This window comes from Camelus ferus, chromosome 21 (assembly GCF_009834535.1).
Source record: "Camelus ferus isolate YT-003-E chromosome 21, BCGSAC_Cfer_1.0, whole genome shotgun sequence".
Lineage (NCBI taxonomy): Eukaryota > Metazoa > Chordata > Mammalia > Artiodactyla > Camelidae > Camelus > Camelus ferus.
The window spans coordinates 19,762,460-19,821,081 of record NC_045716.1 but is presented as its reverse complement, the minus strand read 5'-3'; the positions used below and the strand labels follow the sequence as shown (position 1 = coordinate 19,821,081).

The 58,622-nt window shown below is 37.6% G+C and overlaps 3 protein-coding genes across 3 annotated transcripts; 2 read left to right on the top strand and 1 right to left on the bottom strand.

Moving 5' to 3' along the window:
* Positions 1-6,147: 6,147 nt before the first annotated feature.
* LOC102522876 (T-cell surface glycoprotein CD1c) lies at positions 6,148-9,128 on the top strand. Its single transcript, XM_032464764.1, has 6 exons — positions 6,148-6,166; positions 6,276-6,635; positions 7,326-7,604; positions 7,813-8,091; positions 8,437-8,527; positions 8,677-9,128. Exons 1-6 carry the CDS (start codon positions 6,148-6,150, stop codon positions 8,696-8,698), a joined length of 1,050 nt encoding a protein of 349 aa, XP_032320655.1. The 3' UTR covers positions 8,699-9,128.
* A 20,673-nt stretch (positions 9,129-29,801) lies between these two features.
* On the top strand, positions 29,802-34,772 carry LOC102522620 (olfactory receptor 10R2). Its single transcript, XM_014553822.2, has 3 exons — positions 29,802-29,825; positions 33,562-33,720; positions 33,825-34,772. Exons 1-3 carry the CDS (start codon positions 29,802-29,804, stop codon positions 34,770-34,772), a joined length of 1,131 nt encoding a protein of 376 aa, XP_014409308.2.
* An 8,489-nt stretch (positions 34,773-43,261) lies between these two features.
* Positions 43,262-44,206, bottom strand: LOC102507053 (olfactory receptor 10K2). The gene has a single exon (XM_006178295.2). It carries the CDS (start codon positions 44,204-44,206, stop codon positions 43,262-43,264), a length of 945 nt encoding a protein of 314 aa, XP_006178357.2.
* Positions 44,207-58,622: the final 14,416 nt, after the last annotated feature.

Genomic DNA, 58,622 nt, shown 5'->3' with positions numbered 1-58,622 from the left:
TGTAGAGGGCCTCTGTAACCACCTCCTCTTCTCCTGGTGCATTTCATACAGATTTCAGATTCTCGGCTCTATGTTCATGAGTGTTCACTGGTACAAGTAGTCTGTCAGTCTCCCTTCTCACAGAACACACTCCTTCCACCTCCACTGCCCTTTTTGCTGAGGAATGATATATAGGAGCCTTTTTGTATAAAATTGACATGCTTAGGAGTTTCATGAAAGTAATTGTAATATTTTAAGCATGAGCTTAACATCATCAGGCTTGCATTTTCTGTAGCAACTCCGAATCAGAGTGCTGAATAGACACAGAGAGGGTTTGGATTACGTGGTGCAGGTAAGGAATTGTTGCAATGACCTGGGTCACACTTGATGAAAGCACAACTAAATAGCAGTGAGTTAGAGAGGAAGAAAGAGGTGGATTTTACAAATTGTGGAGAGAAGAGTCATGGTGACTGTGAGGAATAAAGGGGATGTAAGTTTGCGGAGTGCAGGTTTCTAGGTTTCCATTTGGACAGTTGGATGGGTACTGCCGTGTCACGGGATGGGACTGTCACCTATGTTTCTGGTTTCCCTGAAAGAGAATTTCCCCTAAATATTTTTTGTTTCTTTTTTCATTCCTTTTTTTTTTTTTTTTTTTTCTCCATGAGAATAGAGTGAATTGCATCATTAGTCAGCCCAGGACAGAAAGTGGGTATAGAATATGTCCTAACACCCTCTTCCTGCCCTTTGCCTCTGAAACCAAGTTGCCCTCAGAAGTGTCAGTTCTGCTTTCATCTTCCATGCCCTGACTCGACCAAGAACAGGCCCTCAGGTGGGAGTGCTCTGAGGTTTTTCAGCATCGTTTGGGCTAGGTGAGTGTGTTAGGCCGCCTGGGCTGCATAGCAAAACACCACAGCCCGGTTGGCTTAAACCACAGACACATTTTCTCACAGTTCTTGAGACTAGAGGTCCCAAGACAGTTTGGTTTCTGGTGAGTCTCTCTTCCTGTCTTGCTTGCAGACGGCCACCTTCTTTACGTGTCTTCAAATGACCTTTCCTCAGTGCACATGGAGAGGCGGGCATGGGGGCTAGAGAGAGAGAGAGGAGGCAGAAGAGAGAGAGTGTGCTCTGGGGTCTCTTCTTATAAGGCTCCCTCTTAGGACATCATTTAACCTTAATTATTAGAGGCACTGTCTCCAAATACAACCACCCTGAGGATTACGACTTCAACACATGAATGGGGGCCACAAATAGCCAGTTTATAACAGTGAGTAAGTCAGTCCACTTCATTTGATTTTCTTTCTTTTTTTTTTTTTTAACATTTTTTATTGATTTATAATCATTTTACAATGTTGTGTCAAATTCCACTGTAGCACACAATTTTTCAGTTAAACATGAACATGCATATATATTCATTGTCACATTTTTTTCTCTGTGAGCTACCATAAGGTCTTGTATATATTTCCCTGTGCTATACAGTCTAATCTTGTTTATCTATTCTACAATTTTGAAATCCCAGTCTATCCCTTCCCACCCCCGCCCCCTTGGTAACCACAAATTTGTATTCTATGTTTATGATTCTATTTATGTTTTGTATTTATGCTTTGTTTTTTTTTTTTTCGATTCCACATATGAGAGATCTCATATGGCATTTTTCTTTCTCTTTCTGGCTTATTTCACTTAGAATGACATTCTCCAGGAGCATCCATGTTGTTGCAAATGGCATTATGTTGTCTGTTTTTATGGCTGAGTAGTATTCCATTGTATAAATATACCACTATCTTCTTTATCCAGTCATCCATTGATGGACATTTAGGCTGTTTCCATGTCTTGGCTATTGTAAATACTGCTGCTATGAACATTGGGGTGCAGGTGTCATCCTGAAGTAGGGTTCCTTCTGGATATATGCCCAGGAGCGGGATTCCTGGGTCATACGGTAAGTCTATTCCTAGTCTTTTGAGGAATTTCCATACTGTTTTCCACAGTGGCTGTACCAAACTGCACTCGCACCGGCAGTGTAGGAGGGTTCCCCTTTCTCCACAGCCTCTCCAACACTTGTCATTTGTAGATTTTTGAATGATGGCCATTCTGACTTGTGTGAGGTGATACCTCATTGTAGTTTTGATTTGCATTTCTCTGATAATTAGTGATATTGAGCATTTTTTCATGTGCCTATTGATCATTTGTATTTCTTCCTTGGAGAATTGCTTGTTTAGGTCTTTTGCCCATTTTTGGATTGGATTGTTTGGTTATTTCTTATTAAGTCATATGAGCTGCTTATATATTCTGGAGATTAAGCCTTTGTCAGTTTCATTTGCAAAAATTTTCTCCCATTCTGTAGGTTGTCTTTTTGTTTTACTTATGGTTTCCTTTGCTGTGCAGAAGCTTGTAAGTTTCATTAGGTCCCATTTGTTTATTCTTGCTTTTATTTCTATTGCTTGAGTAGACAGTTCTAGGAGAACATTTTTGAGATGTATGTCAGATAATGTTTTGCCTATATTTTCTTCAAGGAGGTTTATTGTATCTTGTCTTACGTTTAAGTCTTTGATCCATTTTGAGTTGATTTTTGTGTATGGTGAATGGGTGTGTTCTAGCTTCATTGATTTACATGCTGCTGTCCAGTTTTCCCAACACCATTTGCTGAAGAAACTGTCTTTATTCCATTGTATATTCTTGTCTCCTTTGTCGAAGATTAGTTGACCAAAAGTTTGTGGGTTCTTTTCTGGGCTCTCTATTCTGTTCCATTGGTCTATATGTCTGTTTTTGTACCAGTACCATGCTGTCTTGATGACTGTAGCTCTACAGTATTGTCTGAAGTCTGGGAGAGTTATTCCTCCAGCCTCTTTCTTTCTCTTCAGTAATGCTTTGGCAATTCTAGGTCTTTGATGGTTCCATATAAATTTTATTATAATTTGTTATAGTTCTGTGAAATATGTCCTGGGTAATTTGATAGGGATTGCATTAAATCTGTAGATTGCCGTGGGCAGTGTGACCATTTTAACAATATTGATTCTTCCAATCCAAGAGCATGGGATATCTTCCCATTTTTTAAAGTCTTCTTTAATTTCCTTCATCAATAGACGGCTTCACTGGGGAATTCTACCAAACATACAAAGAAGAACTCATACCAGTCCTTCTCAAACTCTTCCAGAAGATTGAAAAGGAGGGAATACTCCCAAACTCATTCTATGAAGCCACCATCACCCTGATGACAAAACCAGGCAAAGACACCACCAAAAAAGAGAATTATAGGCCAATATCACTGATGAACATAGATGCCAAAATCCTCAACAAAATATTAGCAAATAGAATCCAACAGCAAATAAAAAAGATTATACATCATGGGGTTCATTCCAGGGACACAAGGGTGGTTCAACATATGCAAATCAATCAATGTAATACATCACATCAATAAGAGAAAGGACAAAAACCACATGATCATCTCAATAGATGCAGAAAAAGCATTTGATGAAATTCAACACCCATTTATGATAAAAACTCTCACCAAAGTGGGTATAGAGGGATCATGTCTCAACATCATAAAAGCTATATATGACAAACCTACAGCCAGCATAGTACTCAGCGGTGAAAACTCAAAAGCTTCCCACTAAAATCTGGGACAAGACAAGGATACCCACTATCACCACTCCTATTCAACGTAGTCTTGGAAGTCCTAGCCACAGCAATCAGGCAAGAGAGAGAAATAAAAGGGATCCAAATTGGAAAAGAAGAGGTAAAAGTGTCACTATATGCTGACATGTTACTATATATAGAAGACCCTAAAAGATCCACACAAAAACTACTAGAGCTGATCGAAGAATTCAGCAAGGTAGCAGGTTACAAGATTAACGTTCAAAAATCAGTTGCATTTCTTTACACTAATGATGAATCAACAGAAAAAGAAAGTAAAGTAACAATCCCCTTTAAAATAGCACCCAAAGTAATAAAATACCTAGGAATAAATCTAACCAAGGAGGTGAAAGAATTATACACGGAACACTTCATTTGATTTTCAATCAGCAACATTATTTGGATTACATACTTCTCCAGAAGCTTTTTGATAAGTTGTCAATGTGATCCATATATCAAATGCTTTATATCTTTATCTTATTTGGATCTGAACTCAGGAGGGGGAAAGCATGCTAATTACTGGGTTCTATAATATTAACCAGTGTAGCTAGATTGTGTTGCAGTTAAATGAACTGGAGGGTCTTAGATGCTAAACACAACAAAGTATATTTCTCAACAGGCAAACTCCGGGTAAGCCAGGGAGCTCCTCTGTGTCTTGTAGCTCTTCCATGTGGAACAGATGACCTCCAGGCTGGCACTGCAAGGCAGAATGATCAGATGCAATAGTTTACATGGTCAAGCCTGGAGGTGGCTTACATCTCCAGCACAACACATTCCATCGTTCAGAACTCGGTCACGTGGCCCCACTGCAATTACAAAAGAGTTGGAGAACTGTGTTTTTCTTCTTGGCCTATGGGGGGAAAATGTGCTGAAAATCTAGCATTATCTTCTGAAATCAGCTATATCTTCTGAAAGCCACAAACGAAGAGTTTACCATTGAGAAGAAGACTTCGTAAAGATGAGATCTGGTACTTGTGAGCAGTTTGGATGGGGCTTAGATTATGTATAGTTCTTGGAGGAGTTTGTAGCTCATAGAAATTACCAAATATCTGTGTCCCTAATAGAAAGTGCTCATTGTGTGTAGCTTCAAGTTTTATTAATGTTGATAAATCTGAAAGAGAAATGATGTTATAAGCGGGATTTTAGGTGCCATTCAGTAATTACTTAAAGTTATTAAAAGGACACTATAACAATGAACATACTGCCTAGATCTTAAAACAATTTTGTATTCATGTATTCATATACATTAACCAGTCAGGATCATTGACAAATCACTAACTACTTCTTAAATGCTCTACCTAAATAAATTCAAATATTAAGGAATGCTGCTCTTTTTGGGGGACAGTGCATTTCCTAACTACCATAATCCAACACAGTTGTACAGTGCACAGAGGTTTTGCATTCAGGTTGAAAAGCATTCTGCTCTTTCAAGACTTCAAATTATGGACATTTTGGGGTTTAGGCAGTGAAAATGTTCCCTAGAGAATGTTGTTCTGAGCAGCCTTGTATCTCAGATTCTAGGCACTGAAATGGCAGTCATCACAATGAATGTTGACTCTGGCTTTACATACATCTTCTGTTTAAAGCTCCCTGATAAGAGGGACTACATTGTCAATCTCTGTGTGTTCTCTTACCTACTAAGATACTTGGTACCAAGCGTGTGTTGAGTAATTTTTTTGGTAAGTGAACATATGTATTAAGCTCAACAGGAGAGCTTATTCTTTATGTATTTCATGGTCCTAAGCACTCTGGGATGGCTGCAATTTCATCTCTAAGCGTAATAGAGAGCTGGCTGTAGTTTATACAGTGGTGTAAGGCAATCCCAGAAGATCTGAGAAAGCACATTTTCCTGTTTATAAATGAGCCAGTGAAAATTAAGAAATAGGAAAGGTGGAGGAAGATGGAGTGAAAGGGACTACTTCGAGCACAATCAAAAGGAGAAGAGTAGAGGGGAGTGCCCGGAGGGGGAGATGTGATGGAGAATGGAGAGAATTGGGTAGAGAAACTGGAAGAACTGTGATCTGTTCATACAAGCAGGCCCTGGGGAAGCCATGTATTTTCAGGTTTTCATTTTACGGATGCAAGTCCCAGAGAGGTGATGTGATCTTTTGATGTCACGTACAACTTTGTCCAAGGCAGTTGAGGAGAGAGAGTAGACAGGATGAAGGCCCTTGATGAGGGGAGTAGCTGGAATCCAGCTAGAAGCTAACCTCAAGTCAGAGCTGAAGGGGAAATGAGAGATTGAGTAGGAGGCCCAAGGTTGAGGGAAGCAGCAGACTTCTTCTGTTGTAGTCAGTGGTTGGTTATTGGTGGGGAGGATTGCTGGTTGACAGAAGAAGGAAGTCAAATAGAGACACTGAGGGGTAGGTTTGCTGAGAACAGAAGGAAAGAAAGGAAGGAAGAAACATCTGTAAATGACATGCTGTTTCTACATCTTGCATTACTAACTGCTCTCTCAGGTGGTGGCAGTGCAGACGGTAAGAACATCTGTCAGCTGCCCAGTCGAGTGGATGTGGGTAGAGTGTGGTGGGCTTTCCCAAGATGGGTCTGGATTCTAAGGGTACCAGAGTGCTTACAATCTGAGCATTCCTGTCTCCAGGTCCAGGTTACTCTTCTGAAGGATGACGGTAGAGCATAGAGCCCTGGGTCAGGAAAATTTCATCTTTAAGGCATTCTCTCTGCTAACTGGTTCACTTCCCATCTTCTCTCCTTTCTGCTTATCCCATTTTTCCTTGAAGTACCTGACCATCTACGATCCACAGCAGTCCAGGAATACACCTCATTCTATATCATCCAGATCTCAACCTTTGCCAACCAGTCCTGGGCACGGAATCAGGGCTCTGGTTGGCTGGATGAGTTGCAGACTCATGGCTGGGAGAGTGAAGCAGGCAAAATAATTTTCCTGCGCCCATGGTCTAAGGGCAACTTCAGCAATGAGGAGTTGACACATCTGAGCCTGCTATTCCATGTCTATCTGATTGGATTAACTCGGGAGATTCAAGACTATGACAGTCAACTGCAGTTTGAATGTAAGTTTAATTCATTCAGTTAAGGGTTTCTTCAGAAATTTCTTCTATTTCTGGAAAACATTCCCACACTTTTTGGGACCATTTCCATTTTTTCTACCCCACCATAAAGCTCTTTATGCGTACATATCTTGGGGGTTATTCTGGATGTTGACTTAAGATTTCCCACACTCTTGCTCCTTCTGGACTTCTTTTTTCTTGTGCTTTTTTTTTTTTTTTTTTTTTAAATCTTTCCCCAGTGGTCTCCCTTCTATGGCCTAAAACCTAGAGGCACACGATTGTCCCACTCTGTGTTTGAGCCCCTTAAAATACCATCTCTTCTTCTATTCAGTTTTTTCAAGCCTATACCCAGAGTCCAACAACCACTGTGACCATTGCACGCACCCGGGAATGTTGTGTTCTTACCCCTCTCACACGAGCTCCTCTTCCCCCTCCCCTGACCTGTACCACGTACTTCACCTTCCACCTTCCCCTAACTTCTTCACGTGAAAAAGCCTGCATTCTTGGCATGCATCCCTGCTCCCCTTTCCCCATTCCACCAATTCTTCTCTTCCTTGTCCCTGATCTTTGGCTCACCTTCACACCCTTATAAAATCTTCTCATTGCTCCATTTTTAACATAAAGCCCCAGGTTCTTATATTGTTTCTCTCATTTCTTCACTAATCTGTCTTTCTGCTTCCTCTCTTTCCCCAGACCCCTTTGAGTTTCAGATGAGAGCTGGCTGTGAGCTGCGTTCTAGGGACACCATAGAAGGCTTCTTCCAGGTAGCCTTTCAAGGATCAGATTTCCTGAGTTTCCAAAACATGTCATGGGTGCCGGCTCCAGAGACCGAGGGAAGGGCCCAGAGAGCCTGTAATCTACTCAATCAGTATGAAGGCATCAAGGAAACGATGCATAAGCTCATAGGAAACACCTGCCCCCAATTTCTCTTGGGTCTCCTCGATGCAGGGAAGATGTATCTCCAGAGACAAGGTTAGTTCGGCCTCTTATAAGATTTTCTTATGTCTTGTCTCTGTCCACCATCCCTTCCAAAATTAGGACGAGGAAGAGTTTAAAAAGGAGAGGGGTTGGTGGGCAAAAGGGTCCTAGAGGAAGACAGTATGTGCCTATTAATGTGGGTAATTTGTCCCTAAGCTGCCTGTTGGAGTCCTCATCTGAATACCCTTCATGCCTTCTGCAGTGAAACCAGAGGCCTGGCTGTCCAGTAGCCCCATCCTTGGGTCTGATCAGCTGGTGCTGGCTTGTCACGTCTCTGGCTACTACCCAAAGCCTATCTGGGTGATGTGGATGCGCGGTGAGCAGGAGCAGTCAGACACTCAGCAAGGCGACATCCTGCCCAGTGTTGACGGGACCTGGTACGTTCGCGCGATCCTGCACGTGGCGGCCGAGGAGGCAGCGGGCCTGTCTTGTCGGGTGAGGCACAGCAGTCTAGGAGACCAGGACATCGTTCTCTACTGGGGTGAGTCCGACTGGATTTATAAGGGTGCAAAGGCGCCTCCTGAGCCTGGGAGGTAGGTCAGAAGAAAGTCTCATGATGCCAACGTTAAGTGAGAGAGATACTAAGAAGGAATTAACAGAGGTGTTTTCAGAAATGTAGGAACGAAACATGAGGGACACTCAGATGTAAGAGATTTGTGGGGAGACGAGGAACCCTTCCCTGAGCAGGTATGCGAACAGAGTGACTAAACAGGATGATGGTTGGGACTTGCAGGCAGCGCGTATGTCAAGGTAGGGAAATCAGTGGATGGAGGAAGGTTGGCAGTGGGTTTATTGTGACATCTGCGTGTCCCTCTAATACTCACAGGACATCACTTCCCCATGAACTTGATCCCCTTGGCAGTGATTGCTCCTCTAGTGCTTCTCATGGTCCTTGCATTATGGGTTAAAAAGCACTGGTGAGTTCTTTGTGTTTCTTCCTCTCGTCCCAATTTTTGATTTCAATATTCCATCTTAGTTCTCTTAGCTTCCATATCTTGATCACTCCCTCTTATCCTCAGGCACCGCTTCCAACTTAGAGTTTCTCCCCATTTCTTTCATTTCACAGCTCCTATCAAAGCATCCCATGAGAGTCCTCACCACGCCACCCTGATTGGAGTGAGAATCCCGCAGCCCAGGAACCTAGGACACCATAGTGATGTCATCCTTTCTCTTCTGCATTTAATTTTTTTTCTGTTTCTGCTTTATAATCATTTGTTAATATAAACTAATTTAATTTCTGTAACTCTCTGTGGAATACCTTCCTTGTGATCTCCATTTATTCAATAGAACTCACCCTTCAAAGCCCACTTCTGATGTCACATTCTCCAGAGGACTTCCCTTGTCCGGAGCGGGAAGCAGTCTCTCCCTGGTCTGAACCCAGACAGCACTTCAGCTGTACCCTGCTCCATGTGTACGCTACTTCTTGTACTGAATTGCAGCTTCTTGGGTCTTTCTTCCCCTTTTAGTATTTAGACTCCTTTGGGACAAGGATCATGACCAATGTAGCACTTAACTACAATGACCTGCATGTAGTCAGTGCTCGGCGAAAATCAAACCAGAACCAACCAACCATATCCAAGTTGGATTCGCTGCCATGTTGACAGGCTTTTCTCCTTACCTTCATTCCTGACATCATTGTACTATTTGAAACTCTGCTGTTTCCCCTCTTGTTTAAATGTTTTTCACTTGAGTAGGAAATTCCATACTCCTTTAGCTTCCTCACTTTCTCTCTAAACTCTTAAAGAAAAATGCAGTTTTGCTCCGTGCCAAATTTGTTTTCTAAATACATTTAGTCAACTGTTTCCAATGTCTTCCAAACACAAAGAGAGAAAGAGTGTGCAGACCACATGTGAAGGGATGTGTCACTGAATGGTTAAGAAAAAGGAGCCAGAAAGTGGTCCTGGAAATGAGGGTGGGATCAAGGCAAAGGATGTATGTGGAAAACAAACCCCCCAGGTACGCTTGCCTAGACGTTGATTCCTTTAAGTTTCATTCACTAATCAAGTACTATTGGTTAAGCACTGAATACAAGACAGGCGTATTCACTAACTTGTAAACTGGTCGGGGAGAAAACAATCGAGATTGTACTTACTTGCTTGAAGTTATGTTTACTTCTTCAGTCTGTCCTTTTCCTTTTTACTGGCCACAATTTTTTTCTGTTTCTTTTTTAAAATTTGAATCAACTTTACAGATGTAAAATTTATATACAATAAAATACATGTATTTTAGGTGTACGGTTCCATTCATTTTGACAAATGTGTAAACCTATGGAAGCATGATCACAATCAAGATACAGAACATTTCCATTACCCCAATATCCCTCGTACCCATTTGTATTTAAACGCATCACCAACCAGGCATCATTGCAACTACTGGTAAGCGTTATGCTAGGTACATTTAGATTTGTCTTTTCTGTAATTTTATCAAAATGGAACAAATTGTATATACTCTTTGTAGCTGGAATTTTTTTCCACCTAGCATACAGTAGTAAGTCATCCATGTTTCTTATCAGTGTATTGGTTGTCTATTCCTTTTGTTTTTGCTCAACAGAATTCCATGTATGAATATACTATATATATATAATTCTCCATCCACTCTTCAGTGACTATTGGGTTTGTTTCCAGTTTGAGGCTCTTCAAATAAACTCATTATTGTTGTTTCATCTTGACTTTCTTTTTTGTATTTTTTGTTTGTTTGTTTAGTTACCTGTCTGGACTAATTCTGTCAATTCTGGCTGTCCTGCTGTTTGTAGCCACTGACGAATCATTTTTAAATAGATCTCTTTTCTTTCCTTCTTCCCTCCCCTTCCTTCTCCCTCTTCCCTTCTCACTCTCTTTCTACTTCTACTCTATCTTTATTTCTGTCCCCCCCCTCGCCCCCAGCCTTCCCCTCCCCCTCTTTCTATTTTCCTTCTTTTTCTTTCCTGGCCTCCTAAGAGTCCCTCCTGTGTCAACATAGCTCATTAGTAGCCAGTGATTTGTCACTGGTTGTGCTTTTAACTTTAACCAGTAAAGCTTCCATCTTTTGCTAAGCGGATATGTGCACACACTTACCATTCAAGCAGTTTACAAATCTGTTCCCTGGCTTCTGCTTTTTCTCTGTGCAAGGTGTCATGTTTGGCCAGGGAGAAGTAGGTAACTGTGGTCCTCTTCCGTCTCTCCTTAGTTTGTGCGCAGCTTCCAAACCTCTGGGAATAAGTGGGAGCTTATCGAAGTCCACTGTGACTGTCTCATTTCCCAGATGTCTTTGTTAAGTTTTGGTTGGTCTCTTCTTTACCTCAAGCAGTACCGCAGCCTCAGGCAGCTGTCGTGCGGTCCTTTGATTTTTGTTGCAGTCCTTACTGTTGTTTACAGCTTGCCTGGGCATAGGGCTTCTCTGTGGAGTTTTAAGTTGGGGGTTCCCTTCTGGTGACAGCAAGACTGCTGGTCCTCAGCATACAGCATCACCAAGCCAAGGGAAGGGAGGGAGCAGCCCCATGTTAAGTAGACCCTGTGGGAGGCCATGATTGGGTTAACAAATTGTAACAGATCCCAGCCGCTTATCTCCTTAAACAAGATGTGCTTAGTAACTGCCTTGAGGTTTTAGCAACAACCCAGGCCCTCGGCTATAAATGCTGGGCGTGCCTGCTGTTAGTCTTCTATCCCCAAAACAGCCTTGGGCTGGAATGGTAAACAAGTTACAAAAAGCTGCAGACTCAGAGGTGAGAAGGCTGGTTAGCCAGTGTCGGATAAGACCCCCTGAGGGGGGCAACCTAAGACCGGCACAGCCGCCTGAGTCCTAGTTGTCAAGCAGCTGATTCTCATACCTTCTGCCCTGATAAGCTGAAAGGCTCAACACGAGCATGATTCACCAAAAAGGGTCTTCTGACCTTGAGCCAAACACCAACAATAAACAAAGCCTTTGTACCCATTGTGATCCCACCCTGTCCTTCCTTAAATTCCTGCATTCCTCCTTTGACTGCACTCAATAAATATGGGAGATTTGAGACGCTCGTGGAGTTGGCTCCCGACTCCCTCTCGCTGTCTTGACTTTTCCACAGAGTCTTGAGTAATTCATTCCGTCTCGGTGGGACTTCTGCTGGGCAGAACCCACAACTGGTGACGAACCCACAGGACCCCATTGCTCTTGCTGAGGTTCTGGTAGTTCTTGAATAAGGCCTTCTCAATCTGCTTTATGCCTTTGGTCATTTTCCAGAATTCTGAAATAGCTAATATTGAAAATTTTGTCCCATATTATTGCCGATTTCTGGAGAAAGGATTTACTGAGCTCCCTACTCTGGCATTCAGGATGTCCTGGGCATTTCACAGCATTATAAATCAAACAAACAAGAATCTCAGTTCTGAAAAATTGAAAGCAAATGCAACAAGGAGAATAACCAGTTATCAAGTTTGTGACAAAACACAAGTAGGACTATTTCAAGAGACTTTAAAGCATAACAATTTGCTTCTCTCCAGGGGATAGACCCGAGGGTCAGAAAACAAATCGTAAATTGTTTTCAATAATCATACTGTTGATGGTAGTGATTTTATTGTTATTATAAGACTATCATGCGAATATAAGTTAGTGAGATATAATGCATAGTGGGACAGGTGAATAGTAGAGTGTATGGTTGAGTTAGGTGATACATAATTGTGCTGATTCACTAGGAGTCAGGATTCTGTGCTGGAGAAGAGGAGTTAATGTGAGATAGATGAGTAAAACTCTGTAGTTCTAAACTTGAAAGTGTAAATATGAACTCATCACTAGGAAAAACACAGATCCTGCCACTTAAAAAACCCAGAAACCACACTAGATTATGTCTTCCACATAATATTTTTGCACTGAAAGGAACCAGAGCACCTTGGAGAAATGGTGAATTTCTAGTTTGGTTCAAGAAGCTTACACAAGAGTCTAGAACAACTTAGCCACAACAGAAAATAATGGAGAGCTAGGTTATGAAAGCACATTTGAAAGGACTGAGAAGTGACTGATGTGGAAAGGACCCCATTTAGCAGATGGGACAATTTGAGCCTCAAGAGAAACAATGGCCAGGGGACAGAGTCAAGCATTTCAAATAGGTTTGAAATTCCTGAGCCATGAAGTCATGCAAAAACTAACTCATTGTCACCCAGGAACTTATATAAACAATTCAATTCATTCTCCTGGAAACTGGTAAATAAATAAATGGAAAGAATCAAGCACTTATTCTGTCTTTGGTTCTCTCACAGTAATGAGATAGGTATTTATGAGAATATATCTTTTTTAGAAATACTCTAACTTGGGAAGAAGATCTGATACCTTTACTTATCCACTAAAGATGTACCAGATCTGGGACAATTGTTCTCAGGGTGTGTTCAGGGCACCTGGGGGTTTCTGACACACTTTCAGAGGGTCCAAGAGTTCAAAACTATTCTTTTAACAATACTAAGATGTTATTTCAGTGTACATTGTTTTCCAGAGCTATATGACAGGTAATATTGCATAAGATTGTATTTGGAAGCAGATATGAAAATATAGCTGCCTTCTATTGTCAGAAGAATTGCAAAAATATTTAAAAAATTTTTAAAGTTGCAAAGCCCCTATTCTCACTATATTTTTTAAAAAATTAACTTAATAAAGATATATTTAAAAACTCATTCAGTTTATTTTACCTTAAGTTAGTGAATAAATATATATATTTTAAAAATTATTAGTTTTTACTTCTAATATTCTACCTACCTATCTACCTATTTATCTGTAATCTATCGAAAATTCCACCCCTCAGACGTTATTGGTGGGAATGTAAAATGATACAAGTGCCATAGTTTTGCCAAATTTACCACAGTTATGCAAGATGTTAACTTGTGGGAAACTGGGTAGTACTTTCTATACTATCTTGTATCTTTCCTTTAAATCTAAAATTATTTTTTAAAATTTTTAAAAAGTCCTAGTAGAGTCTAAAAAAAGCAGGCTAGATTTCACACAGCATATGAATTGATAAGATGGCCAAGTGTTTGCCACATGTAATGGCACTTACCCTGAGGGCTTACACTCTATGATATAAACTAAGACCAACTAAAAAGAAATTCCCTGAGTTAAGAGTAATGAAAGAAAAATTTAAATTAGAGGGAAATTTCCTTGAACATGAATGAGACCACAGAGAGAAAATGCCACTGAACTTTAGAATTAGATTTGGAAGAAAAAGAGCTGGAATATATAAATCTCCTGGAAATTAATCGTAGGAAGGATTGGCTGTGTGGACAGGGTTAGAAGATTAAACAATTGCTGAGTAGATGAATGAAGCTTAGAAATGGCCCAAATGTGTGATCACATTGAACAGTCTGAGCACTTTCTCGCCTTTTTCCTGCACCTATGAAGAGAGCAACACGTTCAAATTGAAAGATGAGATTTTTATTGTATAGTGCTTGGTTGGTTGGCTAGTGATTGCTTATAGATGTAATAGGAATTGATGTTATTTTTTACTTTCTGTTAGCATTTTACTAAGTTGGCATTTTTTTTTCTAATATCATTAAATCAGAAATTGTCAATTAGACTTCTTTGAAGGAAATACAGAATGTCACCAGACGATTACAGAATTTTCAACAGTAGTAGATTGAATACTTCCTTATATTTATAAAAATCCATTCAAAAATACTATTCTAGGTGATTTCCCCTCATCGTTTTCTTACTTAGGGAGATTTCTTTGTATAAAGCCACATCTTGCAACATGTTTCCAGTGAACTTCTCAGTTTTGGCAAGCAGGTTAACAAGAGGGGATCTGTGAGTGTGACTGTGGGACAGCCCCAGAGCAAAGCAGAGGAGGGGGACTTTCTTCTTAAAAGAGACCTGGCCACAAACAGTAAGTACTTCAAGTCAAAACGGATTAGACCCTAATGAAATTTTGGCAAGCAAGATGGAATTAACTACACCACAGTATATACTAAAAATTAAAATAAATGTTAGAATCTTTCCTTTGGAATTGATCTTCTACATGACCTTCATTTAGAGAAATCACAGTGAGGATTATGTTAATTGTTGGGAGGTTGTTATGAGACACTTCTTTCTGTTTTGCCTCAGGTTTTTGTTGTGACTTGTGGCTTCAGTAGCCTCAAAATTGAAACCTGTTGTTATGGTTATTTCACCAGTGTGACAGCGCAGTTTCTTGTGGAATACTGAAATTATTTTCCTCTCTAACTGATTTTTGTTTTATTTTATTTTGTGAATGAGTCTAAAATTCTTCAAATTAGTACGGTTACTTGTAGTATGTTTGGCAGTATGTCAATTGAATCTTTTGACTGTATGTTATGTTTTTTGTAGGGTGGTATGTATTTTGTTCAGTATCTACCCTTGTCTATAGTCCATGATGGTATTGTGAAGCCAAGGCATATTTACAGAGTATTTCATAGTTTAAAATGTATTTGTAGAGAAGAAGAAATGTTGGAAATAAATACTCTAGACATTGACTCAGGAAGCAAGTAAAAGAACCATAAAATGAATCAAAAAATAGAGAAGAAAGGAAATAATCATAAAGGCTGTATCATTAAAATAGAAATTAAAACATGTGTAATAGAACTACCAAATGAGACATAGACAGCTTTTTGAAAAAAAATAATAAGATATAAAAGTAAATTCTAAAAGGATTGATAAAAAAGATAAACACAAATAAACAATATTAGGATTTAAAAAGTGGGTGCTCATGGATGCAGTGAAGAGTAAACCTAATAAAGGAAGACTGTGTATAACTTCATTTCAGGTCATCTGAAGTCAAAATGAGATGGAAATTTTTTTTTGAAAATTATAAATATTCAAATAAGACCTACAGGAAAAGAAATTCTACGTACACTTGTTACCTTAAAAATGGAAGCTGATGGTAAATTTGTGACTAATCTAAAAGGTCTCAGGCCCTTAATGGTAATCAGTTTCAAGATATACAACAATGGAAAACAACTGAAGTCACTTTATGAGGCTAGAATTTCACAATGCAAAAACTCAGCAACCTGACAAGATTACTTGAACATAAACAAAGCGAATCAATAAACCAAAGCAAACAATTAAACCAAACACCTAATAGCTATGATCTAATTTTACTTAGGAACTGAAGACTACTTGGATACACCGTGCGGAGTTTTTACTAGGAGTGTAAGAATAATTTAACGTTAGAAAACCCATTAATGTGGTTGTCATATTAATAGATTAAAGGGGAAAGAATGAATCATCTGATCATCTCTCTACTCGCCCAATAAAATTCTCAATAAAATTAAACATACATTGATGAAACAATTTTTACCCATTCTGGATTAAAAGGGAGTGTCTTTGTATAGCTAAGTTTAGCTGTAACCAATGCATAGCAAATATACATCATAATAAAAATTTTGAAAACTTACCATTGAAATTTAGAAAAGGACAAGGGTGTCTGCCCTTGTGATTGCTACTCAAAATGATTCTAAAGTGGTTCTTTCTAATTCAGTGAGTCTATAAAAATAAAAGATATAAAGAAAAATGAGATTGTCATTATTTGCATAAGGTATAATTTGCTCTACAGAAAAACTGAACAGTAGGGAAATTAACTTAAAAAGAAAATAATTCAACAGTTTATCTGGACAAAATATCAACATGCTAAATCAATAAAACGTTAAAACAAAATACTGGATTGAGTCCCATTTATCAAAAATAATATTCAGCATGAACAAGATAAAACAAAATAAACAGAAAAAAGCTTTATTGGCAGGAAAAACAAGATGAGATTTTTTACAATATATGTCGATGTAAAATTAATACAGATGTTACATATTTGTTAACTTTGTTCCTTGTATTCATCAATTTTTGATGCTATTGTGAATATAAGAAATGTTTCTCCATATATTTAGATCATTAATTTCTCTCAACAACTTTCTTTACTTTTCAGTGTACATGTCATGCATTTCCTTGATTAAATTTGTTTCTATGTACTTATTTATTTATTTTTATTGAAATATAGTCAGTTACAATGTGTCAGTGTCTGGTGTACAGCATAATGTTTCTATGTATTTTATTGTTTTTGAGGCTTGTGTGAATGAAATTGCTTTCTTAATTTTCTTTTTGATTATTTGTTGTTAACATATAGAAATATAATTGATTTTGGTATATTTATCTTGTGTCTTGCTAAGAACTTAATGTACTTTGAAATTTGAGAATTTCCATTTATTTTAAAAATATTTTCTATTTCTTTAATTATTTTCTCTACTTGATGCATCATTATTATCATATTTTCCTTTAATTTTTAAGTTCGTAAACACGGGTTTTTTTCATTGAACATATTTAATGTTCATTGCTTTCCAGCTTTGAAGTTTATTTATTTATTTATTTTTTGATATGTCCAACACTAGAGCAACATCAAAGATGTTTGTACTGATTTCATTTCTCCCTGTGTGTAGTCACACTTCCCTCTTCCTTTTTATGCCCCCTTTTTGTTGTTGAAAAATGGACATTATAGATGGTATATTGATTCGGATCTTCCCATGTCATCACTGTTGCTCTGTTTCTTCGTATGCTCATTATTGGCTTGCCTGGACTAATCAGTACAGGTCTGATTCTCCCACAGTATTAGGCCACAGATGTCTCTGCTAATTTTTTTTTTTTTTTGTAATTCTTGTTTGCCTTTTTAAGCCTGGCTTTTAAGGGATCACTGCTGGATCAGCATGGCTTAAGAAGGTTGTGCTCAAGCACTTTGAGCCAACAAGTCTCCTACCCCTTGCCAATGGATCTTTGTTTGAGTTGGAAAGAGTGTTCAAAGTTCAGGAAGTTTGCAAGTCAGCCCTGATTTTTACTTTCCCCTCCACTTTCTTGTGTCTCTCCTCACAGCATATGCGCAAGCCTCATATTCACCCAGGGACCTGCAGAAAGCTGGGGTGGTTGTTTCCGGTCTCGTTTGAGTGTGCGTGTAGCCTTGCTCTTGTGCACATCCTTCCAGACTCCCATTATTGCCTTTTTATAGATAAGGAGACATAGGTCATATAACTAGTAAGCCAGTTTTCCTTCAAAATCTATGCTGTAAACAATACATTACACACTCAACAAATAATTATGGGACATCTACCGTGTGATGAATGCAAAAATAGGTAATGAAATACAGCAGAGGGACAAGAGTAAAATACCCTTACCCACGGAACTCACATGACAGTAGAGGTCAGAGGAGATAGAAAATAAATTAAAATATTTAAAGTGATGACATATGCTGTGATTAAGAACTGAATCAGGGAAAGGGGATAAGAGAGAAAAATGGGTCATTATTTCCAAGATGGTGGACAGAATGAGCCACTTCAAGAAGATGGCTTCTGAGAAAAGACCTAAAGCAATAGCAAGAAGCATGTTATCCAGTGTCTAGGGGAAGAGCGTTCGAACAATAGGAACTAGGGATAAAGTGGCATGATACTGGGTGGGTTCTGAAAGCTAACAGTATCGACATAGCTGCATTAGAAGAAGTGATGAGGAACGTAGTGGAAGAGACCACTGAGCTGGAGTCAGATCATAAAGGAATCTTATAGGCCACGGCACTGCGATGGAAAGTCATTGGAAAGATTTTAATGAATGTGTAGCAGTTGTTATGTACAAGGAGATAAATTCTTAAACACAAGTGATACTTGGCCTCATCAGTGAATGACTGTAAAATCGGCACAATTGTATCTATACCTGAATTACAGTGGCCCTGCTCTGCTTATTGGGTACAAACTTAGCCTTATTAGAAGTATGTCACATCTATGCTCACATATCAGATTTTCAGCATCAGTTTCCAAGTGGTTTCTGACCTGTTTTTTTTTTTTTTTTTTCTCTCCACTTCATGCCTCCACTTGCTGACTGCTTGCTGCCCACAAGGTTGCTTGGAACAGCTTGATGGCTTCCACTGCTGCTGGTACCCATGGTGAGAAGATGATATATTCTCACCTGTTTCTCCCAAAGCATCTGACCAATCCTCAGTTACCTTTTGGAGGGATGCTCCATACAGAGCCATGGTATGGCTTACCCCTCAATTCTCTGTCTCATCTGATGCCCAGTTCCAGGAGCTCTGTGCTTGTGTCTAATCTCCTAAAGCCTCTTATGTACAGGAACATCAGCCCTGGCTCTTACGCTTCTCCTGGGATTTAATACAGGATCTCTTAACAGCTTTTCCTTCAGTTTCAGTTGGCTGGCCAAATTACCTAGTTAAGTCATAGCAGCAAATGAAATCATATAGGTTGCAAAGGATTCACATAAACTCAATTTGAATGCAGCATGTTAAAAGACTTAAAAAGTATTCTCCATCTCTGTTATTATTAAAAGTGTCCCCAAAACACTAGTAGAAGCACATCTGCCTACCACTAAAATATCATATGTGCTCCAGAACCCAGATGTTACATTTAAAAGAAAAAAAGGGAGTTTCCTTTAGGAGAGGTAGGTGCTTTTCATTTTGTGTCAAAAAAAGCTGGACTACCGATACTCTTCAAATGGAGAACAACAATGATTCTCAAAATGTGAACTAAAAGTATCTCATTACAAAGCAAAAGATGTGTGAATGTTGTCATATATGTTTAATTTTCATTGATTTTATTAAGAGTGCTACATATGTACACACTTTCTATTAGTTACAGTTACACAGATATTTGTGTAAGCAGATAAGACTAAACAGAGGTGATAATAAACCAAGTAACCGTGGAGAAATACACATTGAATCACATATAGGAAAGTTTGTTTACCAGCAGTGTCATCTACATAGTAGCCCGATGGGGAGAGGGGTTCTGCAGTTGATCACCAGAGATGGCCACACACAATACCAACTACAAATAAAGTTCCAACATCAAAAATTAGTCAAATATTTTAAAAAGGAAAACTAACCATGCAAATTAAATATTCATATCCATATCCTAAGAGACATATATTTGAGATGTCTCTCCTAGTTTTATCAATTACTAAGGACTTTTGTGTAATAACTGTAATAAATGCCATAATAATTTTACTGATGTTTACCTACTGAGTAAATACATCACAATGATAGTATATCTCAGGTGATGCCAGATCCTCACAGGTTAAAAAATAATAATCTCTGGAAAATTATCATATTAAAAAAATTAAAGAGATATAGAAGCTATATACCTGAAAATTCTGTGATAAAATAATCAGAATTTTATTCTTAAATATACTCAGCTGGATCTTCATTACTTTAATCCTTATCCTTATTCATATTTTTATTCTTAGTCATTTTTACCTCTATTTTATTAAAGAAGAAAATGCAAATGAAAATTAAAATGCTACCATTTTATTAAAGAAGAAATACACAAATACACACACATATAATTGATATAAGCTCACATTGTTTCCTCTAGGATTTGCCTTCCTAGTGTTTCATTGATTTTGCCAATTTTGTATATTCTAGGCTTTACAATTAGTTGTGTATCTAATGCATAAATATATAGAGGGATTGTAAGGATTCACTGTTTGAATGTATTCATGTTATTACTGAAATGGCTTTAAGCCAGTAAAAATTTTAGTGAGTTTTCCCATCCATACACAAAAGCCTCACTGGACAATAAAAATATCCATCAGCAAGTCAGTCCACGGAATTAGGCAAGGAACAGACGTGGAATCATCTCTCCATTGTCTTCTTCCCTCTGCAAGTCTCTGCTGGGGGAAGTGGTCAGAAATGAGGTCTTAGAGAAGTGAGCCTTCAGGTAGCATCTGGTCTTGTAGGTCACTCTGAGACTTACTCCTTTTCTCTGAATAATGTGGGAACCACTTGGAGGTTTTGGTCTGAGAAGAGATATGATCTGACTTGCTTTTCAAAGGATCATTCTGACTGTTTTGTTGAGAATAGACTTGAGGACAGGGACAGGGTGGAAGCAGCAGGACCAACATCAGGCCTCCTGGAATAATTCAAGAAGAAGATGATAGTATGAAACCACAGTGCTAGAGGTGGGGGTGGTGAAAAGAGACTTGTAACTGTGTGTGTTATGAAAATAGAGCCAATAAAACTTGAAAGATTCTGTTTTAGAAAAAAATGGAAATTAGGAATGACTCCAGGGTTTTGTTTTGAGAAGCTGGAATTCCATTTGGAATACAGTAAACTAAGACAGATAAGACTATGGAAGAAAGAGATTTGGAGGGCAAACGGAGGATTTGGTTTTGGATGTTTATTTTTTTATTAAAGTATAGTTGATTTACCATGTGGTGATAGTTTCCGGTATACAGCAAATTGGTTCACATATGCAGTCTATATCTGTTTTGTAAATAAGTTTATTTGTGTCATATTTTAGATTCCACATATAAGTGATATCATATGGTATTTGTCTTTCTCTGTGATTTTCTTCACTTAGTATGATGATCTCTAGGTCCATAATCCATGTTGCTGCAAATGGCATTTTCCTTTCTTTTTTATGGCTGAGTAGTATTCCACTGTGTGTGTGTGTGTGTGTGTGTGTGTGTGTGTGTGTGTGTGTGTGTGTATGTATATATACATATATGTGTGTGTGTGTGTGTGTGTGTGTGTGTGTGTATACCCAAACTTCTTTATCCATTCATCTGTCAATGGACATTTAAGTTGTTTCCATGTCTCGGCTATTGTAAATGGTGCAGCTATGAACATTGGGGTGCAGGTGTCTTTTCCAGTTAAAGTTTTCTTTGGTTGTGCGCCCAGAAGTGCAATTGCTGGAGCATCCAGTGACTCTATTTTTAGTTTTTTAAGGCTCTTCCATACTGTTTTTCATAATAGCAGCCCTAATTTATATTTTCACTAACAATGTAGGAGAGTTCCCTTTTCTTGGATGTTTAGTATGAAATGCCTGTTAAGATTCAGAGTTCAGAGGTCAAGCAGTCACTAGGTTTAGGTCTAGAGTTGAGATGTATCCATGCTAAAGACACTTATTTGAGAACAATAACAAAAAGTGTGAGAACTCCTGCACAGTGGTGGGGACAGTCCTATGAACAGATAGTTGGAATGCAGTGCTGTGATGGCTGGTCAGAAGCCAGTGTTTTGTGTTGTGGGTAAGGCTGAGGGCATAAGGGAAGGCGTGGCTGGTTCTTCCTGAGGATTACAAGAAAGGCTTCAGACATTCCACTGAAGGTGGAGTTCCAAAGGTGATCGTACACCAGGACTTCAGGGAGTGCATGGAGATACACAGTATTTCAGTTTTAAATGTTGTGAGGATACTAAGTGTTTGCAAATACCTGAAGCATGGAGCGATGCCATTCAAAATGTGGTCCAAACAGCAGAATGAGACTAGGAAATATTTGTAACAAGATAAGCATAAAAACTGAAAGTTAATATTTAGAAACTTTCATAACAATTCAACAATTTTGTGCATATTAATTAATAGTAAAACAAGAAAAGTTCTTGTATCTCCTTTTTATTTTGTTTCTGAAATCATTCATTTTCATTGTTTACAAATATTTGGTATATAATAAACTGGGGGGAACATTGCCTTGCACCTCACAGAGATTGAGAAGCACTGCCGTAGATTATGAGGAGGTGGGCATGGTCATATAAAAGACTGGAAATAGGGAGTTGGACATACAGGCCTTTGCATGGCATGCACAGTATTTAACTGTGATCTCATAAGAAATGGAAGGCCGTGTGTTTTAAGCTATTTTTTAAAAATTCTTAGAAAGTTTTAGCTCAAGCGTGTGACAAAATTTACTAGTGTTCTCTCAGGTAAATCAGCAAGGTGATGAAATAATAAAAAAATAAAAGTTTCAGAGGTGGTGCAGAATTAGAGGAGTGATAAATTTGTGAACAGAATACGTATAAAGGAATAGTGATTATAATTTCATTTCACAGTTTCATAAAAGCATCATGGCCAAGTCCTTCTTCACACAGGATATCTGTAGAAGGATGATCTGAGATGCCAGGTGTGCAGACCTTAGGTCAGAATTAAAAAAAAAAAAATGAAGCAAACGACAAAGATACAGCTTTGTCTAAAGTTGGAATAACATGTTTTCAACCCCCTCCCCCAAACAACTAACATGAAAGCATAAAACTGTCAAACAGAGATCTGAAATCACACGAGTTCTGATTTTAAACATTGCCAGGGGGGTTTCCTCCTCCAAGCTGTAAACAAAGCTGATGACCCAGTTCACCCATTTCTTACACTGGAGATGTTTTAGGTTTTTTTTTGTTTTTGACACAGAGAAGAGTTTTTGGTAAAGATGAACTACAGTGTTTTCATTTTAGACAGATAACTGGGTCTCATGCATAGACTGGTTTTAAGTGGTCAATAAAGAGATGTTTTCAGTGTTTACTGTGTAAATTGAGAAAAGACTGAACTAAAGTAAGGGGTGAAGTTTAATCCTGGGTACACAATCTAACCTAAATTAGAAATTAAACAGCATATCATTGGGGAAAAAAATGTCAGTCTGTTGCCGAGTACAAATTCATTCTGCTCGCCGCACGACAGGCCGATGAATCGGGAGATGAGGTATTGGGGCAAGGAATAGTGACTTTACTCGGAAAGCCAGCAGACCTAGAGGTTCGCAGACTAATGTTCTGGAGAACCATCCCGCTCTAGTCAGAACACAGGCTCCTTTTATACAAAAAAATAGGGGCGGGGATGTGGTTGGTTGTTGCAATCTTCTTGCCGCAGGCGTGCTTTGTTCTTGCAGCCATCCCTGTGGGGAAGGTCATGGTGTCCCTGTAAACCTCCATCAAAACAAGTTATTCTCTACTACAAGTCTGTGTCAAGACAGAGAAGAATTACTTTCTGTGTTCTTTGTCTTCACACTTCCTTGAAACTTAACTGAAGTTATGTTCACAGTTAAAACATGGGTAGTTTTACTGGGTAGGAATTAAGGGAGGCTCTGAGCCACAGTAAACTGCACCTTGGGACCATCTTTGCGGGACTAGCACTATGAAAAAATATTATTGAAAATATTATTGAATAAAAATATTATTGAAAGAATTGTCTTTAGGAGACCTAAGAAAACAGTCTTGAAAATACATAATAGAAGCAAGAGAAAGTTAAAGATAACTTGGAATTTTGATCTGGTTTAAAAAGATAAAAAGGGTAATAGAAGATTTCTAATTACTTCAATTTAAGCATTGCCTATAGTAAAGATGATGGCCCCTGTTCTTAAGGAAAGTAAGAACAGTTTCACTAGAAAAGTGGTAACATTGAATAAATAACCTGTTAGCAATAAATGTGTCCGAGGAAAAAGAACTAAAGATATTTTAAGTGTTTCAGATAGAAATTTGGAAATATAAAACATCAAAAGAGAACGGGCAACAGTAATTAATATTATTTTAAATGTCCAAGTTTATCAAATATTTGGCAAAATATTAGTTTTTTTTTCCCAAGAAAGAGGCTCTATCCACAATTTAAAAGCCCTAAATAAGTGGGTCTTCTCACCCAGAGAATGGGCTTTTAGTGTCTAGATTAACCTTTCAGTTACATGGTGCCTTCTTTCAAATAAATGTTCAGTTCATGAGAAGTTGCTTATCAACTTGAAGCTGAAAACATAACAGCTACCTCTCTTAATTAATCTTCCTGAATTAAGTGTCTGAGATAACCAGTACCAGAAATGTGGACATAGATACAGAATGTGTCTACTTTGAAAACATTGTGGAGGGTTGTTTAATGTGGAATTTTGGAGATGGAATTCTCCACTTTCCACTTAAAGGTGATCAGCCACAATAAAAGACACACCCTTAGTTTGTTCTTCACCTTGATTTTGTTTTAGAAAATATCATAAACCTCTGAATTCTTTATTTAATTTTAAAAAAGGTCACCTTGCCTGCTACCTTTATATTACCGAAAAACCCAAAACAAAAAATCAAAAGCCCTTCACTTTTCTAAGAGTAGATACACAGGACCTGTGAACATGCAGTATTTGTGTGGTGGTGAAGAAGCCATGTACTTCTCTTTAGTGACAAGATATTGGATTAAGCTCAAATAATTCAGATACTGCTCATGGCTGGGTGCCAAATGTTTTGTCACAGGATGCAAAGGGATTCACGGAGGAGATACGAAGAGACTTTTGCGATCTGAGAGACTTCAATCCCTCTATCAACCAACTTGACCTAGCAGACGTAAACATTCCATCTAACAATAGCAGAAAGCATATTTATTTCAAGAACACAGGGAACATTCACCAAGAAAGACCACATTCAGGGTCATTAAACAAATCTCCATATATTTAAAAGAATTGAAATCATATGAAGAATGTTCTATGATCACAATATATATCAAGCAGTTCTTAACATCTGAAGACAGAACCACACAGCAACCAATAATAGTGGGAGACTTCATTACCCACTTTCAACAATGAATAGATCACCTAGAATGCAACAACACTGATGAACTCAGAGGACACTGTGCTTAGTGAAATAAGCCAGTGAAAGAAGGACAAATACTGCGTGATTCCAGTGATATGAAGTATCTAAATTAGTCAAACACATAGAAACAGAAAGTAGAATGGTAGTTGTCAGGGGCTTGGGGCAAGGGTAATGGGGAGTTTCTGTTTAATGGGTACAAAGTTTCAGTTATGCAAGATGAAAAATTTCTAGAGATCTGCTCTACGACATTTATTTATTTTAATCCATTCAGCTACTCTATGACTTTTGTTTGGATAATTTAATCCATTTACATTTAAAATAATTATTATTAGGTAAGGACTTACTACTGTCATTTCATTAATTGTTTCAGACTGTTTTGTAGTCCTTTGTTCCTTTCTTTCTCTCTTCCTTTGTGAATTGATTTTCCATAGTTTTGTGTTTTGGTTGCCTTCTCCTGCCTTTTGTGTATTTGCTGTAGGTTTTTGCTTTGTGGTTACCATGAGGCTTAAATTAAAAATCTTATAGTTTAAGCAGTCTATTTAACCCTCATAACTTAACTTTGATCACATACAAAACCTCTACCATTTTACTCCCCACACCACATTTTATGTTTTTGGTTTTACAAATTTTATCTTTTTATATTGTTTATTAATTAATAAATTATTATATAGTGATTTTTATAGTTTTTAACCTTTATATTATAGGTAAGTGGTTAACACACCACCATATTCAGTGTTAGATTGTTCTGAATTTGACTATATACTTACATTTACCAGTATTGTATATTTCCATAAACTTCTTGTTAATAAGCCTCCTTTTATCTCATTTTGAAAGACTCCATTTAGCATTTTTTGTAAGGCAGCTTTAGTGATAATGAAATATCCTCAGCTGCTTTTTTTCCGGAATATCTTTATCGTTCCCTCATTTCTGAAAGACAGCTTTGTTGGGTCAAGTATTCTTGGTTGGCAGTTTTGTTCTGTTAGCGCTTTGAATATATCATCCCTCTCTCTCCTGGACTTCAAAGTTTCCGCAGAGAAATCTGCTGTTAGTCTTATGAGGGTTCCTTTTTTTGTGAGAATATTTTTTCTCTTGCTCTTCAAAAAATTTTCTTTGTCTTTGAGTTTTGACAGTTTCATTATATGTCTTGAGGAAGATCTTTATGTGTTGAGTCTTCTTAGGGATCTGTAAGTTTCTTGAACAAGATATACAAGTTTCTCCCCATATTTGGCAAGTTCTCAGCCATTATTTCTTTAAACAAGTCTTTTGCCCCTTTTCTCCCTTTCTTCTCTTTCTGGGATGGCAATAATGCATAGAATTTTTCTCTTGATGGTATCCCATAGCTCACATAGGCTTTCTTCACTCTTTTTCATTCTTTTTTCTTTTTCTCTCCTCTGACTGGATAGTTTCAAGTGACTTTTCTTTGACTTCACAGATTCTTTCATTTGCTTGAGTAAGACTGATGCTACTGATCTCTGTTGCATTTTTATTTCATTCCTTGTGTTCTTCATCTTTAGAATTTGTTGGTTCCTTTTTGATTTTTATCTCTTTGCTTAACTTTTTGTTTTATTGGTGTTTTGTTTTCCTAATTTCACAGAATTATCTTTCTGTGTTTTCTTGTAGCTCACTGAGGTTTCTTAAAACAACTAATTTGAAGTATTTATCAGGCAAATTGCAGATCTCTGTTTCTTTGGGGTTGGTTACTGGAAAATTACTGTGTTCTCTTTGTGGTGTCATGTTTTCTTGATTTTTCATTTACTTGACTCTTGTACTGCCATCACTGAATCTGAAGAAGCAGTAGCCTCCTTCCATCTTTGCTGACTGCCTTTGGGAGGTAAATCCTTCCTGTCAGCTGTGCCAAGAACTCTGAGGTCTTTTGAGACATTTTCTATGGATATGCCTGCTCCACACTATTTATTTCCTGTTGCGGGGAGGATTCCTTACAGTGTACCCCTTCTCTCAATCCTGTAAAGCCAGTCTAGGTGCTGACAGCCTCCCATTTGCTTACCCCAAGGTGATGCTGATTGCCAAAGTTTATGTGGTTTCTCTCAAGCCTGCAGAGTAGGGCTAGCTTTGCAGGATAAGAGTCTGCAAAGGCTCAGTTTCATTGCTCTCATGGGTATGCAGTGAGCTACTGAAACAGGAGGAGAGGATTTTTTAAGTGAGATATGCAGAGTATTGGGGATACCCTTGGGCCAGTTGGAAGGATCTGTAGGTGAGGTGTCCCCAGAAGCTCATGGATGGGCTTCCTGATGGTGTCTGAAAAGTGGTTAGTACAATCCACATCTCTCTGATACCCTCTGAGAGTGCTGGCTGCTGTTTTCCCAGCCTTTCCCTGACCCCCGGCCATGCAACGCACCACAGTATTCTGCATGGGTCAAGAAAAAGTTGGTTTCTTCGGCAGTGTTTTACACAACTAGGAAGCTGGGTGCTCACTCGTGTGTTCCCACTTTCCCCTGAAGGGGACATCATGGGTTGAGATGGTCTCTTTTTGGTACTGTGTTGTGCCAAGAGCACCCTGGGGGAGGGGTGAGGCAGGTAGAGTAAAACTTCTCCTGTTACCCTATTCAGTGCATACAGTATATATTTCTTCCCCAGTCGAGTTGTGGAATCTCAAACTTCCACAAAGGTACTTTCAACTGTGGGTGATTTTCAAAATCAGTGTTCTTTGGGGGAAAGACGGTAAAAAGATGACTATTCTGTCATTTTGTTAAAGTCAATCCTATCAATTATTATCATCAGTAATATCATCATTATCTTCATAAAATAAAAATCTCATCAGATAATGTCTCAGATTATAAACTCTTCAATACTTTTTAATAGATTTGAAGGCATATTTTAACTCCTTAAGTTAAAATTCTTACCGAAGTATTCATTGTTTCAAATGATGTTCTGTTTAATGTCTTATTACCTTTACACACACACACACACACACACACACACACACACATACTCCTCAAATTTATTCTGTTTCATTAATTGTCTACCCACTATTCTGCCTCTAAAACTTCACTCAAGCATAAACACTCCTAAGAAGGCCTTATTAACCTCCATAACCTAACTCACATTTCTCTGCCACGTGCTCTCAGGGTGATACACACATTTTACATGCACCTCTCTCTTGTAGCCCTTCATCAGGGCACAGTGCAGTCAGAGCTTTCTTTGTCTCCCCCAGTAGGGATTAAATTTCCTAAGGGGGAACTATCCTTATTTGAGCGCACATCACCTGAATAGAAAACATTTCATGATGAAAGTTAGAACTAAGTGTACGCTTCTGGAATGAACAAATAAGTAAATGGTGTCTCCAGGCCCTTCAAGTGACAATTCCCATGCTACATTGCACCTGCTGGAGTTGCTTTCTGCTGCTCTCACTGCTGCAGCTATGCCAGCCCATTGCTCTATCATTTCTCAAAACATATTCTTCCTCTTTGAAATAGAGGCTAGAGTGCAGGATGGAGCACAGGAAATTCTTGCCTCCAACCAAGGGATGAAAAGCAAGAACTGCAGGGGAAGCCCATGGGAGGCGGATGCCAGGTCTTTCCTGCTGAGTGTCAAGCAGCCTCCGGATTTCCAATGAGCCACCTCCCTAGGGAGTCTAAACTAGAAAACTAACAAATTCCCCTAGACTATTGTGTGATTCGTTCTTTGGCAAGAGATTCTTGAGGTCCATTTCCCTCTTGGATCGTAGTTCCCTGTAGAGGGAAGGCAGGACCTGTTTCAGGAGCAATGCGGTAATGGCTCCCTAGGGTGCTGGGTAGTGAAATTACCAATCAGGGCATTTACATTCATGCTCATAACCAGAAAAATGCCCATTAATAACTCATTAAGGTTGTAGCTAGGTTAGGCCATTCAGATGGGGGGCCCAGTGAGCACTGTGCTTGGGAGTGTAGTTGTGAGTCTCTTGTCATTGGTTTGAACAGTTTTAAGAGAACTGGAGGAAGATCTGTATGGGAATACTGGGAATGGTGCTATATACAGCAAATTATAAAAGACAGGGCAACTGCATTCCCCTGGAGCCCAGGACTCATATTTTGGGGAACATTAAACTCTTTCAACACTGGTGACCTGGGCTTCCTTATTTCATAGATAGCTTAAGGAAAATGACTCATTAAATTATCTAAAATGTCAGAGTATATTTATGCCATCTCATAGATAACAACTAATTATGCCTTTTATCTTATGTTCAATTCAGAAATTGTCGAGATATTTCAGAAATGTTGTCTATGTATACATGATAGACAAAGATCGGGGGGTGGTAACAAGGAAAGTAGCTGGATGTGGATCCAAGATAATGTTGAGGTGGAGATCTTAAGGTTAGGAAAAAGGGGAAACTTTAGAGATATTGCAGAATGGTCACAGGAGGTATCTGTAGTATCAATCTCCAGAAGGAAGCAAAGAAGGAAATTATTAGGGCTTCTTATGTGTAATTCCAGGCTACATTTTAATTTCTGCTGTCTGTTAATCCTCATACTATTCTAAATTTCAGAGGAGAAAATTGAGATTTTAGGAAGATTTAATTACTTACTCAAAGAAAATGCTGAAATAAGAATATGAATTTGTGCCTTTTTACCTCGTATCTAGTACTTTCTTCACAATATGAATCTATTTCTAGCTTCTTTGCTCATTTAATACCTTTACCAGCTGCATGACAATATATATATATATATATATATATATATATATGTATCCTTACTGCCCAAATGACTCTTGAAAATATTCACCTCCAGTTGGTTTTCCCAGGTCAAAGGAAGTGGAAGCAAAACTCTATAGATTCCTGCCTTGAATGATTTTTTTTCCCCTTAATTTTCCCCTTCAGGCCCTATCATAAAAAAGGAAAGGCAAACAATGCTGAAAATAAAAAGTGTCATGAATATATACATGTTTTTCGTTTTCAGCAACACTGATTCTCTTCAGATTCCTCTTCTGCTTCTAGAGAATAATCAGTCACGTCAAAAACAGCAGATATGGGGATCAGGGGGCCTGAAAAGGTAAGAAAAAGTTCGTTTTCCAACAAACTTGTCAGCTCATTCTGCCATATTTGCTATGGTCATAGATCTGTCTGCAAGACAGAGTGAGAAATACGTTTTAATTCCAACCTAACGTGCACGTGCGCGTGCACACACTCCATGTGAAAGAGAAGATTCACTTCAAAGAAGGATCACTCATATATTCTGTACTTTCTCCAGTGGTTTCTCTGTCTCATCTATTCTGTTTGTGTATTAAAACTGCTGGTGTTGACCGTTAACTGGATTCTGTAACCTCAGTGATGGGATAAGCATAGAGTTTCAAAATCACTGTCTTGGAATGGCTGATTTGTTTAGAGAGGAACCAGCCCAGCCAGAACAACAAAAAACGATAGTCAAAGAAAATCGCACCTCTAGCAGCACGCTTCCTACGTAATGGGTGATATTTTAAGCACTTTACGTATGCAAATACATCGAATACTCACAGCTGCCATGTTTCAGATAAAGAAACTGTAGCAGAGTAACTTTTTCACGGACGCACAGTCACCACGTGGAAAAACTAGGACCCAAATCCAAGCTACCTGTCTCCAGGTTCCATACTCTCACCCACCATGTAACACTGACTTCTTAAACTTAGTACTATTAGTTCATACTATGACTACAAAATTTTTCTTTACTATAAATACATCTTCATGCAGAAATCTGCTATAGTAGGATAGATTTTCAAAAATGAAATTACTGGAAAAATTGAATGAATATATTCAGCGACCTTAATACAATTTGATGAATTTCTTTCCATAAAATTATAACCAATTGTGAATCCTATTAGCAAATACTTATATGACAGGCTGGTCATATAATTCATATCCCTACTGCTAATTGGATGAGTGTAAATGATCTTTTAGTTTAACTTGCATTATGTTTTAAATGCAGTAAAACTAATTTTTATATATGTGATGCATTTTATTTTTATTTTATAAACCATATGCTTAATCCAATTTCTACACTAGAAGTTGTTATTTTCTCCATTAGTTTGTAATAAAATTTTTTATTATTATTAACATTTTGAACATAGCTTTGGTAATTTTTATTTCTTGTTTGTCTTCTAGTATTTCTGATTGTACTTTTGTTGAAAATATGTTATTTTATACAGTCAAATTGTTGGTGATTTACTACTCTGACAATCCTTCCTTAGCATTAAGCTTAACTTTTCAATTTTTCCACCAACTAATATCTTTTTTCTGATTTTTTTTGCATTTTTTTATTGACATATCCACAAGAATTTTTTTTGAACATTATATGAGTTGGAGATTTACACAGATTTTTTTCTATTTATTAAAAAAGTATTTATTGAGATATTATCATATTTCAGGAACAGTTTATGTGGCACTGAGATCATCTCATTTTTGAAGCTTTGTTTAATTTCTCTATGAAACAGTTTAGGCATACTAGAGATTTTTTGAGGACTAGCTGTCCAATAATATCCTTTATTTTTCTAAAGAGATGTGCTTATAATCAATAACCATTTTTACTTTGACTGGGAATTATTTTCCCAGAAAATTATTCATTTCCTCTAGATTTTCAAATTTCCTTGTGAAGATTTATACAAATGATTCTGAGATTTGAACATTTCTTTCCTAAAATGGTTGTTTGCCTTGTCATTTTGTGCTTTGTATATTTGTGTTCTATCTTTTCTCTTTTTTTCTAGCTAAAGTAGTAGTGGCTTCTATGTTTTGCCATTTTTTTTCAACGATACAATGTATTTGTGCATATTTGTATATATTTTAGTACTTTTCTGTTTTCTATAGTATTTTATTTGTATTATTTTATATTTCTGTTTCCCTTTAATTTAGTGCTCTATTTCTAAATTTCTGATGTTTTATAAAAATGTTTCAATCCTCTGGTCAGGTATAGAATCTTCTCTTCCATTTTTTGTATATATTTATGGCTATATTAATTGGGGTTTGAAGCTGGGTTGAGCATTATTATCATGGTAAATCTTAAATTGGCACACTAGAAATGTAAACAATTTATATTTAAAATTATTTAACCAAAATGTTTTGAAGATCTGTGATGTGTCCCAGAAACACTTAAACATCCCAAAGAAAGACTCAAAACAGTGAAAATTAAATGGATTCTAATGTTCTAAAGGTCTCCATTTAGTGATTAAAATAGGTAAATATATGAAAATTTAAATCATCAATGTATCTAAATATCCTTCAAAATAACCTTTTAAAAATACCTGATATTCATGCATTTTATTTGTACAAATTGATAGAGTTGTGTGATTATTACCACAATCAAATTTTAGGACATTTTCATCATCTCCAAAAGATACCTCTTACTTGTTTGCTGTCAAATTCCATTCTGTCCTCATCCCAAGGTTACAACCAATCTGCTCTCTGCTGATATATATTTTCCTTTCCTGAACATTTCATATAAATAGAATTTCCAGTGTGTGGTCTTTTGCACTAGTCTACCATCATTTAGCATAAAGCTTTTGAAGATAATTTATGTTGTGGTATATATCATAGTTCATTTCTTTTATTGCTGAACAGTATTCAATTTCATGGGTATATTAATTTTACTTGTCCATAAATGTATTTGTTCATAAATTGATAGACAGCTGGATAGATTTTTTTCTTTTGAGTATTATGAATAATGCTCCTAGGAACATTCACATGAAAATATTTATGTGAATAGTATTCACTTCTCTGGCATATTCCTGGGAATAAAATCTTTGTGTCATTAGGTAAACTTGTATTTACCATAAGAAACTGCCAAACTTTTTCAAAAGTGACTGCATAATTTTACATTTCCATCAGCAAAATATAAAAGGTTTGGTCCGTCTACATCCCCACCAGCACCTTTTCGTGTCTATCTTAAGTATAGTCATTCTGGTGCATGGAAACAATCATCTCATTATGGTTTAATTTGCGTTTCCCTAATAATGAATGATGCTGAACATATGTTCATATACCTATTAGCTACTGATATACTTTGATGAAATGTCTCTTAAAGAGTTTGCCCATTTTTTAACCTGCATGCTTCTCTTATTTTAATTGTTAAATATTATGTATGTATTTTAGCCATAAATCCCTTATTGGACATACACTTTGCAAATATATTTTTCTCTGTGTGGTGTTTTCTTATGTTTCATAATGGTACCTTTTGGAGTGTGTGTTTCTGAACTCTCACTTCTGACCATTGTCTGTATGTGTAACTATATGCCAGTATCATACTTTCTTAATTAGTGCATCATTTAGGGTGAATTTTGCAATCAGGAAGTATAAATCCTCCATCTTTACTCTTCTTTTTTCACAATTATTTTGGCTATTCTATTTCCTTCCATATTAATTTTATGATCACTTTGTGACTTTTTACCAAAAAGTCTATGTTGAACATAGTGATCCCTTTGCTCATAATTTCCTTATAATGTTGAGTCTTCAACCCATGAACATGGGTGGTCTCTTCATTTAATTAAATCTTCTTTAATTTCTCTCAGTAATGTTTGGTGGTTTTCTGTGTATATGTCTTGCACCTTGTTTGTTAAATTTGATCCTAATATTTTTATGCTATTAAAAATAATTTTCTTTGTTTCATTTTCACACTGTGTGTTCCTGCTTGTAGTAGACAGAATAATGGTCTTTCAAAGGTGTCCATGTATCAACCCCAGAAACATGTAAATAGGTTGGGTTACATGAAAAAGGAGAAATAAGATTGGAGATAGAATTAAATTTGCTCATCCTCTGACCTTCAGCTAGAAGACTATTTTACATTATTCGTGTGTGACCATGTAATCACAGTGTTCTCAAAAGTGGAAGACAGAATCAGAAACAGAGAAGGAGATGCAACTTCCCTGGATTTGAAAAAGGAAGAAGGGGACCATGAACCAGAGGCAGCTAAAAACTGGAAAAAGGCAAGATTCTTTCCTAGCACCTCCAGAAAGGAACACAAGCCTGCATATTATTGATTTTTATATCCATGTACCATAATGCATTTATTCTTTCCTCCTCTTTTCAGGTCTTGGCAGAAAACCTCACAATGGTCACTGAATTCCTATTGCTGGGTTTTTCAAGCCTGGGTGAAATTCAGCTTGCCCTTTTTGTGGTTTTCCTTTTTCTGTACCTAGTCATTCTCAGTGGCAATGTCACTATTGTTAGTGTTATCCGCTTGGATAAAAGCCTCCACACGCCAATGTACTTCTTCCTTGGCATTCTCTCAACATCAGAGACTTTCTACACGTTTGTCATTCTACCCAAGATGCTCATCAATCTTCTTTCTGTGGCCAGGACAATCTCCTTTACCTGTTGTGCTACCCAAATGTTCTTCTTCCTTGGTTTTGCTATCACCAACTGCCTGCTGCTGGGAGTGATGGGCTATGATCGTTACGCTGCCATCTGTCACCCTCTGCATTACCCTATCCTTATGAGTTGGCAGGTGTGTGGAAAACTGGGAGCCACCTGTGGGATCGGCGGGTTCTTGGCCTCACTAACAGTAGTGTATTTAGTTTTCAGCCTCCCTTTCTGTAGTGCCAACAAAGTCAATCATTACTTCTGTGACATCTCACCAGTCATTCGTCTGGCTTGCACCAATACAGATGTTCATGAATTTGTCATATTCATCTGTGGGGTTCTTGTACTCGTGGTCCCATTTTTATTTATCTGTGTTTCTTACATCTGCATTCTGAGGACTATCCTGAAGATTCCCTCTGCTGAAGGCAGGCGGAAAGCTTTTTCCACCTGTGCTTCTCACCTCACTGTTGTTATTGTTCACTATGGCTGTGCCTCCTACATCTACCTGAGGCCAACGGCAAACTATGTGTCCAACAAAGACAGGCTGGTAACGGTAACATACACAATTGTCACTCCATTATTAAACCCCATGGTATACAGTCTCAGAAACAAGGATGTCCAAGTTGCTATTAGAAAAGTGTTGGGGAAGAAAGGATCTCTAAAATTATATAACTGAAATTCAGTTCAGATTCTGTAATAAACAGAGCTCTGCTTTTTCACATACATATTATATCTGTAACCAATTCATTGAAGTGATAAATCTCTCTAAGATATGTGTCATAAACTCTGTTTTTCTCATAGTCCCTTTATTCCAACCTGTAAGGTATTATTTTTCAGTTCCTGAAGTAGAATCTCAGGTAGTTTCTGAAATCTTTATGTCAAGTTTACTGTGATAACAAAAGCTCTAAATTTTATTTAATGCTAAATATTTCCCCTTTGTCTTGCATTGGAATTATTTAATCGGTGAAGTCTACATCGGGCCAATGGAAGTTGACCTGTATATCAGCTCTGTCAGCTACCATTGCTCTCTCTGCTAACTTTTGTGACTGGTGCTCAAGGACTACACTGGGGAGAGAGAAGGAAGAAGTGGGGGAAGTTCTTACTTGATGCTACTGTCACGCTCTGGCTGCTTCCAGGGCTTTGCAGATGTGTACTGAGTCTTTCTCATGTGCTGAACTTTCCTGAGTTTCTGGAAGAATTCCCTTGGAGTTTTTCCTTGGAGTTTTTATAAATTCTTTTTTTTGGTGACAGGGTTGAAGCTGCATCTGGCTGACAGCTTGTGAATCTGCCTCTTAATTCTGAAAGTCCACCAATTTTCTGAGTCACATCTTTCGGAGGTCTTATTGGGCAAATCCACTTTAAATAAACTGGCCCATATCTGAGTCAAAAGAAATTTTTGTGCATCCTTGCTACTTCCATAGTCTTTTTTTTTTTTTAACATCTGAAAAACTATCAATTCTTTTTTTTATATATATGTATATAGTCAGTTTACAATGTTGTGTCAATTTCTGGTGTACAGCTTCCATAATCTTTTTGTCATTTTTATATCAGCTAAAATTCAGTATCCATCTATGAGAAAAGTACCTCTTTGGGAGTTGGGGATCTAGTACTATACACCAGAAGACCCAGGAGGAGGACTTCCCATCTGTGCATTGGCTAATAGGTGGATAGACGTGGTTATGGGCTATGAAAATGACAGGAGTCTGTGAACTGGCTTCAACCCCCTTGGTTGCAGTTGGGGAGCACCTACGAAGTACCGGCTTGGGCAGAGACCCAAGGATTAAAAAGCCTTTGCAGAAGTGCCAGTTTGCTGAGGATAGATCTCAGCATTCTATTGGAGCAAAAAAGAGAAAAAAATACAAGTTTAGATGCATTCAACAGCGTAAGAGAAAATTTGTCAGTGCTATTCCCTCCCCTAAGGTGGCACAGCTTGGATCTGAACTAGATGGTGACAACCTCCCCTGAAGGGAAAAGAGAGAGAAATGAGGGAGTGCTCAGGTTCCCCAGCTGTATGGGATGCTGCTGGAGAAACCTGTTTCTCTCTCAGAGCACCCAGGGTACTACCCAGGCCTTTCATGACTGGGTAGGTCATGACTGGGTGGGGAGAGGAGATGGGGAAAAAGAGATAAGAATATTTAAAAGCACTTAAAGGATTTGGGTTCTGTTGACTGAGTTTAAGACTCTAGCAGCAAATCCACCCACAAGCTACTTGAAAACCCCACTTGAAGATTCCGCCAGCTGGCCCACAGTCACCCTCAATACCCCAAGGGCCAAGCCCACACTCTCCCCAACTCTTCAGCCAGCATCTTGCGCACAGTCCTGAGGTGGCTTTGAGGGTAAGTGGTGGTGGACAGGGAGGGCAAGCAGAAAACAGGAAAGACTCTATGGGCAACGGAAAAAGCACAAAGCTGAGCTACAGCACCACCTTCAGGAGAACAACAGATGTGTCCTAGATCTGGTCTGACAAGCTATAAGATCAAGAGAAGACATACAAACTTCAGAATTCTGCCACATTAAAAGAAATGAAGTACTGATACAAGCTACAATGTTGGATGAACCTTGAAAACATACTAATTGAAAGAAGCTGGTGATGAAGGACCACATTGTTTATGTTTCCATATATGTGCAATGTCCAGAAAAGGCAAATCTGTAGAGACAGAAAGTAGGTTAGTAATTGCCTAAGGATGAGTGGGGTGGGGAGGTTGGGGAGTGCTGGCTAAGGGTGTAGATTAACTTCTTAGACTAATAACATGTTAAAATCAGTTGTAGTGATGGGTGCATAACTATGTGAATATACTAAACTGGACTCTTTAAGTGGTTGACTTGTATAGTACATGAATTCTGTCTCAATAAAGCTGTTAAAAAATTCTGCTACAAGAAATAGAAAGGAGCATGGAGCAGGTGTATCCATGCAAGGTCAGAGAAAACCCAGGGTATAAGCAGGACCAACAAGTATCTTCCACCTGAAGACGGCCAGTAAGGAATGGGGGATGTGACAGCTACTTCAAATGCCAAAGCAGCAATGTAAAACTCCAAGGTATACAAAGAATCAGGGACACGTGACATGATCAAACAACCACAATAATCCTTTAGCAACTGATCCCAAAGATACAGAGATATGTGATTTGCCCAATAAGTGATTCAAAATAACTTTTTTGAAGAAACTTAATGAGCTACAAGAAAACACAGAAAGACAACTTAACAAAATCAAGAGAACAATATAGAAACTAAATGAGAAATTTAACAAAGTGATAGAAGTCATTAAAGAAGAGTGCCATACAGAAATTCTGGTCTTTAGGGATCAAAGGAATGAAATTTAAAATGCAATAAAGAATGTCAACAGCAGAGTAGACCAAACAAAATAAAATCTGTAAGTTAGAGGATAGGAAATTTGAAATAACCCAATCTGAGGAGAAAAAAAGGAAAAGAGTGAAGAAAGTCTGTGTGATCTAATGGACACCTTTAAAAGAACAAATATTGTAATCATTAGATCTTTAGAAAGAGAAGACAGGAGGAAGGGGTAAAAAGCTCATTTAAAGAGCTAAAAATTGAGAAATTCTCAAACCTTGGGAGAAACTTGAACATTCAAGTTTATGAAGCTAATAAATCACCCCATTATTTCAATTCAAAATGATCTTCTCCAAGACACATTGCAATAAACTTTCAAAACTCAAAGACAAAGAGTTCTAAAAGCAGCAAGAAAATAAAGATTTCATCCTACAAAGGAACCCCCATAGGCTATCATGAAATTTCTCAGCAGAAACTTTACAGGCCAGGAGAGAGTGGGATGATATATTTAATGTGCTGAAGTTTTTAAAAATTGCCAGCCATGAGTACTTTATCGGCCAAGTTATTTTTCAGAAATCAAAGGGAAATTAAAATTTTGCCAGATTAAAAAAACTCTGGGGGAGTTCATCCATCACCACTAGATCTGCCTTGCAAAAAAATGCTGAAAGGAGTTCTTCAGGCAGTAATGAAAGGATGGTAATTAGTAACATGAAAACACATGAAAGTAAACAACACTGGAAAAGGTAAATATATAGTCAGATTTAGAGAACTGGGATTCTGTAATATGATGAAGTAAATTCAAATGCAGTATAAAGGTTAAGGAGAAAAGTATTAGAATAAGTACAACTGCTACAATTTCTTAATGAATACGAGCTATACAAAGGGTTAATTCTGACCTTAAAAACTTAAAAAAGAAAGAGTAAAAGGGTAGAGTTTTTATGCAATCAAAATACGTCACTATCAGTGTAAAACGAACTGTGAAATTTTGAGATATCTTATGTAAGCCTCATGGTATCCACAAAGCAAACATCTATACTATATTCAAAAAGAGATACAGAAATAGAAGTCAGAGCATATCACTGTGGAAAATCATGAATCACAAAGGTAGGCTGAAAGAGGAGAAAGAAGGAAAAAAACTGCTATGTCCATATCCAAGCAAATTAAATACATATATTCATACAAAGACTTGCACATGATTTTTCATAGAAATATCATCCATAATATCCAAAAAGTGAGAACAACTCAAATGTGAATCAATGAATGGATAAACAAATTTGGTGTATCTATGCAAGGAAATATTATTCAGCCATAAAAAGGCACAAGGTCACGATACATAGTACAACACAGATGACCCTTATGCTAAGTAAAACGAACCATATACAAAAGACAACACATTGTATGATTCCATTCATATGAAATGTTTAGAACAGGCAAATCCATAGAGACAGAAAGCGGAGTAGAGGTTGCTGGTGGAAGAGGAGATGACTGTAACGCATATGGGGTTTCTTTTCAGGCTAATGAAAATGTAATGCATGTGGGGTTTCTTTTTGGGCTAATTAAATAGTGGTGGTAGTCGATCAACTTTGTGAATATACTAAAAGCTATTGAATCAACATTTCAAAAGAGTAATTATTATAGCATGTGAATTATCTCTCAAAAAAGAATTAGATTCAATCATGAATATAGACTTGAAAGAAGTTCATAATGTATTCTGGCAGAAAAAAACATTGCAGTATAATTTAAAGATGGATATCAGATTATCTGTCTATCTGTCTATCTGTCTATCATCTAGCATCTATCATCTATCTATCTATCATGCCTCTCTCCTTATCTATCTAGGTAACGTGTGTTTGTGTGTGCATGTGTATATATAATCAGTCTAACAACAAATAGTGGAAATTCAACAATAATAACGTTGCAGAAAGGAGGACATTTCAGGATCTAATTTATATATTGGTACTTGTTACTATTCTGAGGATCACATGTTATTTAGATAGTTTTAAATTTACTTTTAAATAATTGAGTATATTTTAATTAAAAAAAAAAAAACAAGTAAAACCACTAAGAATCTTCCAATAGGAACATAAAGCAAAAGGTAATTTTTTTCACCACAATTAAAGAATAGAAATTTGTTTGAAAATAGCTGACAAGTCAAGGAGGAAGGCTGCAGAAGAAGCCATCCCTGCTGACAGTCTTAACAGGGACTTCTAGCTTTCAGTCTGTGTGAGAATTAATTTCTGTTGTTTAGCTCACCCCGTCTGCAGTGCTTTGTCACGGCAGCCTCAGCAGACCGATGCAGAACGTGTGGTGCAAATACGTTCTGCGTATTTAGGAACTCTGAATAGAATGAGACAACTGGAGGGGCAGACGTGAGGAGAGAGGAATCTGAGGACAGCTCACGGAGGACCTTAAGGCCAGCCTGAAGTGCCTACCTTTGTTGGTTGTAAACTGTGCGTTCTGAAGTTTTGGGGAAGAGAGGGATTTGATACCGTATTTTCTTGGGTTGGGACTCGTGAGCATCCTTAATTTAGCAGTGGAGAGACTAATAGGAACAGAGATTTCAGGAGGAGTCTGGTGACCCAGGAAGATCAGTTACTACCAGATAATTACGACACTAGACGGTTTGTCTTTCTACCATACTTAACACTTCAAAACAGTCTCATCTTTATCTCATTTAAATGAAGACATAGACCAACATAGCAGAAGGTATCAGTCTCCTTTCTTTACAGACATGTAGCCTGGGGCCCAGAGTAAGAAAGTAGTTCACTCTTAGTAATTTTCTAGGTCACAGAGTAACTTCAGGACAGAAGAACGCGTCCTCTTTCCTTGCAGACTTTCCCTTTGGCTGTCCCCAGACTGTGGGAAGTGAGGGGGAGGCAGTGGTGCTGGTGGATTTATGAGGTCAAGCTTAGAACTGACCTCGTGTCACTGCAGGAGGAGGGGGCTGTGGTGTCCGTGGGTGTGTGACAAGGTGTGGAAAATAGTTTCCATCTTTGTTGGGGCGATGCTAGTGTGCCTTAGTCACAGCAGGAGGCAGCAGGGACAGTGGCACTGGACATGCCCGTGGAGTGAGAATTCAAACAAGCTCTGGGAAAGGAGTAAGGAGACTGCACTCTTTGCCATGTACCTGCGGTGCGACAATGATAATTCATGTAATCTCTGCCATATCCAGTGTTTACAACAGTAATACAGGGATAAAAATCCTTATTTAGCTTATCTTAAAAGTTTTAAAGAAACTGAATACACAAAGATACACACACATAAATACTTCTACATATGTATATAAAGGTGATTTGGGGAAATTCATGATTAGCATTATATTTAAAATTCAGGAATATTTATCACATTATCAAAAAATGAATATTTAAGTGGAATTGATTTGAATTTAAAGGTGAGATAAGGACAGTTGGTATCTTTACAAAACTGAGACATCTTGTCCTTGTATAAATTGTGTCTCTATATTTATTCAAGTTTTATTCCGTATGTTTCTTTATGGCTTCACTTTAATTGATTTTGACAAGAAATTGTTAAATATATTTCTAGATATTTTGTGAAGTAAATAATTTAAATTTCCCATTTTTGCAAACACTTTCCATTAGTCCCTTCACATAGCCATGTTGAGCTTCCAAAGGAACTCACACACCCCAGACCTAACACTTCACTCTTGATACCCTCATTTGTAGGCTCTTCAGGGATTCATTCTTAAACTTTCAGAGTCCTGTAGCACAGACAAAGCATCTAGCACATCCCCCTACTCTCCTGGATCACTGCTCTGCAGAGTTCACGTCTACAAACTGCTTCTGAGCTGTTGGACCAGTTGAACCGCTTATGGTTACCAGTGACGTCTCTTTTGGTCTTTTGCCAAGCCCAGATAGATACAACATCCGCTCTGTAGTTGTGTTTTCAAGCCCCCTGGGAATGATTACTGCATAATGTTTGATACAGGTTCTTTATACCTCGCTAATAAAGAATTCATCAGGGGAAATGAGCAACTTCCTTGAGTGGGACATAAGAAGTGAAAAAGCAAAAGGTGAATTCAGTTTCAAAAAGATTTTCCATAGGGGAAAGTTCAAGATAAGATGAAGTGGTTGGAAAAATCATCTCATTAAGTACAGAAATTTTTGTGGGGGAAGAGGCATAGGAAGTTGCTTCATGAACATTGAGTGAGTTAGAATTAACACATGAAAGTTGAGTCAGTTAGTCCAGGAAGAACTAGGGATATTTTTATAGAAGACGGGGATTTTCAGAAGCCTGCTTTTGCCATGAGCTGATCAACCTCTTGTATTAGTTACATACTGATTGTATTTCTGGTCATTGGGCTCAATGACTTTTTGAGACAAGTACGCATGCCATGGTCACGCTTTAATTGCAAGGGCTATAGGAAGAGGACGGCTTTACACATATGAAAATGTGTATGCTTTTCTGAGGATTTGTCTTCTCAAATGAAAGATGTCTGGAAGAAATGTCCAGAAGTAGGCTAGCTAAAGTAGAATTAAATCTTTTATTTTATAATGGCTGGTTTTCTGAAAATATGTGAAATTATTAATACCTCATTAAAATCATCAGAAATCTAATTTCGCATTAAACTAATTCACATTAGGGATTGTAAGTTTATTTCCTTTTCATGAGACAACTTAATAGGCTAGAAGTCTGGGCTGAGCAACAGGCCCAAGGAAATGAGGATTTGGTGGCCAAAGAAATTAAATTTGCTTTAGTCTTTGTGACCTTCAGGTCTGAGACTTGAGGCAAGTCTCAAGCTCCAAGGGATGGAAGAAATGCAGTTGGCTTTCTTAGCAGACAAGTTCAGCAGCCCACAGTAAAACTGGGCCTGTGAATAAAGCATTCCGGTTCCTTCCCTCTTAATTCAACCCCTGGACGAGGGGTTTATGTCATTGACGAGGAGACTGGTGGGAGAAAAGGAAAAGACTAAGAAACAAAATGATTCAGTGGGAAGATCTTTACTGACAAGTGGATATTGAAAATAAATATGAAGTGAAGATGCAATTCTCTCCATGGAGCGCCCCCGGTTGTTCTCAGTCCTGCAGGAAGGATAGATAAGTAAAATGTCTAGCTCACATTCTAACCTGAAATGCACGTGAAGGAAGACTCCTGTGCTTCATGGAGACAGAACCTGTTTGCTCTTCACATGGACTTTTCTATTTGGTGAATAATAAATGAAATGGGATTAAGCTCAGCCTGCCTTTCTTGCCTACTCTGTGTGGTTTTAGGTCTTCTTTTTCACCTGTGTCCCCTGTGAATATCTTCATGGAGGTGGTGTTGACTAAATTTAGATTCTTATCAGTGCATAAAAATTTATTTAAAAAACCCCCAGCTCCCATTAATAAATTAGAAATACAGAAATAAATAATTTTCTGTATAACGTTCTTACTTGAACATTAATTGGATATAACTTATGCACCAAAAATTGTAACTTTATATATGTTATCTCATTTAAAAATTGTGACCTGACTATATTGAAAGACCTGAGATTCAAGAAACATTCAGAAAAGGAGAAATACAGAGACCAGACGTTCCTGAGTCCCTAAACCAGACAGTTAGGGTTGTGCAATATTTTGCAAGGTTGATTTCCATTCTGGCTGTGATTGCGTAATAGTTTTTGCCGAAGCTAGAATTCTGAGCATATTTATGTTTTCTTACAACAGCCATCCATTATTTTTCTCTCAGTTGAAAAAAGCTTCAGTAGGCAATAATTTATGTGATCATGAAAATATGCTGTTTTTTAAAATTTATGTTTGGAAATGAAGGAGAAATGATCTCTGTTCTTGAACACTATACTCAATTGCTTGATCATTTTTGCTCTGGGAATTTTTCCCCATGTACTTTGTGTTTTATTAAGTACAAAGAGTGGGATCTAGATTAATGTTGTGGCAGAGAAATTGTTCTTCCCACAACTCTTTGAAGAGCTGATTTGAACTCTTTATTTCTCAAGCTGTAAACCACTGGATTGAACAATGGAGTTAGGATAGTATAAGATACTGATATGAGAGCATCCTGGCTTGAGGAGTAGTTGGACTTAATCCTTAAGTAGATAAAGGAGGCACAGCCATAATGGACAATGACAACAATGAGGTGAGAAGCACAGGTAGAGAAAGCTTTGTACCTGCCTAATGTGGAAGGAAATTGAAGTATGGCAGAGATGATGTGAACATAGGATACCAAAATCAGTAACAGGGGGATAACCAAGACCAATGCACAGAGCGTGATAATGACAATCTGACAAAAGTGGGTATGGTGAGATGCCACCTTGAGAACAGGAGAAATGTCACAGAAGAAGTGGTGTAGTTGGTTGGAGGAGTGGAAGGGCAGGTGAAACACCATGGATGTGATGATCTGTGCAACAGTAAAGCCACAGAAACAGGCAGCAGCCACTAGTCCCACACACACCCCATGCCCCATGAGCACCGTGTAGCGCAGAGGGTTACAGATGGCCACGTAGCGATCATAACCCATGGCTGCCAGCAGGAAGGAGTGAAAACAGCCTAGGAAGAGGAAGGTGAACATCTGGATGGCACAGCCCAGGAAGGAGATGGTCTTCTTCTGGGCCAGCAGGTCCACCAGCATCTTGGGTACAATGACGAAGGTGTAGCAAGTCTCAGAGCAGGAGAGTACAGCAAGGAAGAAGTACATGGGGGTGTGCAGGGCTCTGTCCAGCACAATGTTGAAAATGATGACGGCGTTGGTGCCCAGAGTGAACAGGTAGACGAGCAGGAAGACAACAAAGAGCAGCCGCTGCAGCCCGGCTAGAGAGGAGAAGCCGAGGAAGACAAACTCTCTCACCAGCGTCTCATTGACCCACTCCATGGAAGGTACAGCTTCAGGAGACAGTCTGAGAGAGAGGAGAAGATGGTACTGAGGAAAATCCATTAAAATTATAGAATCACAGGAAATTAATAACTACAAGACATGTGTTCTCAGATTTTGAGTTCTGCCTCATTCCTCCTCTTCCTGGTTTTGTAAGACATGAAGAAATATCAAAAATTGTGCAAAGTGTGCGTCCAAGTTTGAGTCGCCACAGTATTTATAACACCATAGACAAAATGTTCTCGACACTTCTCAGATTCAACTCTCCCTTCATCTCACTTCCCAGGATGGGGCTGATGTTAAAATTCTCAGCCTCTCTAGGCTCTGCAATGCTAGTCCATTTGGTTTTACTGTCTTCACATCCTCCCATGTTCCTACAGTTGCAAAATAAATTATCTGAATGCACTACATTTATATATATAACTCTCTAAATAACTTTATATATACTCTGCAATAGCTTTTCATTATCATTCTCCTTATACCCACACCTTAGTTTAATCTTTCCATAACCTACACCTACATTCTATCCAACTCTGCTTGCCTTACTTCCTGGTGTGGATCACCAGTTCCACCTTCTTAAACTCTCATTAAGGTGACTCTTTGCTTCTGTATCTGTATTCTGTTCCCAAATCTGGAAGAAGTTATCCAAGATGGAATACTTCTATACCTCCTCCAATGCCTATCTCAGAGTCTTTCCTCCAGCAGAGAGAACACAGTCTTTCTTCAGGACTCTTGCCCATTTTCATCAATTTTCTTAACTCCTACAGAAATCACATTATGGAGATCTTTCCCATCACCAGTCTCACATTTCTCCAAGTCCATCCTACTCCTGATGCCAGCCAGACTAATCTTCTGAAATATAATTGTATCCTATCACTCCCCTCCTCAAAAATTTTGCTCATAGCTATAGCATAAAGTTCGAAGTCTTTATGGTCTGTGAGCTCTTGTTTTGAGAATTAAACTGTGTCCATGATCATCTGTAGACATTTATGGGATGCATCACGGTTGTGTAATATGTTGCATCCTTCCTTGCCTCTGTTCTTTGCTCATGTTACTTTGTTACCCACTTTTTATTTACAAATATTTTACAGTTACTCATACTATTATATTCAACGTTATTATCTTAACTACTGTTAATAACAAAAATCAGGATCATCATACTCTTCCTTAGATGAGAACCACAAAATCAAGACTATCAGTCACCAGCCAACAAGGATCAAACAGTTGTAAATGCAACCATGTGTCAGGCGCTAGGTATGTGTTAAAGATACATGTAAAAGATTTGGTCCAAGGCCTCAAGCTGCTCACATTTCAAAGGTGAGGCATATTCAAAAGAAGACATTATTAAAAAATAATGTGGTTGAACTGATAGATGTGCACTTGCAATTGTGAGAAAATTGAGGAAACAATTTTTTTTTGTACATCCTTGGAAAAATATTTTTGCATTTCTGGTTTTCTTGACATCTGTTATAGAGATGTTGAACTAAAGCATTCTTGGAAAAATGTCATGAGACCGGCCACTATTTAGTTTCTACAAGTTTCATACAGATGTGGAAAGACTCCAGGTAACCACAGTTCCATCTCCTGGCTCCTGGGGAGGGCAGTCTTGTCCACGGTGTTTCCTGCTGCCACTCAAACCATGTAAAAGGGACAAATCTGCTCTTCATTTATCTTATTCTCCCTGATTCTTTGCTCAGTGCCTAACACGAGGATTTTTATTGCCCAGAAGATACATTTATTACTAATATACTGTTATCTTTCTAATTCCAGGGTCCTTAATTCTCAGGACTAAGTAATACATTTCTACATTAGTAATCTTGACTTTTACCCTTACAAACACATGTAAAGGTGAGCAATGTAGGAATAAGATGAATTTTGAACTTAGATAGATGTGATCTTTAATCCTGACTCTGACGTGTTCTTGTGGTTAGATCTTAAACTCTCTAAGCCCCATTTTCTTATTTGTACGGTGAAAAAAGTAATCGCAGACCCCTAGGGCTATAGTGAAAATTAATTGAAAATCATGTGTACGAGAGAGGCTAATTCAACACATAGTGAGTGCTCGATAAATACTTCCCTTTAATTACTTCACTGTTGTTCTATGGGGACTGGGAGCAGAAATATTCTCATCAACAATACAATGAGGATTTAACTCATAGGAAAGTTGCTGAAGCTGCCTTTTCTGCACTTTCCCGGGGTGCTGCTTGGCATTACGTGGAGTCCTGCTCTGCCCTGGAAGGGAGGCAAGGGTTACTGATCTTGAAGTTCCATGCAAGTTCTGTGGTATTTGGTTCTCTGTAGTCAGTCACCCAGGCAGGTTATCTGCACCTGGGAGAAAGCAAGGGAGGTTTCCTAAATTTTCTATTTTGAGGGAGAGGGTAGTATAGGATAAACTTAGAAGATAAAATGATAGTTAAATTTAGTCACATACAAAGAAAAACTTAGAGGTTTCTTATTATGGATGCTTTATACTTACCAATAATGCATATTTTGTGTATGTTTTAATCTAGATATTTAGGTATCAAAGTCAACAATTTATTGAGTACTCAAAGAAACTGAACATCAGACAGTACTTGGATCAGAAGCTCCAAGACCAGAAAGCAGCCGAGTAGATGTGTTAGCCACAGAACCGAGGTCTTCTGTTTTTCAGATGAATGCGATTCCCACAGTCTTGTGCCGCCTCCTGAAGAGATTTATGGTGTTGTTATAGCTGCTACCCCTGCGTTCTCCTCCAGAGTCTGTTCTCTATGCCCTTGTGCTAATGTTTCTGTCTCTGATTTTATGTTCCGAAAAGGCAGTTTCTGTGTCTTTATGTCTGCCAACTACAATTATTTCAGAGTACTCACAATTCTCAGACTTGTATTAGATATTATAATCTTTTTCTCGATGTCACTTTAAAAAGATTGTGATTAAAGATTTTGTAGGTGTGTATATATATATATATATATATGTATGTATGTATGTGTGTATACACACACACACACACACCAGAATATTATTTGGCCTTAAAAAAGAAAACAATCCTGCCATATGTGACAACATGGATGAACCTGGAGGACATTATACTAATTGAAATAAGCCAATCACAGGATAAATTTCATTTATATGTGGCATCTAAAATAATCAGTTCAGAGGAGGAGAAAGTAGAATGGTGGCTGCCAGCGCCTGGGCCAAGGGAGAGAGGAAGTGGCTGTTCACTGGGTATAAGGTTTCAGTTACACAAGGCGAATACTTCGTAGATGCCTGCCTACAACATTTTGCCTGTAGTTAACAATAGGTAATTGTGTACCAGAACATTCATTAAGAGGGCAGATCTCATAAAGAATAGATAAACAACAAGGTCCTACTGTATAGCACAGGGAACTACGTTCAATAGCTTATAGTAACCCATAATGAAAAAGAATATGATAAAGAATATATACACGTATAACTGCATCACCATGCTTTATACCAGAAACTAATGCAACATTGTAAATCAACTGTACTTCAGTTAAAAAGAAGGTCATCTCATGTTAAATGTTCTTACTATAATGAAACACAAGATTTGGTGATTAAAATATTGTTAAGTGCACTGTTGAATTAAATCAGAACCAAGACAGTGTCTACGTAAATTTAGGAAGAGCAATGAGTCAGTTCATCTACAATATGTATAAAATTTATATGCATAGTTTCATAAAAATGCACTTTAAAGTTTAATTAGGCCTGATTAACAACATTTGGAGTCCACATTCTTAATTGTGGCTGTCTCTGTCTTTTACTGGCACTGCACCGGAACGGACCCATCACCCTTCTCTGTCTCTTACCTGAGCTGTGAAGGGAGGGTCCTGCTGGGGGATAGATGTTCACTCTCGTTCCCTGTCCACTGTCCAGTTTCTCACTGCTGTGGCTGCTCAGTCCAACATGGATGTCTGTTACTCATAGAGGGGCTCACTCCCACCTGCCTCTCCCTCCCCCTGAGAGAAGCCAAAAGCACCGAGGCTACAGGGACAGAATCCAATTTGAAATGGAAAAGGAGGAAGGGTCAAAATGGGCCCGATGCTACTGATCTTTACTCAGGGGTAGGCATGTGATGATGTTCTGGGGACTTAGACCCCAACTCAAATCAAACAGAGCTAATTTCTTTCTGACATTTTGTACCAATTGGCCGAAGACCACAAGTCACATCTAATAGTGACCACAGAGCAGCTGGAACTTTCACTGCATTTATTGGTAGCGGGCAGTTCTTCTGTGGGTCTCCTGATGCCAGAGTCATCACCATGGAGATGTTGCACTGGGTTTAATTAACAACTGAGTTGATTGCGGAAAGTAGGGACAAGTCATCAAATGCCAAATTACTCCAGATTGGGCCCACGCATGAGGGCTTGGGGAGCGGAAGGCTCTAAGCCCCTCTCAGATGCAGCAATTTTAGAAAATTTGACTAATTTTAAGTTGATTTGTCAATTTCATGTTACCAAAGGGATGAAAAGGAAATTGCACATATAATTCATGGTCAGTATGTGTAAAACATGTCTGTTCAGTTAAAAACGTGCTTTTGCACTTATACTTAGAACTGTTGTTTTCTGTTAGGTTGAGAGGACCGATGAAGCAATGTTGCTTTCTATTGTGAAGGCCGAAAGGTGACTCATTTCACCATTAACTACCAAGTTCATTTCTTTCAACCTCTCTATTCCATTATCCAGAAACTAACATAGTGTATTGTTATACACAGGAGATACTAAATAAACATGTGCTGAATGTTGGCAAATAAATGGTCCCAGACAATGTTTCCCCAGTAATATAAATCACCTCTTAGTTTGAACAAAAATGTGTATTTCTTTTCTAATTTCCAAAATTTCTGATTTCCACTTGCCTTGTGACTAAGCTAGGAATGAATGTGATTTCACCATCACGTGGTGTCAGTGGATACTGAAGACCCCTGACAATGGCTTGGTGCAGAGTAAGAATTCATCACATATCTGATAGATGAAGAAGTAATGATCCTGAGACCCAAAGTGAGAACAAAGGAAGAACAAAAAATAATTGAGAACAAGAAATAATACTCACGAAGAAATAAGAAGTAAGAAGAGTAGAATTTAATCTAGTTGAATCTAAATGCTGAACAGCTTTGTGTTATTGATATCCATCATTTATTCCAAACTCACAGCAGTTTTTTAAAAAACCAACTTCATCGAGTTATGATTGACATGGAAGAAGATGTACATATTTAATGTATACAACTTGTTGAGTTTGATGTAAGTATATATCCAAGAAACAATCACCACCATCAAAGCCATAGACATATGCATTATTTCCCAAAGTTTTATCCAGTCAACTTTGTTATTATTAATTACTATTATTATTAACTGTGATAAGAAAACTTAACATAAGATCTATCCTCTTGGCGAATTTTAAGCATACAGCACAGTAGTTTTACCTCTAAGTACTATGCTGTATAGTGCATCTCCAGAACTTCTCTTGCATAATTTAAACTTTATACCCTTTAACCAACATCTCCATATTTGCCTCTCTCCCCAGCCCCTGGAAACCACCATTCTACTATCTGCTTCTGTGACTTTGACTATTTTAGATTCCACGTATAAGAAGGCCAACCAATATTTGTCTTTCTGTGTCTGGGTTACATTCACTTAGTGTCTTGAGGTTCACTCATATTGTGGCAAATGGCAGACTTTCCTTCTTTTTCAAGGCTGAATAATATTTTGTTATGTGTATATACCACATTTTCTTTATACATTTCCTATGATTTGTACCATTAGGTTGTTTTCATATCTTGGTTGTTGTGAATGGTGTTGCAATGAATGTGGCAGATATAGGTGTTACTTTGTGATTCTGATTTCAAACTCTTTTGATAAATGCCAAGAAATGGGATATCCAGATCACATGGTGGTTCTATTTTTAATTTCTTGAAGAACTTCTGTACTGTTTTCCCTAATGGCTATACCAACTTATATTCCCACCAACAGCATGCCAGCATTGTGGGTTTGGTATTGGTATTTCTACTAGCCAATGAAACATGGGCAGAAGGGATAGCTCACTAGTTCCAAGCCTTGGCCAAAAGAAGCACTGTGGGTTTTCTGCTATCACCATAGGATGAGCTCTCCATGTTTTTAAGTCTGGGATCTAGACTAGAAATAGCTGGTACAAATCTGATACCAATCTATTGAAAGGGGGCCAAACCCAAGAGATATACAGCTTGAAGCAGACTCAGTCATGCTAAATTCAGCTTAGATCAGTCAAACCTAAAGCAACGTGCCCACACAGCAAGAAGTATTTTTTTCTTGTGGTTAAAAAAAAAAAAAAACACTTAACATAAAATTGACCACCTTATCCATTTTAAGTGTACAGTTCAGTAGTGTTAAGTATATTCAAATTGTTGTTTAAAAAGATCTCCAGAGCTTTTTCATCTTGCAAATCTGAAACTCTATTAATAACAATTCTCTTCCTAAGTGAAATAAGCCAGTCACAAAAAGACAAGCAAGAATCTTAACCTCTCTACGCTTTGAGGTGATCTGTTACACAGTAAATATCAAATATGTTTATCTTCAATGATGCTAGACTCTACCAAATCATTTTTCAAAGTGGTTGTACCAGTTTATACTCCCACCAGTACTGAATGGGAGTTTCAGTTGCTCCACATCTGCAACAATAAGTGAGGGTCAAACATGCTCTCCTTTCCTCAGCTGTTCTCAGCTGTTCTCCTTCTACATCCTCCAGATTCTTCCTGGGCAGTGAGGGAAATAAACCTCAGCCTGAAATGACGTTGTAACTCATTTTCATTTGAGACATCCTGGTATGTCTGTGTAATTGCATTTGCACTTCCATGATACTAATGAGATTGAACAGCTTTTCACAAGTTAATCAGCCAATTGGATTTCTTCTTTTTTTGAAGGTCCTGTTCAATGTGTTGTACATTAGAAAAGAGAGATATCTCTTCTTATTGATTCCAGGAGATTTAAACACATTCTGGAAATCAGTATTTAATTAGCGATGTGCATTTCAAATATCCTGTCTGACTCTGAAAATTGCATTTCAGTCTTGATGAACAAAAGTTCTTAATTATAATGAAGTATAATTTATCAGTCTTCAACTTTCTGAGTAATGCTTTTGTATGCTGTTTAAACAACTTTTGCCTCCACGAGATCAGGTACACTAAACACCAGGACGTTGACAACCACATAGATCAGGAAACCACAGAAGCTTGAGGCTAAAACCAACTGCACGCAGGTGGCATGGCTGACAATGTGTGTGCAGTTAAGAGGGTTGCAGATGGCAGCATAGTGATCATAGCTCATCACAGCAATTAAAAACAGTTGGTACAAGCCAAACCCACAAAGAGATTTGTTTTGCAGAACATCCAAAGAAAGAAATAGTCAGACTTGTGGAAAGCAGGTTGGTCAGCATTTCTTATATCGTGACTGAGGTGTAATAGGTTTCAGAGCAGGAAAGGGCAAAGAGAAAGAAGAATATAGGCCTGTGCAAAGGTCAATATAGACAAAAACAAACAAAGACCAGACAAATGATAATCTTTATGGTGACACTGGCCATCAGAGAGATCAGGCAGATAAGGAGGAAAATAATGAAGAGAAGGCTCTTCAGATGTCCCAAAGTTTGAGAAGCCTATAAGGATGGACTCAGTGATTATGTTCTGGTTCTGTCTCTCCAATGGGCACTGGAAAACAGACTTAGACATCCTTACATTGAGAACAAAAAGACTTTGACAAAAGTGAAATGCCTCCATCAAAACCACAAATGTGTTTTTGTACAAAGCTGATAATAGTGGTATGAAAAAATGAGTAACACAAGTTAAGCACACTGATAAGGGGTTAGGAGAAAAGCAGGAGGCATGAGGAGTGATGACATAAGTAAGTTACCAATCAACAATGTCTAAAGAAATTTATCTTTATTTTTGTAAGTTGATTTTATGCTTTGTTTTTGTTCTGATTTGCAGGGAAGACTCATATAAATTGCATTAAATCAGGAAGTGATTTTGAGCTCTCCTTGTCTGATCTTACCATTTTATGGAAGAAACTGAGGTTCAAAAATATTAAACCATTTGTTTAACCCACATGAGTTAGACCAAAGTTAACAGGAATAAAATAATGAAGCTCAGAGAAGAAATCAATCAAATGGAGACTAGAAAAACAATGTAAAAGTCAATAAAACTAAAACCTGTTTTAAAAAAAAAACTGAACAAAATTGACAAAGCCTTAGCTAAAATAAGTAGGGAAAATAAGAAGGCTGAAATAAATAAAATAAAAAATTAAAGAGGAGACATAACAGTATGTGTCAGAATTACAAAACAGACATAAGGGAGTATTATCAACAATTGTGCACCTACAAATTGGATAATTTAGAAGAAATTGACAAATTTCTAGAAACATAATCTACCAAAACTGTACCACAGAGAAATAGAAAGCTTAAACAGACCATTAACAGATAGAGAGATTGACCAGAAATCAAAGATCTACCTACAAAGAAAAGCCTATGACCAAATGGTTTTATGGGTGAATTCTACCAAATATGCAAAGAAGAATTAACACCAATTTGTATGAAGTTTTTCCAAAAAACAGAACAAGAAGGAACACTTTCAAACATATAAGGCTGACATCACCCTGATACCAAAGCCAGATAAAGACACCAGATAAAATACAGTCCAACACCCTTGATGAACATATATGCAAAAACCCTCAACAAAATACTAGGAAACTAAATACAACAGCACATTAAATTTATTACACATGATTATTAAGTGAGGTTTAATCTTGAGACACAAGGATGGTTGAGCACATGCAAATTAATCAATGTGCTATGCCACATTAATGAAGGGAAATAAAATAAAGTGCATGATCAAATCAATAGAGGCAGAAAAAAGTATTTGACAAAGTTCAACATCCAATCATGATTAAAACTCTCACTAAATGAGTATAAGAGAATTTATCTTAACACAGTAAAGTTTACATATAAAACCTCTAGAGCTAAATAATGATAAATGGGAGAAAATTGAAAACTTTCTCTCTAAAACTGGGTGCAGTGGGAAGGATACCCACTGTCATCACTCCTATTCAATGTGGTATCAGGGGTCCTAGCCAGAACAATGAGATAAGCAAAAGAAATAAAATATATCCAAATCAGAAAGGAAAAAGTAAAACTATTTCTATTTGCAGATGATATAGTCATATATGGAAAACTCTAATGATTCAATCAGAAAGACCGTTAGAACTAGAAAACAAATTTCAGTAAAGCTGCAAGATACAAAATCAGCACACAAAAATCAGCCACGTTTCTATACATAGACAATGAATTATACAAAAGGGAAATTAAGAAAATGATCTCATTCACAATAGCAGCAGAAAGAATAAACTACTGGAATATTATACTTACTGAAATAAGTCAGACAGAGAAAGACAAATCCTGTATGATATCACTTATCTGTAGAACCTAAAAAAATCATACGAATAAATGTACATGCAAAATAGAAACAGACCCACAGATGTAGAAGACAAACTTGTTATTATCTAAAGGGAGTGAAAAGTGTAGAGGGGCAATAAGGATATGGGACTAACAGATACAAACCACTATATATAAAATAGATAAACAACAAGGATATATTGTATAGCACAGGGAACTATACCCATTATCTTGTAATAACTTACTACAATGGGGTATAGTCTGCAAAAATATTGAATCACTATGCTGTACACCTGTAACTAACACAATATTGTAAATCAACTATACTTCAATGAAAAATTTTAAATAAATTAAAATATTTTTAAAAAGAAAAATACCTATTGGCTTTTTCATCAAGAAAGTTGATATACTATATGGGAAACAGTGTGTAATCTGTGGAGCTAAAAACCAAAAAATTTAGAATAATTGTACTTTTCAAAAATCTACATATTAATTGAAATATTTAACTGTATTTCTTATTCTAAACAATACTCATAAAATGATCTATTTATCTATGACTTACAGATCTATACTTTAAGTTTAAATTCTTGTATTAAACAAAACATTTTCAGAAAAATAAAATCAATTCTGTAGCAATAAAAAAAATAGGATCAGTTACCCTAGCTAATGTAAAAAGTCCCTTTATGCCTATAAATTATTTGTACAATAGAAATGGACTAAAGTGACGAAGGGCAAGCCTCAATTTCTGTTTTTTGTATTTTCTGATAGAAGCAACACTCCTTTGAAAAGTAACGCATCTAGATTACAAAGCTCAAAATTATGTGAGTCAGTCATTAGGGGTAATATTGGCAGGAGCCATTTCCATCTCCCCTTACACCAACTTCCAGACCTACATATTCTTGCTACTGGAGGATAGGCACGATGCCTAGTTTGCTGGTTCAGAGTATACATGGCCTTGAGTAGACACACAGGGGAGCCATCATGTGTTGTCCCACAAGTAGTGCCCTAACTGAGCCTTCGGTAAGTCTTTTCATTGTTCTGCCAGGACACATCCTTCCGAGTGATGGGTACACTGAAGGAGACTGGATTTCCCAGTATCATTTACTGAATATTCACAGTGCTCTTACTGACTTGTGAGGTCAAAGACCACGTTCCCAACTATACACAGATCATTTTCTGCGCTCTCCTTTCTGTCTCTTTATTTAACTCCTTATGTTCCAGTAGCACGTTCTTTCTATGACTAAGACTGTCTTACTACTGGGAAGAGTGAGCCCCTATATCACTTATCCTTTTTCAAAAGTGTCTTATTCTTCCAAGTAAACTTTATAAATGTTTAATTTCAGGTTGCCTTCACAATTCATGCCAGAGTTTGGATTGGAATTATATTGATTTTGGAGTAGCTTTGATGAAATTGACAACTTTATATACAGTCATTCCAGTAAAAACCATTTGTAAGGTAACAAGTAATTTATTAATAGAGCTCAACTAGATTTAAGATACTTGTTAAAAATTTAAGTTTTTGCAGAACACCCCAATTCCCTAATGAGAACTTCTATAGGCAAAAACCTGAGAAGATAAATTTGTAATGAAACCCTCTTTTGATTCTTATAAACATTAAAGTTGAGAATCACTGGACAGATACATTGGTTTCCTGACCTAAAATTCAATAAACATTTTCCACTTAGTCTGATGCATTGCAGACTTAATTGTGATTTCTCCTGCAGAATCCATAACAGATGGACTTAATTTCCAATGAAGACATGGGCTAATTATGCTTATGGCTTCTAGTCCCCAGGTTCCTCAACTAAGGCTACCTTTGAGAACCTTGCAATGTTATTTTTCCAAAATAAAGTTGACTTCTAATTAACCCCATGCAGGACAATGTCTCCAGGGCAGTAGATACAGCCTCAGGAGTCCAACAGTCACAGTATATGCTTCTAATATCCACACCCCATGTTGGTCACCAGAACTTCTAAAGATGATGACTTTGGCTGGAGACGTTGAAAGTCCTGATGGCTAGGGGAGGCTCCTTCTGTTGAGGCAGATGAGAGCTTCCATCTCGAGGCAGATTCACTCTCTTCTGCTGATATTTCTTCAGGCCCTGACCTTTGGCTTAGAATCTACATTTAAAGGGATCCCAGATACTGAATAGCTGCTTCTGTCTGAATTGAAAGAAGGAGAGCAATGTAGGTACTTACTGAAGTGGGGATATTGATCTAGTCTGAGGCTCTGTGGGGTCGAGACCTGAGTGAGGAGTAGTGCTTGTGGACACCTCCCTTTCGACCTCCTTAGAAGATCAGTGACAGCTTTCTGGCCAGTGCCAGGGTTATTAAGAAGGAGAACCAGGGGCTGCTTTTAACTCCAGGTACTAAAAGTGATTGGGCATCGTCCATATAGTTCTCTGAAGTTTTCTTAATGATCAGACTTGTTCATTTTTACTCCCTGCTAGATTTTCTTTACTTTTTTTTTTTTTTTTTTTTGGATTTTCATGGATTAAATGAAACATATACTAAATCTTCACTTCCTCTCTACTGTGTACTCATGTATGTTTTCAGCTACAATTGAAATCTGATACTTAAACTCCATTTTAATATGGCAAATTCAGGATTTTCATGTGTATCTAAGAATACAAAAATTCCTTCTCTTTATTTTCTGAGGCTGTGTACATAATTTCTCTCAGTTAATTGACTGATGTTTTCCCTGAGAGAAGTATTTGAATATCTCAAAATTTTGCATTTGAAAAATCATAGGTTTGCTTCCTTTTTGAGTAACCAGTACCCTCAAATATTGAGTCACTGTTTAAATCTAAATTATATAAAATTCCTTGGAGCATCTAAGGAATTAGAAAAATAAGGTATAGAAGTGTCATCTCCAAGGATTATAACATGAATTCCATCCCCAGGTTCTAGAATATCATAAAGGGACTTTGGGGATCATCTGAGTAGAGAATTTTGGACTCTTTGAGTTGAAACGTTATTGAGGGTCAATACTCAACTCTTACCCTAAGTCAAAAACGTCTGCAAGATATTACTCAAGGAGCCTCTGCTTAAGTACCTTCCAGTGCATCCTAACAGTTTATTACAGTCACTACCCTGTCACCTAATTTTAAAATAAGGAGACTAAATATCCAAGTTAAGTACCTTGGCCAAAGTCACACAAAGCTAGACCTAAAATACAGATCTTCTCACTCCAAATGGAGGGATCTTTTCTCTTAGTTTCAAGGCTTGTGGGTATTTGGCTGGAAGATCTTTTTATTCTTTTGCTGTTATATCTTTCTGTCCATAGTACTGATATGATGCCCTGTGGTGGTCTTGGATGTGTTCTTGGCCAATGGGGGCTGCTTTCTCAGATGAACTGTGCCACTGGGTCTCCATACACCATGAAAAGGGCAAATATATCAGCCACACCTCATTTAGACTGTAGGGTTATATTAATAGCATGTAGAAAATCCAGTTACCTGAAGTCAGCTATCCTCATGGGTCTTAATGAAAAATAATCCAAGCTACCTTTTTTTTTTTTTTTTTTTGGTATTGGCTAGATACAGGCACTCCTTCATAATCAGATAACTCTAGCTTCTGTGGTCTATAATTCCTGCTCAGTGGAGTGAGAGTATGGTAGGGATTATAGGTGAGTGAGTTGAAAAGAGACACAAAAAAATCTTGGGAAAATGATAAGAAAAAAGAAACTGATCATAAATTCAGATTTCCCCCAGTGTTCTGAAATAGACGGAAATCTCTTTGTCTAGGTGGAGGTGTTACATAGGGAAACTGTCTCACTGGTTTGCCTTTTCTTCATATAATTCGTATATTCATGCATATGTATATAATGGGGATATAAATGACATATCCATTCTTTGCATTTATATGTCGTAGAAATATCTCTGGCTACAGAATGAAAAATTTCTATTATTTGTTTTAAAGGACTATAAAACCAGCATGTGTGAGTATCTTAATATTAACTTCAAATAATTACACCTACTAAGTTTAGGACCAATTTCTAGTAATGAAGAAAGAATGAAAATTATTATCTCCAAATTCTAAGGATAGATAAAGTGAGTTTCAGAAATTTTCAATCATTTAACTTAGAGTCTAGGAAACCAAAGTTTGCTACTATAAATGCAAAGAATGGATATGTCATGTATATCCCCATTATATACATATGTATGAATATACTAATTATATGAAGAAAAGGCAAACCAATGAGACAGGTTCCCTATATAACACCTCCACCTAGACAAAGAGATTTCCGTCTGTTTCAAAACACTAGGGGAAATCTGAATTTATGATCAGTTTCTTTTTTCTTATCATTTTCCCAAGATTTTTTCTAATGCAAAACCAAGAAATTCTGGTAGCAGATGCAGATAATTCCTCAACACAAAATAATGTAAAAGTATTTAAATATACTGGAAAGTATATAAATGAAGACTGGATACAGCCTATAACTACTAAATGATTTTGCATCCAGGGAACACAGACTTTACTTCTTAGGCTTAGGCAGTTGGGAAATACACCCATGAAAAAAAGCATGTGATATAAGGTCTAAAAATGACTTTAGAAATAGTTTTTTTTTCTAGTAGTTTGCAAACTGTGTTTAGCAGAAGAATATTCATATTCAAAAGGAACCTTATTAGAAGAACAAGTTGTAAAAGATATAAAGCCTATGATTTGTGTCAGGGGAAAACTGCCCAGTTGTCACATTCTCTGTCACTCTCTGAGACAAGCTCTTGGACATTTTTGCAAAACTCTGTTTCTCTGAGATTCTTTGAGGTGTTTCAGAATGGGAAAAGTGAGAAGGGTTGCAACATGCATGTTAATGAGACTCTTTCTAATACTCTGATGACTCTTCTCTTCCTAAAAGAAGGAGAACGTTTTCTTTTAAGTAATGCTATCTTCTGTTCCATCCTTGGCTCACTATTCTAGTTTGCAGAACTTGAGTAATGTTTCAAACTGGTTTCAGCACTAAAGGGTGGTTTTTTCCTTATTGTTTTGGGTATCGATGTAAAATTTTTGTA

Coding starts and splice junctions, on each gene's coding strand:
- LOC102507053 (XM_006178295.2), bottom strand. CDS start 44,206: ATGGAGTGGGTCAATGAGACGCTGGTGAGAGAGTTTGTCTTCCTCGGC.
- LOC102522876 (XM_032464764.1), top strand. Junction 7,605..7,812: donor GATGTATCTCCAGAGACAAG/GTTAGTTCGGCC, acceptor TGCCTTCTGCAG/TGAAACCAGAGGCCTGGCTG. Junction 8,092..8,436: donor GGACATCGTTCTCTACTGGG/GTGAGTCCGACT, acceptor TAATACTCACAG/GACATCACTTCCCCATGAAC.
- LOC102522620 (XM_014553822.2), top strand. CDS start 29,802: ATGGGGATCAGGGGGCCTGAAAAG. Junction 29,826..33,561: donor GGATCAGGGGGCCTGAAAAG/GTAAGAAAAAGT, acceptor TCTGACCTTCAG/CTAGAAGACTATTTTACATT. Junction 33,721..33,824: donor CAGCTAAAAACTGGAAAAAG/GCAAGATTCTTT, acceptor TCCTCTTTTCAG/GTCTTGGCAGAAAACCTCAC.